The sequence below is a fragment of the Strongylocentrotus purpuratus genome, unplaced genomic scaffold (genome assembly GCF_000002235.5).
Source record: "Strongylocentrotus purpuratus isolate Spur 01 unplaced genomic scaffold, Spur_5.0 spur5_scaffold_18, whole genome shotgun sequence".
In the NCBI taxonomy this organism is placed as follows: Eukaryota; Metazoa; Echinodermata; class Echinoidea; order Camarodonta; family Strongylocentrotidae; genus Strongylocentrotus; species Strongylocentrotus purpuratus.
In genome coordinates, this window is record NW_022145603.1 from 30,284,091 (window position 1) to 30,356,179 (window position 72,089).

The 72,089-nt window shown below is 36.2% G+C and overlaps 2 protein-coding genes and 1 long non-coding RNA gene across 6 annotated transcripts; 1 reads left to right on the forward strand and 2 right to left on the reverse strand.

The window, feature by feature from the left end:
• Window positions 1-16,464: 16,464 nt before the first annotated feature.
• Window positions 16,465-43,821, reverse strand: LOC115925562. 3 transcript variants are annotated; one of them, XR_004064809.1, is made up of 9 exons: window positions 43,543-43,821; window positions 31,345-31,424; window positions 30,160-30,210; window positions 28,915-28,965; window positions 27,699-27,749; window positions 26,452-26,502; window positions 19,771-19,818; window positions 17,589-17,708; window positions 16,465-16,630 (listed from the first exon to the last, which is right to left on the reverse strand). It is a non-coding gene; the product is annotated as an uncharacterized LOC115925562 (long non-coding RNA). The 3 variants fall into 3 exon arrangements; XR_004064808.1 differs by having other exon boundaries at window positions 31,345-31,427; XR_004064807.1 differs by lacking the exon at window positions 43,543-43,821 and having other exon boundaries at window positions 31,345-31,776.
• Window positions 43,822-44,224: 403 nt separating this feature from the next.
• Window positions 44,225-48,654, reverse strand: LOC100889433 (carbohydrate sulfotransferase 1). Of its 2 annotated transcripts, none has more exons than XM_011673952.2 (2): window positions 47,985-48,654; window positions 44,225-47,001 (listed from the first exon to the last, which is right to left on the reverse strand). In XM_011673952.2, the coding sequence occupies exon 2, from the start codon at window positions 46,927-46,929 to the stop codon at window positions 45,631-45,633; it is 1,299 nt and encodes a 432-aa protein (XP_011672254.2). In that variant the 5' UTR covers window positions 46,930-47,001; window positions 47,985-48,654; the 3' UTR covers window positions 44,225-45,630. The 2 variants fall into 2 exon arrangements, with proteins under 2 accessions (XP_011672254.2, XP_003731071.2); XM_003731023.3 differs by having other exon boundaries at window positions 47,981-48,654.
• A 3,698-nt stretch (window positions 48,655-52,352) lies between these two features.
• LOC100889350 (CD82 antigen) lies at window positions 52,353-60,309 on the forward strand. Its single transcript, XM_030988914.1, has 6 exons — window positions 52,353-52,358; window positions 54,615-54,812; window positions 55,404-55,577; window positions 56,367-56,513; window positions 58,421-58,504; window positions 59,662-60,309. The coding sequence occupies exons 1-6, from the start codon at window positions 52,353-52,355 to the stop codon at window positions 59,746-59,748; spliced, it is 696 nt and encodes a 231-aa protein (XP_030844774.1). The 3' UTR covers window positions 59,749-60,309.
• The last annotated feature ends 11,780 nt before the right edge of the window (window positions 60,310-72,089 follow it).

Consider the following 72,089-nt stretch of genomic DNA (forward strand, 5'->3'; position numbering starts at 1 on the left):
CAATGTGCATATCAAAATACAAAAATAAATATGAATTAATTAGTTTCTAGTAAAACGAAATTAAAGATAACGACTAGTTATGGTCATGCGATCGCATTGTGAAAGAAACGTTGTTAAATCGACCAGAAAAGGTTGGTCATCTAGCATATAAGAATTTATGTGTATTGCAAGGTTCTGGAATAATCAAAATGATAAGAAATTTGGCCAAGTCTTGGTAAAGTTACAAACACTATACACAGAAAGATGTAAATGGGACTACACGAACACATGGGGTAAAAATCCTAGCCGGATTTTTACGATGTTACATGACATATTTAGAATATGAAGGCATTTGAAGAGCCATGATTTTCAGAGAACATGACTTTCATATCTGATAGTTCTTCCACACTTGCATAATAAGAATGATAACGATCAAATATTATTTTTCACCTCTTCCCAGAACTCAACCTTCTCTTTAATGAATCTTTACAATGTTAAAAGAAGAAATCGGTATGTATGAGGAGTCGCTAAACTAGTTTCTAGTAAAACGAAATTAATCGACATGCCATAGGATCAAACAATACATCCCGCGAGCATCAGCGTAATGATGGCATTTAGAACGTATGTAAATCTATACGTCTAATATCTCTGCACCATCTAATAAACACGGAGGCCTTGAATTCCAACTTCAGATGAGGCAGACAGATAACGTAGGCGGTTCTCCAATTTACAGTTTAATTCAATTTCGGTCTACTTTAATGCTGACATGTTTATGGGATTGCCTGATTTCAATGTGCCAGATTGATGGAAGGGTGAAGAAAGATGATCATAATTTTATTCGTTTAATAAATTTACTTCATCTCTTCATTTTTGGATGTTAACCTTAAAGGTATCGTTTACCAATGCTAAATCTGAGATGCATGGCTATACGTGTTATCAGTGTCTGCGATATGGTGTAATATTAAAACCCCCCAAAAAATTGCGCTTAAAATGATCATGAAGTACATCAAAAAAGTAAAAATCTTTGAGTGACCTGTTTTACCATTCTCATTTTCCCCAATAGACTGTATAGTGTTGAATTTTGAAATTTAGATTTCCAATCATAAATATCTTGATGATCAGACAGGCGATTGGCTTGTAAACGTCATGGGGTTCCTTTTGTTTCAGAATCTGAGACAAAGATACCCAATTCCTTTAATAAAGTGTTTGTCATTACATTTTTCAACCACTGTTACGAACAGAATATTTTCGGGAAATAGGACGATGTATTCTTAACTAGAATAGCAGAATTATTCACAGTAGTCCTATAACGTATAATATTCAACTAAAGCTTCTTTCTATAACGTATCTATATAATTGATAAATGAGTGGACTATAATTATTGGATTTAGAACTGAATGAGCAGTTTAGAAAATATATTGTTACTTATTGAAAACGAGATGAATTTTATTTGCAATGACCTATTGGTCTAGTAACAAAATCTTTCATCAAAATGGCCGACGAAATTTAAAGGAAAGCATATCTTATTAGGGTGACATGTATAAAACTAGGTATATGCCACGTGACGTTAAAAATGAAGAAAAAACAAACCAACAGGCAATTTTCGTAATGGAATAAAATTAATACACACATATTTGTTAAGTGCCTCGCTAGGAATTATGACATTCACCTGTTACGAATAAATGTATATCAATAGTCAGAATGCGACGTGTTGTTATATAGGTAGGACGTACACGTCATAATGGTTGTCCTACCTATAGCAACATTATTGATGTATGCAATTCGCATTTCTGACTATTAAAGATAAACTCCAGTTCTGGTAAAAAAAAAGAAAATTAATTCTAACAGAATCAAACGAAACTTACACTGAATGCTCAAGATTACAAATAAATGACATGTGCCAAACAATTTTGGAAGAAAATGTATACTGGCTGAGTAATGAGCATAGAAAGACAAGGAAATCAAGGTAGTACCAGCCCTGACACCATGTGTGTTGTCCCATATATAGCTTTCTGTGTACAGTGCTTGTTACTTTACCAAGACTCGGCCAAATTTATTATGATTTTGATGACTCCAGAACCTTGCAGTGCACACCAATACTTACGTGCTACATGATCAACTGTTTCTGATCCATTCCACACCTTTTCTTTCACAATGCAATCGCATTACCAGTACTGACGTTTATCTTTAAAATACAAATATGCATAACAGGTGAAGGAAATTAATTTGGAAAATGGCACTTACCAAAAAGATTTATGCATTAAATTTGATTTTATTACGAAAATGGTCTATTGGTTAGACTTTTTGGTATTTATATTTTGGGTGGGGCGTGTCATGAAACAATGGCATACGTCAGCTAGGCAGGACGATTTAGACATTAATTAGGTACCTCTAGAAGTTTTTTTTTCCTTGCATGGCGTACCCCTTTAAGTTATGCTTCCCGTAATCCATTGGGATTTTGACTGAATGTGTCGTTACTCTGAGCGAGCTAGGGAGGATGATTGCGATGATGATTAGGAGGATGATGAGCCTAGCACTGATTGACATCTTACTAATAAACAAACCAGACGTTCATCATGAGACGTCGAAGCACTCTGTCTTCATTAATCACAGAATGACGCCATTTTATTCGTCATTGTATTCTGCACCGAAAAAAGAAAAGGAAGGTATGCGGTAAAATTGTTGAACCAGTTTGATGGAAATTACATGTATATGTATATGTCAGGCCAAGCTTAGTGATAGCCCAAGTTTTTTTTAACTCTGACTCTCTCTCTCTCTCTCTCTCTCTCACCCCTCTCTCTGTCTCTGTCTCTCTCAACCCTCTCCCTATATCTCTCTCTCTCTCTCTCGCTCTCTCTCTCTCTCTCTCTCTATCTCTCTCCCTCTCTCAATTTCTCTCCCTCTCTCCCTCTCTCCCCTCTCTCTCTCTCTCTTTATCTCTCAACCCTCTCTCTGTCTCTATCTGTCTTTCTCTTATTACCCGAGGTATGTTTGGAGATGATCCCTTACATTGCCTCCAAGTTTAGCATTTTAACCCAGTATATAATAGTGTATCGTCGACTATTTTCTATTTTATTTTCTTCCACCATTTTCTACTTTAATTTTTCCTACTTTTTCTCCCGGTTAGGCAAAATATGTCTGAAGTGATGTTTTCTATTAATAATAAAACAAAAATCAATTATGCTTACTACCTAATATTATAAAGCAAGATAATTTAAAAGCATCTTTACCATGTGAATCAATGAAAGCAATACGAAATTGTAAAACTCCTATACTCTGTATACTATTCTAGGACGCCAGGAATGTTAATAATTGGCTAGTTGGAGGGAACCGGCATGTTGACTCTCCCGAAGCTTCTACCTCCAAATAAGAGAAGATGCTTTTAGAAGAGAGTGTATATCACCCATCCATTGCTTGAAAATACACCTAAAGCATAATGCCCATCTCCGAAACTACCTTTATTGCCTTTCGAACAAAAACCCGAAAGGAATTTTTCTCGGGTGCGAGGATATTTTGTGGCGTGATATTGTAAGGGAAAGGTCAGACTAGCATAACGCCCAAGGGATGGATATTGACACAGCGTGTGAATCTAAAAGTGCAACTGCCCTCTGACCTAAATGATAATGCTTTCGTATGAACACCCTTTTAGATAAGTAATGCTAGGAGTCCACTGGGCCAACGCTAGTTGGTGCCAGTTTGCGCCAATGTAATTTACTGTGGCGCCTAGTGTCGCCAATAAAATGCCTAGTGGCGTGCAGTGGCTCAAACTGCCTCCCAACTGGCTCGTGGTGGCCCGTAACGGCACCAAATTTGAATGTGGCGTCAAGAAAATTTCAAATTGTTTGAAATTTTTGTCGCGCCACTTGCATCGAGCAATCAGCGCCAAGTGTCCGCCAAGTGGCACCAAATGGCGCGAACATATCGCCCTTTGGCGCAAACAATCCGCCTATTGGAATCCACTGGAATGTAATGGCGCGCGCCAAGTTGCGCCAATGAGATTTCGCGCCACATGGCCAAATAGGCAGTGGCCAACTCAGCATCTCTCATCATCTTCTGATGGAGCAGCATCATCACTCCAACATTATCAAAAGCCTCAGACATATCAAAATTGTAAATATTTAATAGAGATGTTGTTCATACAGCAGCCGAGGAGGGTCTGAACCAGGTAGCCGATGGCCGGATTTATATAGTCGGCAAGTAGCGCCAAGCGGCGGCAAGTTCAAACCAATTTGGCGACCTTTGGCACAAACTAATCACCAGGTGGCGCAAAGTAGCCGTCTATTGGCGCGAATGGCGCCAACAGGGTGAATTTTGGAATCAAATGGCCGTGTAATGGCGCGAACTGGCGCAAACTGGCGCAACATTTTGGAGCAAGCCGGGTGGCATTTGGCGCACGCCATAATATATGGCACCCAGTTTATTCCACTTGGCGACACACGCCGAGCGGACATTAATTCAGCGCCACAGGGAGCCACTACGCGCCAATCACATAATCTTTGGCGCGAACTGGCACCAACTGGCGCTGGCCCAGTGGACTCCTAGCATTAGGTACAATATGATACAGAGTAAGGATACATTTATTTAGCTTAAGTACACGGGGAAGATTTCTCAAGTTGAAGCCCTCAATAAGATTCATATTAACATGTCGAAGCAGTATGAAGTTAAAAATATTTTCTTTTTTTGAAAATCTTGTAAATCATTTTTTTCCTCCTACTTTTAGGTAATAGAGAATAATGGAATGATGCTTCTTCTTTCCATTTTCTTCATATACGTCTCGCTCTCTCTCTCTTTCTTCTCTCCCTGTCTCTCTATCTCTGTTTCTCTCCCTGACCCTCCTGGTCTTTCTCTCTTCCTTTCCCTCTCCCTTTATCCTTTTCTAACGGTGTCTTACCCTGTCTTTTCTCTCTCTTTGTTCCTCTTACTCCTTTTGTCTCTCTCATTCTCACGTTCTTACTTTCTCTTTCATTCTTTCTATTCCCTTCCCTCCAAAGTTTTGTTTATATCTCTCTCTCTCTGGTTCTTTTTGTTCCATCATAACTGTTTCTTCCATCATAACTGTTTCTGTCTGTCTCTCTTTCTCTCTCCTTCTTTAAAATTATATCATTTGCCCAAAAGTGCAGCAGCATTGAACGCCTCAACGGGGTGCTTGTTCCAGACAAGAAGCAGAATTTGAAATAGAGAGAGAGAGACAGAGAGAGAGGGAGAGACCATATGACTTGTGTGTGTGTGTATGTGAGAGAGAGAGAGAGAGAGAGTGAGAGAAAGAGTATGATGGATATGATGAGAGGGTCGAATGTTTATGTCAATACATGCTGGAGGATGTCTGAAATGCCAATGCCCTTGTTAGTTATTCTCATGAGAAGATACATTCTAGAAAATATGAAAAATAATGGCCGCTGATAAAGCGCTCATATCAAGCACACAGTGACGCCCATGGCGCTGAAACATGTTTACGCTGGTTAAAGAGAAGGTTCATTGATTTAAAAAACTAACTTTAATGTCATCATTGCAAAGGTAACACTTTGATTGGCCAAGGTTATCAAAAGCCAGTGCTTGGAAATATTCGAAGTAATGATTATTAACAATTACAAAATGCTTAGATACAGCCCCGACATAGCACCTGAAAAGCTCCCCGGTCGCTGCTGAGATATGACGTCACATGTTGAACATGATGTGCACAAGCAGACGATGTCCCATGACATCTCACACAATTTCAGTGCCTGTTTTGTTATCTTTTCTTCAGTTATTTCTCTTACTTCAATACCTTCAGGCAAAATGTTTAATCTATTGCCTCACTCTTAACCCCGTGCATGGTATTATTTTGATGAAAAAATGCAAGGATTTAAAAAAAAAGGAATCCGTCGCTTGTAAACAAAATAAGACGCCATTGTATTTTCAGCTGCATACACCGGGGCAGGTTCGGCGTTTCAAGAGGGAACAATAATGACGTCCAGCTATCATTCCGGAGGTTTTTTAATTTGAAAGTGTGGTTTCTTTGATCGTTCATTAACCCATATCCTGTGTATTTACAAACAAAAGAATTTAGTTATCAGAATGGGGGTCATATCCCTTTTTGAATGGTGTAAAATTCCATCACATTTATATACACTAAACTCATTATGATTTGAGAAATATAAGCATTGCAATTATGTTCATTCTTTATGGGATGTCGTCTGCTTGGGCAGGGTTGGTTCATATTGTGACGGCATGAAAACTTTTTTTTCCCCGGCGAATCTCTCGCATATCCCAGATGCTATGGAGGTTGTTTTATTTGTATTTTTATAAACCACCCGATATGTAGTTGACCTAAAACTTGCATAATAGTCATCTAATAGCTTACCAGTTTCTAGTAATACGCCATTTGCCGTATTTGTGATTTTCTATGAATCCGCACTTTAAAGCCAAGCCACCAAAGTAACGCTAAAGCAAACCAGGTTCCAATTTACACCTAGGTGGAAAGTGACAGGGATACGAACCAAATACCTTGTAATCTGTAGTCCGGTGACACATCCGCAATTAGAGTAAAAGGTGATGTATTTCTTTATTGCATTTTTAAAATGAGTTTGATGTTGCCAGTTTTGTCACAAAGTATCCCTGACTGGCACAAGTCCTAAAGTATATGGTACGCCCGATTAGGTTTAACCGACTGGGGAGGGGGAAACCCCGTCCCTAAAACTATAAATCACTAGTGATCGTCCGTAACTGTATGCAGTCGAGGTAAAATTGATGTTCCGTGCGTGATATGCACACTGCAAATATTTATTACAGTTAAACATGTCTCTTAAAGCCCCACTGTAATACTTGTAGCTACCTGCTCCCTCTATATAGAAACAATGTCTAATCGGTGAACATTGGTCCCCCACGATCCTCTTTTTCTTACCTAATGTCAATTGAGAGCTGAGTTGATAAGATAGCCACCTGGCAGTGACCATGTTGGGTGGTCTAATCCTTCCTCGTAAAACTAGTACAGACGGGCTTTAAGGCCACCCCTGGTTCTACAACAAAAGCTTCTTCCCAGAGGGAGATAGGTGACCTATGCCTTGATGAATTGCTTTAACAGAGATGTGGCCACTAAGACATTTTCCCTGAGAAGAAGGCGAATCACAGAAAATAATCGCTACCGAAAAAATAACAATAACTCAATACATGAATATTTTACTAAATAAATAACATAACAAATAAAAAAATGAATAAATAAATACGTAAATAAATAATTATGAATAAGAATTAAATATTTGAATACAAATTGTATTGCAAATATCATGGTCTCTTTAGGAGTTTAGGGTGTCACGAATTGAATTTATGCCAAAGAGTTATAATGGGTGCCTAGCACGAGCTTCATCTCGTCATTCCATCCCTCGATCCGCCTGTAATTACCAGCTCCACACACTAGTTCTATGTCTTGTTGATTCGTGTACTGACATTCGCGTGTCTGTTGAATCCATGTGTTTCCAGTCGACACACCAGACACGGCGGCCAGTGCTGGTGTCATCTTAAAGGCATCGTTTAACAATGTTAAATCTGAGATGGTAATGGTAATGGTAATGGTTTTATTGAAAATTCATTTGCAGCCAGATGGTTGAATTGCAGAACTTTGTACATTGTAAAAACATAAATATTTATACAGACATAAAACGTATTAAGACATATCACGCAGTGATTGAATTTTCTAAATCAATCAGATCCATGGCACTACGTGTTATCAGTGTCTGTGATATGATGTAATATTGAAGCCCTAACAAAATTGCGCTTCTAAATGATCATGAAGTGCCTCAAAAAGCAAAAATCTTTGAGTGACCGGTGTTGCCATACTCATTTTCCCCAAGAGACTGTATATAAAAACGGTTAGGAAAACGAATTGGCAAATTTCGATTTCCAGTCATAAATATCTTAATAAATAGACAAGCGATCGGCTTATCAAAGTCATGGATTCCTGACTGACCTAAAGGTATTTAATTATGATTGCAGCATGAGCTTAAAGGGATAGTTGAGTTCTGTTGCAGAGGGCGCTACACAATTTGTGTTAGTTTGTGAGATAATGAAAAACTGAGTGTCAAATCTGAAAAAAAAACCATAATATTTAAATGACAAAGATTTGTTTGATCAAAATCGGTTCAGTGACGGCTGACATATAACGATTTCTAATATTTGTGTACCACCCCAAATAGGCCTATTAGATATTTTGAAAAATTTGAAAAGCCGTTGAAAAAACGAAATAACGCCTTTTACGTCGTATTTCAGCCAATACCGATGTTGGCTTTTTTGTTGGCATTTTCTTGATGCTTTTATTACGCACAACCAGCCGGCCCATGTATTGTTGTTTTTAATTAAATAATTAGTTAACGGTCACCATGTTTTTTTTAAAGTGGAGCTGAATTGGTATTCTCGTATTGGCTAAATTTCACACATTTTGGGGTCTAAAATTACCTTCATAGCAATTTAGGTTCTAAAAGAGCATTAGAAATGTCATAGATAAGAATAAGAGCAATAACCATGCACTTTGAAAGGCATTTGCGGTCTGAAAACTGAACTCAACTATCCCTTTAATGATCCAGGATTTTTTTTCTTCAGAATCTTAAACAAGGTAGCCAAGTCACTGTAACGTTAACGTTTTCTGTAAACATTTGATTCTATTTCGCACAGAAAAATAAGGTACGCAAATTCGAACTTCTCCATGTTCAAAAGATCTTTGGGTATGCGGGGCCATTTTAACAAGACAGTGTTAACTTCTAAAATAATGGTCTACACGGTATTTCTTGTTTGCATGGGTTCAAAAAGTGCATCAACGTGAAATAAATTAGCTCCAATTTAATTCTCCTCAGTGCATTCTCCCCATGGATGTGAATATAACCATTCCACTTAGTGATTGTGACGTCACAATACCTGGGGGAATATCTCCCGCGTTATATTTAAGCGATTGGACGCGCTTATCTGGCATCGGTCGGTGAATTGACTATGATAAGCCGATGATAGCTAGATGTTTGTGGCATGTATCCCGCATGACATAAAAGTGCAGCCAACAGGCATACGTAACATCAGCGCCCCCACCCCTTTCCCACGAGAGAAAGAGAGAGAGAGAGAGAGAGGGAGAGAGAGAGAGAGAGAGAAAGAAAGGGGGGGGGGGGGGTCGGTCATGCGTCTTGTGAGTACATGAGGTTTCCCCGCAATGCAAGATCATTGTTGTTGTTTTTTCATTATGTGAAAGTGAATTTATTAACTTTCGTTGAAATGATTAAAGGACTTACCAACTCATCAAGGACAATTTCAATACCTTTAAATTTCAATTTAATTGGCATAATGGCATTGCCTATGGAAATAGTATTATTCTAATGCTCGCTGATTTTTCGAATGTCTTTGCGATCGTGTTGCTTTATTTAAATGCATAACATTTAGTGATTGTGACGTCACAATACCTAGGGGGAATATCTCCTGCGTTATATTTAAGCGATTGGACGCGCTTACTATCTGGCATCGGTCGGTGAATTGACTATTACATTTGAGTTTGCTAATGTTCTCTCAACTCATTTTCTGCTCATAAAGCCCTAAATTACTTTCCATAAAATTGTGAAATTTCACCTTTTTTCTCACTCCCCTGGGAGTCACATGTTTAGGATTAAAAATCGATTAATTTTCGAGTGCTTACCGGTCATAATGGCCCGAATTCACAAAGGAGGTTTGTCGACAAACCGAGGTTTTCGTACGTCATTTGACGCGTTTTACGCGTTTTTTACAAACCTGGTTTGTAAAGAACAAAATGAGGTTTGGCGAACCAAAAGGAGGTTTGAGCTCAAACCTTGCTTTGTGAATTCGGGCCATTATATCTGTGAAGCGCTTAGGCACATCGTTGAATTGGTGTGTTGAGCGCAATATACAAAAAAAAAACCCGGATTATTATTATTATTATTTCTAAAGAGCATTTAATAAAAGAAGTTAATTTTTACTTTATTTCTACTACGTTTTTACTCTCCAGAGGAGTATCGTGAGTGATACATCCATTTTCATTACGTAGTAAACCGATCGTTGTGTTATGTTATGAGATCGAGAGAGAACATTCGCGGAAAGTGGACTATGCATTGCCCAAATCAGCCACGTCACAATTGTTTATTTATTCTATCTCCAACCGGCTTCCACACCTCGCGTTTCCATTCGTGTTGACATTAAACATGAAGATCCGAATGACTGATCATCTTCATGTTACATACATGGCCACTGGCGGTGCTACGGTAGGGGCACGGGAGGGGGAGGGGGGTGGTCTGTGCCTCCCCCTCAGACAAATAGAGACAATATAGAAACGAGAGGATGGAGAGGGAGAAAGACAGAGAGAGAGAGACAGAGAGGGGGATAGACAGAGAAAGAGAGAGGGGAAAAGAGAAAGAAAGAGAGAGAGAGAGAGGGGGTAGGGAGAGCGAGAGAGAGAGAGAGAGAGAGAGAGACAGAGAGGGGGATAGACAGAGAAAGAGAGATAGATATATAATAGAAATAGAAAGAGAGAGAGAGAGAGAGAGAGATGGAGAGAGAGAGAGAGAGAGGGGGGGGGGGAGGAGGGACAATGGAATCGGGGATGACTGCATCCCTCTCGGCTGTTCTATTTAATTTATTTTCCCTTCACTATAATAATTATCCTTGCTTATATAGCGCCTAACACTTACTTTATCAGAAGTCTCTTAGCGCTCTACAGTAATGCAGCATAATTACCCTGGCTGTTACGCGCGCTGCGTTTCAAGGAATAAATTCCTACCAGGTACCCATTTTCTTCACCTGGGTGGAGTGTGGCAAATGCAGATCAATGTCTTGCCAAAGGACATGTAAGACTTCCCCTTGCTTCCAGTACCCCTCAAGAGTTGGAGCAACGTAGTATACGCTATTGTTCACGACCATAGGACAGTGCAACATGCAGTAGCATATCAGTAAATGTGTGTGTGTGTTGATGGGTGGGTAGGTGGGGGGGGGGGGGCAACATGCCAGCGGCCCCCAGAAAAAAATAACTTAATCCTGATAACCTTATTTTTATTTATTTCGTTACATATTGATACGTTATGTATTTATATATGTCTGTTATTTTTTATATTAATGTTGCCTATTTTACAATGTATTATTTGTATGTAATTTATATGTTGCTGTTTTATTTCGAGGAGGGCTTTACGATAAGTCAATTGGTAGAACAGTGGTCTCGTAATCCTGCGAGCCGGGTTCGAAACCAAGGCGCTAATGCCCTTTGGTAAGCCTTAATCGTCATTAGGGAACTTTAGATTTGCACAACGACAATGTGGATTGCTACGATCGACGTCCTTTTAATGCACTGCCTTGAATGGACGTCACACGTATCAGTCCACGCAAATATAAAAGTCCCTATTACCAGGTCTCTCGGGGAGGACCTAAAGCTGTGGGTCCTATGGTTACTTACTAGCAATCATGTATGCTTTCTTAGCAGTCAGGTATTAAAAACAGCCACCACTACACCAGTATACATTTGCAAAAGTCAAGATGTGTCCGCTATTAGCTGTGACTTTTGTTTGTGCCCCCCTCCCTGCGCCAATGAAACCTGGATCCACCACTGTCATTGTGTGCTACATGTATTTCTATCCATGGTGTGTTAAGAGTTAACCCAATGCTTACTGAAACTGGTTGACCCTTACATAAACCCTATGGCAATGAGAAATTCAGTAGTGAACAGGTTAAAGGGATCCGGTAACTTTGTCTTAGACCCTTTAAAAATAATCCTTGATTTAGCTCATGCTGCAATGATAATTATAAACCTTTAGGTCAGTCAGGAACTCCATGACTTTTACAAGTAGATCGCCTGTCTGATTATCAAGATATTAATGATTGGAATTACAAATTCGAACGGTTTTCATAACACTACAGTCTATTGGGGAAAACGATTGTGGTAAAACCGGTCACTCAAAGATTTTTACTTTTTTGAGGCACTTCTTGATCATTTTGAAGCGAGATTTTTTAAGGGCTTCGATATTACACCATATCACAGACACTGGTAACTTGTAGGACCGTGTATCTCAGATTTAACATTGTTAAACGATCCCTTTAAGGGATAGAGGTCATGATAGGCCTTCCTTTGTAACGTGATACAGCGTTTGTAAATGTCATACAGATCATGTCCGAACTGCTTTCAAGGATATACATTAGTAATACCAATGAGACTGACACCGGGCCCATCTTATAAGGTCTTATAAACTTATAGATAGGAGTCATCAAACTTGCGATTGATTAGAGGACGTGCCATTGATTTGGATCTATATAAGCCCCTCTAAAGTGTTGGGAGCCCCAGATTCGCCAAAGATTTCACGGCAAAATTTCACTTAAATTGTATTATAATGTGAAAGAGGATTTGCAAAGATCCCCTCCCCCCGCCAAAAAGGAAAAGAAAATGTTTTCGACGACAAATATTCATAAACGAAAACAAAATTTCGGTGCTCTGTTGAACACGGAAAACCTATTTATTCTTTTATCAATATTCGACTTCAAAACCCTTGCAGAAATGTGTCTTGAATGAAATCCTCTTTCACTTTGTGATACAATTTAAGTGAAATTTTCCAATCAACTTTTTGGGCTCCCAGGCCAACACTTCAGATGGGCTTTAATGAGACAAGGCCCAGACCTACAACAGGTAGACTATATGGTACCCCCTCAATGGCCAAGCTCTGTTAGTTTGGAGTCGGTGTGGAGTCTGTATGGCTTTTTTGCGACTTCGTAATGCAGCAACTGGGTAGCTAATGTAAACCCTCAAGTTTAGTTCGTGAACGGGTCAGTATTCGTTTGTTTGTAGCTTCAGCATGATTTCAAGTGTCTGCCTGACATGACATTTAAAGCGCAAACACAGCAAAAAGTAATGTATACAGACTGGATTCCAAATATTGTAGTTCATTCATTAATAACAGGTTTAATAATGGAATACCTCGTCCCTAGTTCCACATAAAAGAAACATCCATAAAGTTGAACATGTTAATAACAAAACCAGTATATTGCAATCATGTTTTACGTAATCCTTTCATGTTTTATATGGGATATACAATTAGTTCTTGACGATGCCGCTGTGAGTTTCTTCTTCGAAAGTAATTGTGTTCGTATTCCCGATTTATTTTGTTGAGTGAGCACATGTCCCAAATTGGATAAACTTAGGCAATGTTGTTTTGAGTTTACAGCTTCACTCATTTAGTATAGAGTGTTTCTTTCAGTTGCTCACCTGTGCTTTGTTTGTTTCTATACAATATCTCCTTCCCCCAATCCCTCTCCACTCTCTTTTATTTCTTCTGCAAGCACGCCAGCCATCTCCACCTCTTTCTCTTTCTCTCTCTCTCACCTCTTCCCTATCCATCCTCTTTCTCTCACTCTCTCTCTCTCCGTCTCTCATGGTAAAGTTGTTGTCCACTTTTTGCATTTAAAGCCCCTCCCCTTTTTGGTCACTCAATTATGAGACTGTGACATTTTCATGCACTTTGAATAGGAAAATGACAACAACTTTACCCATTACCAGGTTGAAAAAATGGTAAAGTTGTGACACAGGTTTTTTCACCATGATTTGACATTGAAAAGTCAAGAGAATATAATTTTTGCAGAGGGAATAATCCATTCCCTTATCAAAATTACTATGATACAGTAATCCACTTTTATTCCCTCTCCAAATTTGAAAAAGTGTCCTCTTTAACATTATACTAGACAACCCCTAATGTGACCAACATAGTGAAGCAAATGTAAAAAATTGTTTTTCCTTCTACTTGAAAGATCAAACTTTTTTTTCACTTAATCTTATCACACATTGTTCTATTTTGGTATTAGTACTTAGATAATATATTTATGAAAGTAATTTAACAGTTTGTATGTTGATGTAAACAGCGATATTTTTTTAAATAATTTTTTCTCAATGGAATTTATTGGGCATCATAGTCATTTTCTCCAGAAAATGTGACCATAACATGGTAAAGTTGTTTCACAGGAACCAGTCAATTCTACAGTTTTCTTCAATGTCATTGCTCATTTATATAGAAAATATCAATCATAAAGCCTCAACAAAAAAAATTACCCTAAAAAACAACAATTTTGACTCTAAAACTCTAACCCTAATCGTGTTACTTGAAAATTTCGCCTTTGTTTTCTATTGTTTAGTTCACTATTTTGGTAAATGTGTGCCAGATAAAAATGGCAGTAAAATGCAAATAATACAGGGAAATGCCCTATTATCAAGATTTCCTATATTTTGAATATCAACATTTAATGAAAATGATCATCCCATCCTCCTAAAGCTTATAAGTAGTAGAGAAAATATGTTCTCACTTTTTCATTTTTTAAAGTCCCCAAAAAATAATTATAGCGCCCTCTACTGCCACCAAAAGTTTTCTAAAGTAATGCCTTCTACTTTTTGTATTAACTATTCTTTTATTCTTATAATGTGTGTAAATAACACCAGTCAATAATACTACATGCTGCATTTTAGTTACATGTGTATCATTTTCATAGCATTGAATTTTTCATTATTCAAGATTGATAATAATCACATCTACAAACAGTTTTAATCTCTTTTATTTAAAAAAATACATGTAATTTAAACAATTTCTCATACGGTGATAGTTTTCTATCCCTTATTTTTTTTTTTCCTTCAAAGCAAGCATTATGCTTTATAATAACTACTGGACACCCATGGCTTTTAAATACTGTATAGCGGAACTTGAAATTGAGGAATAATGCCTTTTAAAAAAACGGCAGTGAAGCTAGAGGGCAGAGAAGGGAGCCTGTGCCCCCCCCCCTTTCTCGTCCTATGCCACTACAAAAGTACAATTAACATACAGATTCAGTTTGCAACCCAAAATCTGAGTTATTTGTACAGCGCATTTGAACATGTATATGGAAAATACGATATAAATTCAGTATTATTATAATTATTATTATTATTTGAACACTGTTCAGCCACTGATCCACCAAGCCCCAAATAATGTAGGCCCAATGTTCATTTCTGTTAGTAATGTACCAATCAATAATAGTTAATAAAAACATTTCAAAATCTTTATCTGCATAATTACATTATTTCCTCTTTGATGACCACCCCCCCCCCCCCCCACCCCACATATTTCATTATGTATCACACTGTTAATGTTTGATTTTTATGTTCCTGGAAATCATATTAATAATTAAGTAAACTAAATCAATCAATCAATCAATCAATCAAAATCATCATCACCCTCATAATTATCATTATCTATTAGATTATCTGATCAACAGCAAATCTCGACAAAATGAGATATGTCGATTAAGAGATTTGATTTGTATTGTAACTTGAAAAACCATTCTGCTAAATAATAGTACACCATGCAAATGCAATGTTTGGTGAAATTTTCATCTTCAACACACAATCAACATGAGCATCATCTTCACGATCATCAGATTGTCACAATCATTCCCATCACCATAGCCATCTTCACTACCAACACTTATGTCATCATAAACGACATTAGGATATGTAGAACAAAAATATACAAACGATGTTATATTTGTTTTAAACATATTGCATTGTGTAATGTTTTTAATGGTTGAATGACAAACAAAAATATATAACAGGATAAAGCGGTCACAGTCATAACTTTTTAGACAGTTTTCATATTAAGCATAACAAAAACAAGGGTTAACAACTGTAGCCAAAAAACCCACAGAGCTTTACCAAAAATGTTCATTTACATTCACAGTAACGAAAGAAACAGAATCTGTTTTTTGCGGTTATTTGAGATTTAATAGAGGATATTTTCTTGTTACCCTGAATATCAACATCATGACAATAACAACAATTACAACACAAACTTTCCCAACTGAATATAATAATAATATCAAATATTTAGGAGCGCTAAAAACAATAAGTACCATAGCGCTTACAAATACATATATATATGAAAAGAGGACAACAAAATGTTCTCACGTGAAGTAGATCCCATAGATCACTGGGGAAAAGGGTAAGTTTTGAGGGATCTTTTGAAGGTGGCAAGACAGGTAATTTCCCTTATAGAAAGAGGGATGTTGTTCCAAGTCTTTAATGCAGCTACTGCAAAACGTTTTTCAGCTGTTGAGAGTCTAGATTTGGGAATGATAAGTTTACATGCGTCGGCTGCTGAGCAAAGATTCCGAGATGGTGTAATGTGTATATACAAGGATAAACCGTTGTCGTACTTTGACTTTACATGTTACACTGCTACAATCCACCCCTAGGAAGGACCCAGGTATTAATTTTTCGATCCATTTATACAAGTATCTGCATATGCATACATTGGAGCATGGAGATACCATGTCCAACTCTAAGTACTCTCTGCATCGTGGCCACCAACAGACAAGATTTTTGTACACCCCCCCCCCCCCCCCCCCCCCCCGGCCATAAAAAAGGCGACACTACTCTGTGCATTGAACAGGCGAACAGTATTACTTTCTTGCCCGGACCAGGGAATACAGGTTATACATACCCCCCCCCCCCCCCCCCTTTCAAAGAAGGCAAATAGGTCCCTGCATTGAACAGGCGAACAGATGAAAATACAATGCCATTTTATTTTGTTGACAAGCGACAGATTCCTTAGTGTTACATGATTAATTGTTTGTAGAAAGCCTTCGCTGAGCATCCTAGGGGTCCTTTCCTAGACATCGGGTCATACACAGCATTGGTCTATAAGGAATAGAAAATGAATTATATGTTAATTTCAATTTATGCACCATATAAAAAATGTACTTCTATGATTCAATTATATGTATTATTTTTTTCATATAATGGCGAGTTTGACCTCATTCCAAGTAGCAACAGCTAACTATGAAATGGACTTGAAGGGTGTTCTACAAAGAGTTAAGTTTGACTTAAAGTCATACGTAAGGGCCAATTTGCATACGTTATTAAACGCAAAATCTCATATTCTCATTGGTAGATTAGGCAACTAGGACTTTAAGTGCCACTTTAAAGGTAAATGTCCCATTTGCAGGCCAAATAAATGAAAAGATTAAATTCCAATGGCATTTGGAAGATATTACTAATTTATAACTTCTGTCAAAGTAAAGGGCTTTTTGTGGGAAAATAACGACGATTAGTTGTCAAATCGACATTAGAGATTGCAATCACTGAAGTAAATTGTCTGATTTTCAGACCAAGTGGGTTATTGATGTAGACAAATGCTGCATGTTACAGCTCATTTATGTACTTACCAAATGTTATTACCAAAGAAAAAAGAAGTCAGTCAGTCACTCAATGGTGTCCGACAGTGAAGTCTATAAAGTAAACGGGTTTCCTTACATAATTTGAATACTAGGACTTTGCTAACGTTTAAATTTCACATATAGGACATACATGCCATATTCATGATTCCTGCAATGTTCTACATAATTTGATGTTGGTTGCAAAAGGACACAGTATCTTTAAAGTCAAACTTAACTCTTTGGGAAACACACCCCTGATATTGTATAGGAGGCAGTCATAGTAGACCAGTTTAAAAACAGACTGAAAATTCACTTTTACTAAAGTGCATAGGGACTGAAAAGTGATATGAGCTATACAAATACAATTTATTATTATCATTATCTATGCATCTAATACTTCACATAATTTAGCTGTAGTATATGACAATTATTATGCTTACCAATGCTCGAAATGGCCTTTTATTCATCTTGGACGCATTTGAAAGGGCAGCCTGTAAAATGAGCTTGATCATTGTCTGCTCTCCATCTGGTTAGAGGAGTCTACGCTGACACGTTGTGTGCTGAAAGAAATGTGGAAAATATAATTTCTTACTCCTCAAAAAATAGATTTCTGTTTCTTTCCAATACTTAAAGGGATCCGGTAACTTTGTCTCAGATTCTGAAACAAAATCCTGAAATTAGCTCATGCTGCAATGATAATTATAAACCTTTAGGTCAGTAAGGAACCCCCAAGGCTTTTACAAGCCGATCGCTTGTCTGATTATCAAGATGTTTATGATTGGAATTACAAATTTTGACACTACAGTCTATTGGGGAAAACGAGTGATGATTTTGAAGCGTGATTCTTTTAGGGCTTCAATATTACACCATATCACAGACACTGATAACATGTAGGGCCGTGCATCTCAGATTTAACATTGTTAAACGATGCCTTTAAAGTACCTACATACATATGCATGTATCTACTAGCAGTGACATTTGTTTACATGGCAAGTATTTTTTTCTTCTAAGTTTGGCGTAACAGAATTTTTGTTTACATTTTATCCCACAGAGTACCTAACATTTCATTCAAATAAATCTTACACACTGTACAAAAAAAATTCCTCTACAATATTTGTAAGTAGGATGGAAAAGACAGACAATTGCCCATTACAAATGTTTTATAGGAAATGTGTATAACAAAAAGAAAAATTATGCTTACATTTTCTTGGAAAGCAAAATTATTAATCATTTGAATATTGGTTTGGACTATTTATCATCTACAAGAAAGTTACAATCCACATCTCATTTAAACACACTTTATTGTGGATATACAGTGTACTTTATAGAAAACAGCCCTACATGTATTTCAGGTTCCCCCAGTATCTATACTAAGGTGAGTTTTGAGAGCTTTTGTCACATAAGATTAAAGGTAAAGACCAGTAATGGTCATGCGATTGCATTGTGAAAGAAACGTTGTGGAATCGATCAGAAAAGGTTGATCATCTAGCATCTAGCATCTGCAAGGTTCTGGAATCATCAAAATGATAAGAAATTTGGCCCATTCTTCGTAAAGTTACAAGCACTATACACAGAAAGATGTATATGGGACTACCCTATCTCTCTCACCAGACCATGAGAGAAATAAATTTACCAAATATATGAATTAGTAGGCGGTTTCCCGGCAAATTTTTTATCATCATGTATTAGTCAAAACATATTCTTTCACATGATTGGTAATGAGAGCTTCCATTTCATTTTTTGAAATTGGGGCGTTGCCAATACTGGTCTTTACCTTTAAACTTGTTTACAAAATGCTGCCCTAATTTGGCAAAAGGAACAAGTGACAACAGTGACATTTCATGTAAAAGAGTAAAAGAGCAAAATGCATCTGTCATTTACACTGACCCCAATGCAATAGCATGTCTTGCCTAACATATCTCTAAGCAGGACGAGTGTTCATGCATAAAATTTGGCCCGGAAGAAGAGCCCACTAGGTATAATATGTCTTTGCTTCCTTTTGACAAAGCAGGGCAGAATGTTTATTGGACAGTTAAGGATGTACAGTGTTTGGTTTCTACAAGCTGGTCTATAAGTACTGACAAATGTTTACAAGTTTAGGTACATTACTACATTTTAAATCTAAACTTATGATAAATCCATTTTAATCACACTCCCAAGTGTGATTTACTTACATGTGACTTTGTTGTGCTCAATTATATTAAATTGTGACAATTTCATAATTTTCTTGATATCCAAACATCCTGCAAGAAATACATATTCCCCAAAAAGATAAGTTGCAAAAGTCTGCCCAAATAAATATTTCAATACCTTTTCAAGAAATTCCTTAGAAAATATCTATAGCTGATGGTTTCTTCTATTAAGTTAAAAGAAATGAGTTTTCAAGAAATAAATTTCACTAATTTCTCATGCTCAAATAATATAGAAATCAAAAGATAAAAAACTTTTAGGACAGTGGGAAGGGAACTATATTGTCATGGAAACATTTTTTTATTTTTAAAATTAACTGTAGGGTGTCCTGTCATATATTAGCTATAATGACTGCATAAATTTGCATAGGGAACAATAGGGATTTTTTTCTTCTCATTTAATAACGTATCAAGATAATTCTTTCAAGCTTACCACAACTGCTTCCCCAATACTCGGTTGCCAACTTTGTACAACAGTAAGCTGTAAACGAAGAGGGAAAACATGAAATCAGTATAATTGCATTAAATTCATAACATTCTATTTTGTTGCTTCTTATTTGAGTGTGATCAGTTAAGGGTGAGCATTCTGTCTTACAGAGAAGAAAAAAGTTATCATAAGATCAATTCAAAGCCTATCACTACCTTGAAATTCATGAAAGTTGTTATTTCAATAGGTAAAATGCTTTTTTCTTGGGTCAAACTCATTGAATGTTAATGACTGATGATATAAGGTAAATACATACAAACAAATTGGGAACCAGTGCATTGCCTAATAATTTCCATATGTCACACCACTGTTCACATCATAACTTGCCTCAATTGCTTTTGTTAGGAATTATTGACCTAAGTTACATTAATTGCTTGCAGAAAAATACTTCTTTAACATTTATGGAAAAAATAAATTACACATTGTGCAGTTTTAATTAGTTTAGGACATATACTAAGTTTGTCTGTATTGACTACTCAATTATGAAAGGTGTACTGTTCATTGCAAGTACGTGTAGTTAAAAATGCTTATGTGATCTAACAGAGTAAAATATGAAGCTAATAGCAATTGTAGTCATCAAAACTCCTTAGAAAATTCACTTACAAACATAACTCTCTTTTGCATGTTATGAAAGACAGGGTACAATGTATTCTATGGTTTATTTTGGATGTTACACAATGTTAACATTTCAATCAGATCATCAATTTCTACAAACTTTACACTATAGATGTTTAATCAGCTTGCTTTGTTCTTTGCTATAAACTACATGTACAATGTGTCATTCAAGAATATCACTGAAACATACATGTATGAACAAGCAAAACATTAACAATTACAACAACAACAAAATGTAAAAAGTTTCCCGGCCATTTTAAGTTTTAGAAAAAGGGAATCCTAATGCATTGTTCATCCTGAGAATTGGACATTTTACATGTATTTTGTATGTTTCAGGTTTTAATACTAGTTAGTAACAATAACGCTCTTAATCTTAATATGTATTTATCTATTTACTTGATGACCGATGGATGGATGGATGGATTGATTGGTTCGTTGATTGATCTTTACTCTTGCTGTGCCGATATCATAAGTGACAAACAGTTTAGGTTAAACATGTATCTTAGATTGCACATTGCTCCAACATGTATTTGGATACCAAGATATTCAGAGCATAAATCAATCATTCTAGTTATCTGTGAAATGTGAAATATAATACATTATAGATTCATAAAAACATTTGTTTTCTTCTTGATCTTTCAAATTTCTCTGTTTGACAATAAACAATGGTTAAATAAGCAAGAGAAAAGGGACAAGCAGTATTAAAGCCCATTTACATGTATATTTCACACTGCATGTACCTTATAAATGTACAAAATACATTTGAGGAAGATACAATATATATGTTTAGGATCATTGAATAAGGTATTAATGCTGTTTTCTTTTATACATGTACATGTATGTAAATCTTGTTGGAAGGGTCAAGCGTTTGAAAGGTATTTGTCATTAGTACATGTGAGGGTAATGAAATGAAAGGAAAAATTTATGAATAAATTCATTTTGAAGAGGCTTCACCTTATTGCCCCCACAAATTGGTAATCCCTTTTCTTGTAATTTGGAAATTTGGCAGAATTACAGCCACATGAACATGTGTTTTACAAGTTTCTCTAATAGGAAATGGATACTAGAACTGATTATTGTTTTATGAATACATACTGTAAGCCCTTGTGCTAATCAATTGTATTTGTACATGTACATGTATGCAACCAATGAGTGTGTCTTGTAGAGTGCAAGCCTATTTCATAACATTTCTTGATAAATTGTTATCATTTAAGAGAAGGTTCATTGATTTTCAAAACTAACTTTATTGCAAAGCTAGGTGAAACTTTAATTGGACAAGGTTATCAAAATTCAATGCTTGGAAACATTTGAAGTAAGGATTATTATCAATTACAAAGCGCTTAAATACAGCCCCGGCATAGCACCTGAAGAGCTCTCTGAACACTTGAGATGTGTGACGTCACATTTTGAATATGATTTGCTCAAGCAGACGCTGTCCCATGACATCTCAAACATTTTCATTGCCTGTTTTTTCATCTTCTCTTCAGTTATTTCTCTCACTTCACTACCCTCAGGCTAAATGTTTAATCTATTGCCTCACTCTAAACCTCGTGCATGGTATTATTTTGATAAAAAATGCAGCGATTTAAAAATTAAGGAATCCATGTAACAAAAATAAGACGCCATTTTATTTTCAGCTGCATCCACGGTGGTATGTTCGGCATTTCAAGAGGAAATTTTTATAAATCACCCGATATGGAGTTGACCTCAAACTTGTACGATGGCCATCTGTTAGCTTACCAGTTTCTAGTGATACATAATTTGCCATATATATATATATATACGGACTTACAGATATATGTGATTTTCTTTGAACAGGCACTGTGAATGCAAATTTAAGTATTGAATAATGGCAGTAGTAATCCTTTCTACATAGATTAGTTACATGTACTTGGTGCTTTTTTAAAAGATATTGTAATATATTTTTAGATTTTAAGCTGGCTTTCGATTCAATCAACCATGATATTCTTCCTTTCAAAACTTTATTGTTATGGAATTCGTGGAGTTACCCTCAAATTTATTTTGCAGTTATCTAAATGATAGAAAACAATTCACTGTTTTCGATTCTAAAACTTCAAGTTTACAGTCAGTTTCCTGTGGAATTCCGCAGGGGTCAATTATAGGCCCCCTGCTCTTTTAAATTCATTTAAATTATTTACATTCAGTCTCTCCCATTTTGAATTTCATACTGTTCACGGACGATACCAATATATTTTATAAGCATAAAGATGTCGAATGCCTGACCCAAAATCTGAACAATGAACTCCTAAAAGTTAGTGAGTGGATAAGCGCAAATAAACTGCAAATGTTATGTTGTTTTACTTTCCAAAGATGTGTGCTAGTGAAGTAAAAATATATATGAATGGGAATTTGATTAAACTACAAATTTAACAAAGTTCTTAATATTGATAAAGATAAAGTGGAAAGCACACGTCTATGAAGTTCTATGCAAAGTGTCTAGAACAATAGGAACTATGAGTAAACTAAAAGACATCTTGCCAACCAATATTCTTACAATGTTATACAACTCACTAATCTTGCTTTACATATCCTACTGTAACATTATATGGCTTTTTGTAAACAACATTTACTTGATCATATTTTCCTCACTAATCTTGCTTTACATATATCCTACTGTAACATTATATAGGGGTTTTGTAAACAACATTTACTTGATCATAATTTGCTTGATTTTATCACACTTATATATCTGTAGCATATCCATGTCATGTACACTGGGTATTGTTTAAGTGGGTGATTTTGAGCTTTTGGTTATCTACCAAATAGTTTAAATTGACCATCTACATTCTTTGGTTATATGACATCATTTGGAACACCCTCTATGAAAATGAAAACCTGATGATTTGCAAACACACAACAATAAAAATATCAAGAGGAGAGGTTGAAAAATTGAAATCTTACATCTATATTTGCCCCTCATTTAAACTACTGTAGTTAAAGTATGAAAATGTCTGTTAAGTGTTAACAGTCTAATGTAACGTCCGAAACGTGCTAACAGCATACCAGAAAGTGCTGTTAAAATGGCTGAATAATTTTTACGAGTCCCTTTTGTTGAGATTTTTTCAGATAAAGTACAATTATGGATTTACTGTTTAAAGCAGCAAGCAATGCCTTGCATCACAAAGTGTGGCTTCAATATTGTATGTTTTATAAATCAATTTCGCAGAAAGTTGAGATATTTTACAGAAAATTTGATTTACTTTTTTAGCATCATATTTCTTAATATCTTTATATTCAAACCTATATAAAGTTATCAAAATAGTTTCCTTAACAGGAGTGTTCATTGTGAAATCGTAACTTGCAGATATGATCAAAAATGGTGTTAACAATGAAATTGTGTAATGTCCGAAACAGCCTTCTTGTGCTTACACAAAAATGATTGGATAAGAAAGACCTGATTTGTGTTTAGACTTGTGTTAAGACTTATGATAACTCATTTAATAAACATTTATGAACTCCAGATATCCTAAAATATGGATTATCATCATTAAAATGGTATTTCTTGATTTAGACATTAAAAGTAAACTGTTAACAGAAAATTGGTTTTAACTTTAAAATAAATATTGTAATGATGCATTGCAAAATTTCTTTGTTTTGGTGGTTAGCTGCCTTGAGATGTTCAAAAATGTTATGATAGATAGTTCCTGCAGTTCATATCTTCTGCTACCTCTAATGAAAATTGTTTCGGACGTTGAGACAACTTTTTCAATTTTTGACTTTATTTCTAATATGCACTACTATAATTTGATTTCATTTCATTTTCATAGAATCACTTGGAGTAACTAATAAGCTTATTCAAACTATATACAATCTCATTAATTTATTTTTCTAGTGAGTTAATTGGGGATCTACATTGTTTACAGAAAATGTAACATCTGAAGCAACATTTTCAATTGTACTGTTCCATCAAAATACAGGAGATGATTCAGATTACTGTTAACCTTCTTTAAAGTCCCTGTTCAAAGAAAATCACAAATATATGGCAAATAACGCTTCACTAGAAACTGGTAAGCTAACAGATGGCCATCGTACAAGTTTGAGGTCGACTGCATATCGGGTGATTTATAAAAATACATATAAAACCACCTCCATTGCATCTGGGATATACGAGATATTCCCCAGAAAAATAACGATGTTTTAATGATGTCACATTATGAACCATCCCTGCCCAAGCAGACGACATCCCACAAAAAATGAACATAATTGCAATGCTATTATTTCTCAAATTATAATGAGTTTAGTGAATATAAATGTGATGGCATTTGACACCATTCAAAAAGGGGTATGAAACCGATTCTAAATTCTTTTATTTGTAAATACACAGGATAGGGGTTAATGATCAATCAAAGAAACCACACTTTCAAATTGAAAAAAACCCTGAATGATAGCATGGACAGCATATGTTCCCTTTTGAAACGCCGAACTACCACAGTGTATATGCAGCTGAAAATACAATGGCATCTTATTTTGTTTACAAGCAATGGATCACTTTATTTAAGCGTTTTGTAACTGATAATAATCGTTACTTTGAATGTTTCCAAGCTTTGAATTTTGATAACCTTGTCCAATCAAAGTTTCACCTTTGCAATAATGACAATAAAGTTAGTTTTTAAAATCAATGAACCTTCTCTTTAAGATCCAATTATGCTCATTAATCATCAATAGAAAATAATCATATTGTTTGTAGCTACATATTTTTTTCAGCTCCAACCAAAAATGGTATGTCAATTTTGTTACAAAATTCTGTAAACAATTTGCTGTTCAGGGATACCTCATGCACATAAAGCAAAGTTGACAATTTTTCATCAAGCTATGGGAGGTCAATCTAGGTCCATACTACAAGAAAAATTGGCAACTGATTTCTAATACTTTATCTTTGAAAAGTTTCAGGCTCTCGAAGAGCCATTTAGCTATTTGGTTTTTAAGAAAACAGTGAGTGCCTTATAAAATCTAAAGTTTTTTTGGAAATTCTGAATATATCTGATAGGGAAGTCAATTTCCCTGACTAACATTGGCAAGTGATTGTATTAGACAAGTTCATGATGTTCTTATATGAAGAGCAAAAGAGTACTGGGAAGTCAACACAAGATTTCTATCTCCCACTTTGAGAGACTGAGAATATCACTGATTCTTATTTGAATAAGTAATGATGGGAACTTAACTTTATCAATTATCAGTACACCTGCGATACCCTCCACAATATATCCTAAAACAATCCATCATATCTAATTATGTCTTACAGGCCTTCCAACTACAAATAGTTCTTTGACATTAACTAATCACATTGATAAATGTGAAGATAAATTGCAATCACAATTTGTGAAACAAAATCACCATGATAATGTCAAAACTGTGGACAACTAGGTTTATGAAAATTACATAAGTGAGCTTCAAAGCTTTTGAAATAAAAGAGAGAGCATTTTGAGAGTTCACATCAGGCAACCAGAGGCTGCATAACAATGGGCCTGGAAGTAGGTGTGTGGGGGGGGGGGGGGGGGCTCATTTGTACACCAAACAAAAAGGTCCCCCATCCACACTTATATAGTCCGAGCTCGATGCTTGGCTGCACTTGCAACATATTTTAATTTGCAAAAGCAAAAAACAAAAGATTGCCCTTAAAGAATAAATGGCCCTTTTTACATCATTCAAAACAGCTATATTGAGGAGAATGGGACATTATTGGCATTAACTGCCTGAACATCATTAAAAACACAATCCATCTTCAAAAGTAAAGAAGAATTCACTGTTGACAATAACAGTGTTGTATAAAACATTTTGCTTTTGGACATATTTAGGATTGCTGTATATTCCATGAGAAAACATCATTAAAAATAGGCATCATTGCAGGGGGGGGGGGGGGATTCCCTTTGTAAACATACTGTAAGTAAATTAGAGCAGTAAATGAAAATGAGGAATATCGGTGCTCAAACCTGACTTGCAGAACTTTTTATGAGGGGTATTTACATATCAATACACTAGCCAGAAACTTACCACAATCAAATCGCTTCTTGATCCAGAAGGAACATCCTTACATCCAGGCTCCTATTTGTAGGACATAAACAAAAATGACAGGGGCATCGTTCATGGCAGGTAATACAAATGGAAGTAAACATTAGAAAATCATAAGTTTGAAAACAGTTTATAGGTAACGTTGTACAATGTAATTCTTGGTTAAAGAATTTCATTTCATTTCATTGATTGGTTCAACCATTTTTTTAAAAACAAACATTCAAAATTACAAGCTCGAAGGCTTGACTGCACCTGCAACATATTTTAATTTGCAAAAGCAATAACAAAAAGGAGCTGATATGCTTTAAAAGACAAACAAATTCAATTGGAATAAAGTGAAAGGACATGAAGATTTAAGGTACATAAAATGTTTGAAAGAGTTACAAAGACCTACTCTCAGGATTACTATTTTAAGTTTTAAGAGTCACATACAAATAAATGTTCATAAATCAAGTTTGACTGATGATGTTTCTCGTATAACAATATCCTTGAATTTGGTGTGAATTTAAATGGTGTTTTTTCCCCTTCATAATGATGCCCCATTTGTAATGATTATCTGTATGCAATCATGGAATGTGCAACAAACATGAGTCTAAGGCAAAATTAAAAGTGAAATGTTGCAAAATGCATTGTAATTGTCAGGAACGCATTCTACATTTGTTTGAAAGATGTTGAGGCCTTGCAAAGTAATTATATGCAGGACTAAAAGCTGTAAACTGACAGACTTGCAACAAATGTATGATGTACTCAAACACAATGCAACAAATGTATGATACTCAAACACAATGACAATTTCTCAATTAGCTGATTACAAATGCATTTCATCTTTATACAAACAAAGTTTAAAAACAAGATTGCCCTTAAAGAATAAATGGCCATTTTCACATCATTCAAAACAGCTATATTAATGAGAATGGGACATTATTGGCATTAACTACCTGAACATCATTAAAAACACAATCCATCTACAAAAGTAAAGAAGAATTCCCTGTTGACAATAACAGTGTTGTATAAAACAATTTGCTTTTGGACATATTTAGGATTGCTGTATATTCCATGAGAAAACATCATTAAAAATAGGCATCATTGCAGGGGGGGGGGGGTTCCCTTCGTAAACATAAGTAAATTAGAGCAGTAAATGAAAATGAGGAATATCAGTGCTCAAACCCGACTTGCATAACTTTTTTATGAGGGGTATTTACATATCAATACACTAGCCAGAAACTTACCACAATCAAATCGCTTCTTGATCCAGAAGGAACATCCTTACATCCAGGCTCCTATTTGTAGGACATAAACAAAAATGACAGGGGCATCGTTCATGGCAGGTAATACAAATGGAAGTAAACATTAGAAAATCATAAGTTTGAAAACAGTTTATAGGTAACGTTGTACAATGTAATTCTTGGTTAAAGAATTTCATTTCATTTCATTGATTGGTTCAACCATTTTTTTAAAAACAAACATTCAAAATTACAAGCTCGAAGGCTTGACTGCACCTGCAACATATTTTAATTTGCAAAAGCAATAACAAAAAGAAGCTGATATGCTTTAAAAGACAAACAAATTCAATTGGAATAAAGTGAAAGGACATGAAGATTTAAGGTACATAAAATGTTTGAAAGAGTTACAAAGACCTACTCTCAGGATTACTATTTTAAGTTTTAAGAGTCACATACAAATAAATGTTCATAAATCAAGTTTGACTGATGATGTCTCTCGTATAACAATATCCTTGAATTTGGTGTGAATTTAAATGGTGTTTATTCCCCTTCATAATGATGCCCCATTTGTAATGATTATCTGTATGCAATCATGGAATGTGCAACAAACATGAGTCTAAGGCAAAATTAAAAGTGAAATGTTGCAAAATGCATTGTAATTGTCAGGAACGCATTCTACATTTGTTTGAAAGATGTTGAGGCCTTGCAAAGTAATTATATGCAGGACTAAAAGCTGTAAACTGACAGACTTGCAACAAATGTATGATGTACTCAAACACAATGACAATTTCTCAATCAGCTGATTACAAATGCATTTCATCTTACAAACAAAGTTTAAAAACAAGATTGCCCTTAAAGAATAAATGGCCATTTTCACATCATTTAAAACAGCTTTATTAATGAGAATGGGACATTATTGGCATTAACTACCTGAACATCATTAAAAACACAATCCATCTTCAAAAGTAAAGAAGAATTCACTGTTGACAATAACAGTGTTGTATAAAGCATTTTGCTTTTGGATATATTTAGGATTGCTGTTTATTCCATGAGAAAACATCATTAAAAATAGGCATCATTGCAGGGGGGGGGGGGGGTTCCCTTCGTAAACATAAGTAAATTAGAGCAGTAAATGAAAATGAGGAATATCAGTGCTCAAACCCGACTTGCATAACTTTTTATGAGGGGTATTTACATATCAATACACTAGCCAGAAACTTACCACAATCAAATCGCTTCTTGATCCAGAAGGAACATCCTTACATCCAGGCTCCTATTTGTAGGACATAAACAAAAATGACAGGGGCATCGTTCATGGCAGGTAATACAAATGGAAGTAAACATTAGAAAATCATAAGTTTGAAAACAGTTTATAGGTAACGTTGTACAATGTAATTCTTGGTTAAAGAATTTCATTTCATTTCATTGATTGGTTCAACCATTTTTTTAAAAACAAACATTCAAAATTACAAGCTCGAAGGCTTGACTGCACCTGCAACATATTTTAATTTGCAAAAGCAATAACAAAAAGAAGCTGATATGCTTTAAAAGACAAACAAATTCAATTGGAATAAAGTGAAAGGACATGAAGATTTAAGGTACATAAAATGTTTGAAAGAGTTACAAAGACCTACTCTCAGGATTACTATTTTAAGTTTTAAGAGTCACATACAAATAAATGTTCATAAATCAAGTTTGACTGATGATGTCTCTCGTATAACAATATCCTTGAATTTGGTGTGAATTTAAATGGTGTTTATTCCCCTTCATAATGATGCCCCATTTGTAATGATTATCTGTATGCAATCATGGAATGTGCAACAAACATGAGTCTAAGGCAAAATTAAAAGTGAAATGTTGCAAAATGCATTGTAATTGTCAGGAACGCATTCTACATTTGTTTGAAAGATGTTGAGGCCTTGCAAAGTAATTATATGCAGGACTAAAAGCTGTAAACTGACAGACTTGCAACAAATGTATGATGTACTCAAACACAATGCAACAAATGTATGATACTCAAACACAATGACAATTTCTCAATCAGCTGATTACAAATGCATTTCATCTTACAAACAAAGTTTAAAAACAAGATTGCCCTTAAAGAATAAATGGCCATTTTCACATCATTTAAAACAGCTTTATTAATGAGAATGGGACATTATTGGCATTAACTACCTGAACATCATTAAAAACACAATCCATCTTCAAAAGTAAAGAAGAATTCACTGTTGACAATAACAGTGTTGTATAAAGCATTTTGCTTTTGGATATATTTAGGATTGCTGTTTATTCCATGAGAAAACATCATTAAAAATAGGCATCATTGCAGGGGGGGGGGGGGGGATTCCCTTCGTAAACATAAGTAAATTAGAGCAGTAAATGAAAATGAGGAATATCAGTGCTCAAACCTGACTTGCAGAACTTTATGAGGGGTATTTACATATCAATACACTAGCCAGAAACTTACCACAATCAAATCGCTTCTTGATCCAGAAGGAACATCCTTACATCCAGGCTCCTATTTGTAGGACATAAACAAAAATGACAGGGGCATCGTTCATGGCAGGTAATACAAATGGAAGTAAACATTAGAAAATCATAAGTTTGAAAACAATTTATAGGTCATGTTGTACAATGTAATTATTGTTACAAGAATATCATTTCATTTCATTGATTGGTTCGACCATTTTTTTAAAACAAACATTTAAAATCACAAACGATGTTCGAAAGATATATTCAAAACATATTTGACATACAAAGTAAAAATGGTAGAATCATTGACATATAGTAAAGACGTGCTTAAGGATATGTCAGGAGGAATAGGGTTCCAAATAACAGAAAAATTGTTTCTTACAGATTTAAAAAATATAGTTGTTTCCTGGCCAAAATTTAAATGAGTCTCGCCCACGAGTATTATAATAATGAACATCATTAAAACACCAGAAAGCAATCAGTGAAAACTGAAGAAAAAGGGAAGTGTAAAATACAAGCAGTTATGAAATTTGAAAGTATGCTCAATTAATCAGAAGTTGGATATCTGCAAAATATTTTAAAGTCTACAATTTTTTGGGTAGAGAAATAGTCATCAATTTCTACTTGTTTTCCAAAAAATCATTTTCTAGCACCTGTGTCCTATTGAACCAGGGAGTGCCTACTAACTCTTGATTATGTTGATCTTTCTTTAAAATAGATCTATTCCTTTGATCAATTAAGGATGGTTGTGTTGTGATAATTAATGGGAAGGCTTCTCACAAGAGAAAACATATAATTACAAAGTATTGTGTTTAACTCATCAACTTGAAAACTTTAACATGTCTTAAATGTCTTAGCTTTTATATAGAGTTCCCTTTAGATTTCACTATTTTGTTTCTTGCTTTTTTTTAAACCAACATAATAACAAGATGGACATCCACTTTCATGACTGGTGTTACATACAGGTACTTCCCTATTTTAAAAATCATTATCCTTATTGACAGAACTGTAAGCGATGTCAGAAAAACAAAACTTGTTCAACCTGAACAACAAGGAAGTCTACAGCTTTTTCAGGCTGGGGCAAAGACAGATACAAACAAAAAGCCAGATTCCTAACTTACAATACAAATTAAAAATAGAAAAGGACTTTCATTTGTGTAAAAAAAATTGGCAAACTTACAGTGCTAGTTGACACTCTCTTGGAAGAACAGCTCTGGAATCACTGGGAGCACCTCCATTCGTAATTCTCATCTCATTCATCTGCTAAGAGACAATGACCAAAACTTGTACATTCAAGAGATGCCTTAAATTTACATTACCTTAGTTTTAGCATAAACATCAAATTTTTCTTTTAAAATTGAAACCAATTATGTCATGTAGTGATTATTGAGCATTACTGGTATGACTCCAAACTTTAATAGCGCTCAGCAAGTTCAGCAAGCTCAGCAAAATAAAGTTGGAACTAAAGTTGATTAAAAATGGTAGTTTTAATTATTAAAATAGAAAACCAACATACTATTAAAAATACAAATTAGATAAATTGGAATGGTTTCTGTGACTAAATAATTCTGAAATTCATAAGATACATCTAAATTAGACTCTAGACCCAACTCCACTTCTCAACTAAATCTACAAACACCCAGTATGGGCACATCCTAGGTATTTACATGTATTCAGTATGTTGAGGTTTTATCAAGCTGATGGCCATGCCCTTACTCGCACTAATGTAGCCAGGGGACAGGGCGACACATGCCTCCTTAATAATGCTTTTGGATAAAACTTATTTGTTGTTGTTGGTTTTTATGGCGTTTTCCATAGTCATTGGTAACATTGGTAAACCAAACTGACGTTATTGGTACAACAAACTGACAGAATGCAACACACATACCAACAAAAGGTATAATTTACAAACAAAAATGGTAGAAGAAATACCATTTTCCAGTTGTGAATGTGTGAAAATTATCACAACTCTCTTGATTCACTCACACAGAATTGTTATCTTTAGTCAGTTGTAAAATGTGTCTGCCAATTTTATTTTGATTATATTTGGTTATATTTACATTTAGGTCCAAAGGATGAACAGGACAACATGATATGAGCTTAAAACTTAAGCATCATGCTCTGTTATTACATGTAGCTTTGGAAAAATTGTCAGAAAATTGATTATGATGTACCCACATCATGTGTGATTTACCAACAACAACAGTTAAAGAATACATTTTCAAACGGTAAAGTGTAAAATTGTCTCAACCTGCTTCCTTTGCTCACTTAAACAAAATGTACTTCCTGTCCTCCATCTGAATGAAATTTCTTTCAAGTTTGATGGAGTTCCAAAGGACCAACAGAAACAGAGTTTACTAATGTATACCTAGCTTGATAATGAGCATAATTAATACAAGACCTGTTTGACAGTAATTAATTAAACCTGCAGTAAAGATGTGAAACAGGCAGGAAATCAGAGGACAATGATATTCTGGAATTAGATGACTTCCCTAAGCTGGGGGATGCAAAACCTCCCACTCCCTTCCCTTCCCCCAATTCAGGGCAACCAGCTCATATTAAGGCAGCAATTACTTGCCTTTAGCCACTTTTATTGGGTTTTCATAATTTGTTGATAAGATATCAAACATAAATCAAGTCAATCAAACAAAAAACAAACAAAATGCAGCAATACAACAGCATACAACGAAAACAGTGCTTCGTAACTATCTACATGTAATAAAAGCAGTCACTTTGTCTCTTCCACATATCTATCCTCTGTAATTAGAAAAAAAACAAGTGTCTAATTTAGTAGAGGGATAAACATTTTTGCATTTAAGTATCAAGTATGTAGAATTTGAAAGATTAAAAAAGCAATCATCATAATAATTTTGCTTTCGTAGATATACAGACAGGATTACAGATCATAACAGTTAAATTTCCTTTTCTTCCAGAGAGGGAGAAAAAGAAAGTAGTTTTAAAAAAAAGGTAGTTTCAGAAATTAATATACTGTACTCATAACTTAAATCTCCATTTCCGAAAATGAATTGGAAGTTTGTCATTTTTCTTAGCAATACGATATTCAATATCTTTGTTAACGGCAATACATGTACATGCTTTATAACCGTAAAAGGTTGGTGGTTTATTTTTGAATTTGCAAACATACATGTAAGTATAATATTTAGGTAAAAGAAACAAATATATTAGGAATTTATCGACATTATAACTAAACATCTTTTCAAATGTTGAAACATTTTGTACATCAGGCTTTTTGGTTTCCTGAAAAATAACTTTCATATTTTCATCCCAAATGTGTTTTACAATAGGAAATTCAATAAAAACATGTACCGGTATATAGGTTTCAGGGGCATTAATTGTTACAAAGGGAACAGTTGGGGGAGTCCTTTCTTTTGATTTTATACAAAAAATCATTCACACCTAGTGCTTTAAGAAATAAATTTAAATAGAAAGAGTGCATACATGTACTTATGGTGGATTTAAAATTATTTACATGATTTTTTTCACATTTGACCTCATCAGAGTTGTGAAAATCATTCCTAAATATCATTTGTTTGTATGGAACACCTGGTTTTAACATGACACTGTATGCATATTTTGGAATTTTCTGAGTTTTCAAAAGTGTGGACTGTGGTTCTAATTTCTTCAATAATTTCATGTGGGGTTAAGTGAGACTAACCACTCATTTTGTTTATTTTTCACATTCAAAAGTTGCATTTCCTCCTGTCCTGTGCACTAATATCATAATCAAGAAAAGGCTCCTCAAATAGTTTATTACCAGGGTGAGGAGGGTTGAGTAAATCACTAATAAACAGTTACCTCTGTCTAACCTAGCTATCCTGATATATGAAATGTTGCTTTCATTTTGAGCAAACGTTTCTATTCAACCAAATAAACTGACAAGAACCAATTGGGAAAAGGGTGAATCAAATTCAGCTTCCAAATTTTTTCCCCTAAATATATAACATGTTCGGAGAGACTTGGCCAATTGACTTGAGATTAATCTGTTAAGAACATATTCAGATGCATGTGTGTTCCATAGAATATCCTTACTATCACTAAAATTGTTACAAACAGAAATTTAATAGACTTCCACCAACTGTCATAATTATCATGAAGGAGCATTTTAACCCATGACATTTTTTGTGAAACAGACGAAAGTAGGGGTCAATCATTCGTAAACCACCCAAAGAAAATTCATTACACATGTATTGTCTTTTGGCCCTACCATTTCCACCACTCTATATACATCTAAACAACAAAGTATTTAATCGTTTGAAAAAACTCTGTGGTATTTTAACACATAAGACAGAAGGAAGAAAAAAAGGAGTAGTGGCAACAATAGGGTCTTTACAACACAGAACTTCCCAACGAGGGATAAGATTCTACCAGCCAGCACTTTAAAGTCTTTTTAATGGATTTGAGTTTGGTCCTATGATTAAGTTCATATAGTTGATTTAAATTCAAAGAAAAATGGACACCTAAAGTTTTTAAAGTAGAGTTATTCCACTTTTAACAGTTAACAGAAAAGGAAATGCATAAGAGCCTTTCTTAGAACCAATCCATATTGCTTCTGAATTAGATATATTGAGCTTACAACCAGAGCTATCAGAAAAATTACCAATAGTGTCAAACAATCATCTAAAGGAGGTAACTGAGCCATTAATAAAAGATGTGGAATCATCTGCTAACAAAGATATTGTTATGTATTGCTAGAGGCATGAGCGTCCCTGGACGGTGTGTGGGCTCTATAAGTTTACACTATTATTACATTATTATTATATTTTCAATTGTTTAAACAAATTGTTGGCTTACACCCAGTAGATGCAGGTTCAAATCCCACTAGTTCCAAGATTTTTTCTGACTTGTTTTTTAATTACAGATCAATCAACCAATCTTTATTTACTGGGTGTTAGCCAGCAATTTGTTTAAACAATTTAAATTTCTCCCAGGAAGCATTACATTTATAAAGATATATATTATTTTCAACTGGTACTCCTTCGCTTTGAAAGTTTTGTCTAATAGTAAGAGCCATAGTTTCAATAACTAATAAAAACAAGTATGGAGATATGGGACTTCCTTGAAAAATATCATTTTCTCATGTTAATAGAATTTATCAAATTTCCATAATTACATACATAACTTTTTTGACCAGAATAAAACATTTATATCCAGTTAATGAATTTATTACTGAAATTAAATGCTGTAATACACCAAGAAGGAACTGATGAGAAACACTGTCAAAAGCTGTCTGAATGTCAAGCAGAACAATTGCACCTGGAATTTTCTTTGAGTCTGTATAAGATTCAATTTAAATCTGTTATCAACCAGAAATTGTTTCCAATATTCCTACCCTTTAAAAAAAAAGATTGGTCAGGGTGAATCAAGTATGACAGACATTTTTTCAAACGGTTTGCTAAAGTTTTGGCTAAAATCTTGTAGTCTACTGTTAATAAGGAAATAGGTCTAAATTTGGGTAGATAGGAAGTATCTCTATCTTTTTCAGGAATCAAAGTAATAACTCCATTCTTTTGAGAGGTAGACATTAGTCCATCCTGCAGAGAAGAAAATTTACACAAGTTTAAAAGCATATCAGAAAGGTCTTTCCAAAAAACTATATAAAACTCCACAGGTAAACTGTCCAGTGATGGTGATTTGTTATGACTCATTGAATTAAGTGTCTCCAACAATTTTTGCTTAGTAATGTGTTTTTCAAGAAAGTCTTTATGAACTTCATTTAATTGAGGAAGTTCAATGGAATCTAAGAAATTAACCATTATACCATCCAAATTATTATCATTGCATCTTCTCTTATACAGGGCTTGATAAAATGAATGAATTTCTCCCAAAATCGTTTGTTGATTTACAATAATGTCATTACTATCATTCTCTAATCTAAATATACTCTTCTTTTCTACAACTCTGTTTTATAAATTACAAAAATATCTGGAACTCTTCTTCAGTCCATTGGATTAGAGAACGAACAATAAAACCTTGGGTTTCATCATTTTTTTTCATTATTTTTTGTCAAGAAGCTCAGTATTATCTATATCTGCACCTAATTTGATATCTAAATTCTCAATATCTTTCAATTTTTTTTAAATATTGATAATTCTCGGTTTCGTTTTTTCTGGGACGCAATGTATATATAAAAGAGGTTTTGAACTGTGACATTCAGTAATTTTGTTTCACCTTCTTTGAAGCTTGGATTAAAAAGAGGGATGTTTTCACCAAACTGATCTGATAGTAATGAAATAAATTGATAACCAACAAAACTATTGTATATGGTATACACTAAAAACATAAATCCATTAACAGTCCCTCTGCTATGAAAAACCAGTTCAAATATTCATCATTAGTTGCCATATTTGTGAGAACAATAAACTTCAGAGCTACAGTGTTATTTTGGGCAACTGAAAAGTCATGCATAAAGTAATAACAGTAGACTTGTATTATACAACATAACAAATCCTGGTTATTACTGCAAGTTTTACAGGTTACATGATACTGTATTTTTTATGCCTCCGTTACGAAGTAGCCGGAGGCATTATGTTTTCGGGTTGTCCGTCCGTCCGTCCGTACGTCCGTACGTCCGTACGTCCGTACGTCCGTACGTCCGTCCGTCCGTACGTCCCGTTCTCGTGATCGCGTTATCTGAAGAACCGATTGATGGATTCCTGCCAAACTTTGGTCATGTATGTATCTTGCAGAGCCGATGAACTGATTAGATTTGGGGTCACGAGGTCAAAGGTCAAAGGTCACAGGGCTCATTATGTATGCAAAAACAGCTCGTGATCGCGTTATCTGAAGAACCGATTGATGGATTCCTGCCAAACTTTGGTCATGTATGTATCTTGCAGAGCCGATGAACTGATTAGATTTTGGGGTCACGAGGTCAAAGGTCAAAGGTCACAGGGCTCATTATGTATGCAAAAACAGCTTGTGATCGCGTTATCTCAAGAACCGATTGATGGATTCCTGCCAAACTTAGGTCATGTATGTTACTTGCAGAGCCGATGAACTGATTAGATTTTGGGGTCATGAGGTCAAGGTCAAAGGTCATGCGGCTCATTATGTATGCAAAAATAGCTTGTGATCGCATTATCATTAGAACAGATTGATGGATTCCTGCCAAACTTAGATCATGTATGTATCTTGCAGAGCCAATGAACTGAGTAGATTCTTGGGTCATGAGGTCAAAGGTCAAAGGTCATGGGCTCATTATGTATGCAAAAATAGCTTGTGAACGCATTCTCATTAGAACTGACAGATGGATTACTATTTAACTCGGGACATCTTGCGGAGCCAATGAACTGAGTAGATGTTAGGGTCATGAGGTCAAAGATCAAAGGGTCATATATGTATATGAGAAATTGCTTGTAATCACGATATTCTGAGAACCTGTTAATGGATTACAATTGAACTTGAATTTGAAAAATTTCTTCTGTTTTGGTTTGTAAATTGCTCTATGACGGAGGCATCATTTCGACTGCGCGCAGTCGAAGTTCCATCTAGTCATCTCAAATGTTGATCACTATCTTTTAGAGTACCGGTAAGTTTTCTGGTAGTTTCATTTAGAGTAAGTTTTCTTATACATATATCTTTTAGAGCAAGTTTTCTTGAAGTTTCTTTTCTTTCTTCTAAATTTTTCACTGCTTTGCCTTTAATTATTTATAATCCTTTCCTTTTGTCATTGCTCTATAGAGTAGTGTCTTTATCATTTCTTCTTATTTCATTAGCTAAAACAAAACAAAAATAGTATATCACTTTCTTTAGAAGTTCTCTATTTTCTATGTTCTCTATAGCATCTTCAACTTGTTTTCTCCTGACTTGAAATAGAGTTCTTGTATCCATAATTAACATTATCTAAGAATAGGGTCGCATTTCATAATACAAAATTTTTGTCGTTATTCCTAAGGGTCCCTATTCATAATACAAGAAAAGAGTCACTATTCATAATGCGGGAAGACAGTCGCTATTCATAATGTGGAATGAGGGTCACTATTCATAATACGAGAAGAGAGTCATTATTCGTAAGGACCACTATTCATAATCGAAGAAGGGAGTCGCTATTCATAATACGAGAAGAGGGTCGCTGGTCATAATATGAGAAGAGGGTGGCTATTCATAATATGGAAAGAGGGTCGCTATTCATAAAAATTAAATAAGCAGACAGAATGATAATAAGAAAGGGAAATATTGGATGGGGGACACCCCCACGGCTATGGTAAAGCTATGGGGGGAGGGGGCGGCTCATGGCCCTGAATATTTGTTGAAAACTTATATTGAAAACATACATTTCTGAACAATTAAAGAAAAAAGGCATGCCCCAGTAATCTAAACAACCCATCATCCCGGGCCCCCAATCATCAATCAGCCCCCCGGAAATAAATATAAATGTCTGACATCTGAATGTCCGAGTTGTCATCATTGGCATAAAGGGCAGGGGGCTGGGGATATTTCATATGTAATGATGTGTTTGTTCTGCAATTATCTATCTTGTTTCATGACAATTTATGTCGACCTCGTTTGGTTTGTTCACTTTATTGTAATTTTATATTTTGGTTTGGCTGTTTAAAGTTATTGATTCTTTATATATCGTGTGTGAACCAGAATGCATGCAGAAATGGATTTGATTAATTATTGCGTGTATTTTCCGTGTTTGCTTTGAATTTATCATGTCTCAAATTGATTAATGTTAAACTTTTTCTGAACCTGCACGCATATTTGTATTTACATTCCATATTTTTCCTGTTTTTGTTCTGTATTTATCATTATATCCTGCCCCCTTGTTGCTACAAGGGCTAGATATCCCACCCCCAAAATAATAACATAACCAAATTTCTCACATATTTTTGTTGTTGTTGTTGTTGAACTAGACCTTATATCAGACCTCCTTACCCATCATCATCACCACCCCCCCCAACAAAAAAAGACAGTAAATGTTTGGTTTATATTCAGATTGCATTACTGTGAAAAACCTCAAAGGTCCAAAAGTGTTCAAGCCCCCTTTTCCCCAAACAAAACACAATATCAAAGTGCCCCCCCCCCCCTCCCCGCCTCTCTACAGGGAATTACTTAGCTTCTGGTCCAGTCCAACTCCTAATGTTTTTGGTGTTAGGAAAGTTTCAGGAAATCAAGATTGTGGATGAATAGAGTTAGGTTAATTAGTATGATTACCGGTACTAGTATCCTGAGGTACAGGTGTATGTATTGAAAATCTTGAAACTCTACATTGGCGAAAATTGAAAAGCTTCTGGGTGCCTGTCCTTGACTTTTGGCACTGGATATGACATATGGCTAAGGCTATATAATTTGTACGTCCATAGGTCCTATTAAAAACCATTTCCTACTAAAACATTGCTGTATAAACAATTACTAGTTTCTAAAATAGCATGGGCCTGCTTGTTCTACTTAATGTCTCAGTGTCGTAGCCAGGATAAGATCAGTAAGGGGCAGAGTGGTGGGGCAAGATTTCTCACAATGGGGACAAATTATGATAGGATAAGTTGTTATGCTTTACTTTATTTTTGTCATCACAGAAGTGGGGCAAATATATTAGCTAGGTTATGAGGATGTCTCTATATAATTATCAAAGATAAAAGGTAATATATACTTTTAAAGGTAAAGACCAGTATTGGAAACGCCCCAATTTCAAAAAATGAAATGGAAGCTCTCATTACCAATCATGTGAAAGAATATGTTTTGACTAATACATGATGATAAAAAATTGCCGGAAACCGCCTACTAATTCATATATTTGGTAAATTTGTTTCTCTCATGGTCTGGTGAGAGATAAAGGGTAGTCCCATATACATCTTTCTGTGTATAGTGCTTGTAACTTTACGACGAATGGGCCAAATTTCCTATCATTTTGATGATTCCAGAACCTTGCAGATGCTAGATGCTAGATGATCAACCTTTTCTGATCGATTCCACAACGTTTCTTTCACTTTCACAATGCAATCGCATGACCATTACTGGTCTTTACCTTTAAAGAAAGACATAATACAGGGGACGCCAGCACTGATTGCATATGGCATGACGGTCACAAAATCATATCTTATTTGGCTAAAAATCTTGATAATCTCGTATTATAAATCGCCACCCTCTTCTCGTATTATGAATAGTGACCCTCAATACAAATTATGAATAGCGCCCCTTCCTCATGTTTATAAATAGCAACCCTCTTCTCATAGAATTGAATAGCGACCCTCTTTTTGTATTATGAATAGCAACCCTATTCTCTGTCCTTATGGGTAGCGACCCTCTTCTCCTATTATGAGTAGCGACCCTCTTCTTGTTTTATGAATAGCCACCCTCTTCTTGTTTTATGAATAGCCACCCTCTTCTTGTTTTATGAATAGCGACCCTCTTCTCGGTCCTTATGGGTACGGACCCTCAATACAAATAAATAGCGCCCCTTCCTCATGTTTATGAATAGCAACCCTCTTCTCATAGAATTGAATATCGACCCTCTTCTTGGTCCTTATGGGTAGTTACCCTCTTCTCGTATTATGAATAGCCACCCTCTTCTTGTATTATGAGTAGCGACCCTCTTCTCATATTATGAATAGTTACCCTCTTCTCGTATTATGAATAGCCACCCTCTTCTTGTATTATGAATAGCGACCCTCTTCTCATATTATGAATAGTTACCCTCTTCTCGTATTATGAATAGCCACCCTCTTCTTGTATTATGAATAGCCACCCTCTTCTCATATTATGAATAGCGACCCTCTTCTCATATTATGAATAGCGACCCTCTTCTCATATTATGAATAGCGACCCTCTCCTCGTATTATAAATAGCGCACCTTCCTCATGTTTATGAATACATGTAGCAACCCTCTTCTCATATAATTGAATAGCGACCCTCTTCTCGTATTATGAATAGCAACCCTCTTCTCATACATGTAGAATTGAATAGCGACCCTCTTCTCGTATTATGAATAGCAACCCCTTCTCATAGAATTGAATAGCGACCTCTTCTCGTATTATGAATAGCAACCCTCTTCTCATAGAATTGAATAGCGACCCTCTTCTAGTATTATGAATAGCAACCCTCTTCTCATAGAATTGAATAGCGACCCTCTTCTAGTATTATGAATAGCAACCCCTTCTCATAGAATTGAATAGCGACCTCTTCTCGTATTATGAATAGCAACCCTCTTCTCATAGAATTGAATAGCGACCCTCTTCTCGTATTATGGATAGCAACCCTCTTCTCATAGAATTGAATAGCGACCCTCTTCTAGTATTATGAATAGCAACCCTGTTCCCGTGTTATGAATAGTGTGCGTATCCCTGCGTGTATCTGACGCGAAGGCAATCTGCATGTAATCGAAAAGGCTTGACTCGAACTTTAATTTATCTTTATAAGGAGTAAAGCATAATTTGTTGATTAACGTTCTATTAGGTCTTCTTCGATGTTGTATAAAACAAATAATGAATGTTTTTCATTCGTTTAATAGTGCAAATATTTTCATTCGTTGAAAGATTAACGTTAATTCTATTCAACTCGGCTGACGCCTCGTTGAATAGAATGTTAATCTTTCAACTCATGAACATATTCGCACTATTGAACTCATAACCATTCATTATTTGTATACTATGTAATGACCCTTAATGTGAATTATGAATAGCTGCCCTATCTCACATTATGAATAGCAGTCCTTATAAATAATCATGCCTTTATGAATAGTGACCCCTTTTCCGTTTTATGAATAGCGAGGTTACCCCTGTAGATCACCCCTGCAAAACAAGGGGTACGTAAAAGGGCTGCTATATTAACCAGCAGAGCCAATTGGCCCTCTGCCCCCTCCCCCACAATTAGTTTTGGGAAGTTTTTTGGGGGGTTGATTTGAAATTTCATTCTTAGAAGCGACTAACAAATAGTGGAAAAATACAGTTTTTAAAATGTAAAAATGTAAAGTCTTTTCAAAACGTACTTGCTCTGCTTACCCAAGCAAAGACTAATTTGATTCTGATTCAATATTTACAGAATAACTTATGAAACACATATGACACAAAATTACCAAATACCTTGGACTTGCCCATACACGAGCATCAAAACAATATGGACTTGAAAATTTGAATTGTTGATATTTATCGTTCTAAATTTCACAACTATCCACATCAGGATGTATAACAAACCAAAGTACCAGTACTGTGAAAGAAATTAGCTGAAAACACAAGATTGGTTGGCTTTTTACAAATTAGTTTTTAACCTTATAAACTGCCATGGACCCCCCCCCCCCCCCCCCCCCCCCCCACTCGACCAAAGCTTCAGTCTTGTAGTTGTATGATGGGGAGCCCTTTGTCTGTGCATCTATTATTAGAATACATACATGTAGGCGATTGAGGCCCTCCCCCCCCCCCCCCCCCCCCCCCCCCCCCCCCCCCCTCCGATCGAATAATGAAAAAAAGGGAAAGAAAAAAGAAAAAGAGAGAAAAAAAGAAGGGGAAAGGAAAAGGAAGATAAAAGAAGACGATTAGACCCCTTCCCCCCTGATCGTAAATTTGCATTCAATTTTCTGACTAGACCTGTGCCCCCGTATGATGCCAGCTAGTCCCCCCTCAACTTCTGACTCTAGCTACGCCAGTGCATATGTTCGGGATTTATGACATGATGGAAACATTTTCAAGGGTTGTAGTATGTGAATATAATTACTGAAATAAGACTAAATCAGTACTAATGTTATGTAGATCTAGCCTATAGTAATCCCAGACAACTCGCCCTAAAGACAGCTCGCCCTTGGAAAACTCGACACAATACCCTGGACATCTCGCCACAATACCCTGGACAACTCGACCATGGCGAGTTGTCCAGAGTATTGTGGCGAGATGTCCAGGGTATTGTGTCGAGTTGTCCAGGGTTGAGATGTCTTTGTGGCGAGTTGTCTGGACCCCGTCTAATGATGTAGCTGCTAGCTGTTCGTTCCCCCAGTGATTTCTTCTTAATAACATTCTATAAATTAGGTACCTGTCCTTGTCTAGACCCTCTACAGATACTACAGTATACACAAACCTAACATTACACTAGTCCAAATCAAACAACACAGTAACACTAAACAACAGTTATAGTACTAGTATTTATAGTATATTAGTACCTGCATGATCTGACATGTACATCATGTACATGATGTAGGCCTAGGGCTAATTTATTGAAGATACATACAATAATGTATGTAGGCGGCTAGGCCTACCCTGATTTAATTAACATTGACTTGTACTTGTAGTTGTACACATTACTTGATCTTACTGTTACTAGTGTTATAACTAACCGTTCTACGACAGCACAGTCACAGTCACAGTGGCAATCAATTAGTCAAGATAATCAATACAACAAAGATGATAAGGCAACAAGTATAATTACTCACCCATAACACCATCATTCTGTCAAACTGTACATACATGTATATATGTAGGACTTCATGCATGCAGCATGCGCATCCATCAAGCGCCTTGGTAGTCTCTTTTAAAGTCTATGCGATAATACACGCAGGAGCAGGCTCGTGTGTATTGTCAATGGTGATGACAACACATTTACCAATTTTCATATGGAAAGTTGTTGCTTTGGGCAACAACTTTACCAAATCGGTAAAAAAAGCAACACATTTACCATTTTTGCAACAACTTTACCATTCACAGGCAACAACTTTACCAAAAATTGGCAACAAGTTTACATGGGAAAACCCTCTCTCTCTCTCTCCCTCTCTCTCAACCCATCTCTCTCTCGCTCACACTCAGACACACACGCACATGCTAACACTCATGCAATATCTCTCTCACTTCTCCCTCAACCCTCTCCCTCTCACTTCGCCCACCCCTGATCTCTCTCTCTCTATTATCTCTCTCTCTCCCTCTCTCTCTCTCTCTCTCTCTCTATTTCTCCCTCTCTCTATTTGTCTCTCTGTCTCTCTCTCTCTCTGTCTCTCTCTGAATTAGCCAACCCCCGTCTAAAACGTTGTTGATGTACAACTGTATACTCCATCAATGTGTACTCCGCTCAGCGTTCGAATGACTACAGATGAATACAAATTGAATCATAAACTTCGTGTCTTTCTAGTTCATAAATATTTCTTTCTTTTCTATGCATCACGTAGAATCATAAATAAAACAAATTTATTATTCATCTTGACAATATTAGACAACAAAATACCTATCTGATAAGGGTTATTACTTTACACAAGGCTACATTAAACATACAAGGTGCAATCTCGCCTTTTCCTTTTTTACTCACGTCGCGTTTTTAAACACGGTGTCAAAGAATTTACACATAACAATTGGGCAAACAGATAAGTCCTCCATAGAATGAAAGTGGACAAATGGTTGAAAAAATACCATACAAACGTTACCTTTCATGATTACGTAATGCTGAACTAAAAAGAGTTCGATGTCAAACAACAATATAATATCACATGCACTCTAAATGTCTTTTATGATTACGTAATGCTGAGCAAAAATGAGTTCGATGTCAACAACAACAATATAATATCACATGCACTCTAAAGGTCTTTTATGATTACGTAATGCTGAACTAAAAAGAGTTCGATGTCGAACAACAACAATACAATATCACGTACACTCTAAAGTTTATTCAAACTTATTCATAGTGGGGCAAAAGAGGAACATGCCCATTTATTGGGTAAGTTTACCCAATAATTGGTAAATTTGTACCTAACTTGGGGGTCTTTGATACCCAATATTGCGTAAAATTTTAGCCCAACTATTTTTGGAGTGTAATTGCACGTTAACTGGGTGAGATTTGCGATTGCCGGATTTGCTTTCTAATGCAATATATTACCATTGGAGTCAGAATAGAACGTACCTACACTCCTCTGTTTGTCTTCGTTGAATAAAAAGTCATTAGGCAGCACTAGCGTTTTCCAAGACAACCTTCCCATTTTCACGGGCTATTTTTCTTTGTAACCTTCGAACGAAATGGAATCATTTTTTAATTCCAGGCTAGTCCCCCTTTGGTACAATTCGTCCAATCCTAAACTAGTGTTTCCTCTACTACTACTGATTAAAATATCTTATTTCATCACAAGCATGAACTGTTTCGGTCTGCAATTTCAAATTGAAAACAAATAAAATCATGTGAAGTATTGTTTAAAGGCATCGTCTAACAATGTTAAATCTGAGATGCACGGCCCTATGTGTTATCAGTGTCTGTGATATTGTGTAATATTGAAGCCCTAAAAAATGGCGCTTCAAAGTGATCAAGAAGTGCCTTATTGGTACTCGTTTTCTTAAATAGACTGTAAAGTTATGCAAACCGTTAGGCAAACGAAAAATTCGGTTTCGATTTCCAATCATAAATATCTTGATAATCAGACAGACGATCGGCCTGTAAAAGTCATGGGGTTCCTGACTGATCTAAAGGTTTAAAATTATCATTGCAGCATGAGCTAAATCCAGGATTTTGTTTCAGAATATGAGACAAAGTTACTGGATCCCTTTAATTAGTACTTTGTTTTGGATGATTTTAGAGTAGCGTATCTCTCGTATCCTAGGTCATCCATGACATCTAGGCATATATTTTCAACCTGTTCAATCTCAAGCTCGCTCAGATCAGACAACCATTTCTGGGCAGTCACCCGAGAGTTCTTACGCACCGCAAAGGTGCCCGATGCGCTATGCTTTGCCTCTGTATTCTCCCGAACCCACTCCCTGATTCCCTGGGGGAGGGGTAACCCAACAAACTGGTAGAGGTCCTCGGTGGTGTTGAGGGGAGCTGCTGCGAAGTCTTCGTACCTCAGGAGATGATACCTTCCTTTCAACCAGTCCGGCATTGCGGCGGCATCTCTGAGAGTCTCTCGCATCCATTTGCACATGGTGGGGATACAGTCTTTTAGGCGTTTAGTGGCGTTAGTCAACCCAAGCGGGGCCAGACGGCCGTGCTTCGGGAACTCCGTTTCATGCGCTTCCACTAGCTCCCTCCAGCCATCGAAGTAGTAGTGGATACGTGATGCCGCCGAGCCCCTAGGGTCCCGAACCAGGTGAATAACCTTGACATTGACCTTGCCATCTATTACCAAGGGTTTTATATTGTCAAGGTCAGCCCGGATGATCTTAGTAGCTTTTAGCCCATTAAACTTAGAACACAGGTTATTAATCATATCGGCATTTTGAAATCTACAGCCATTTTGTGAGCTTGTGGCTTCACATACAGCGCGATTGTTGATCAGCCCGCCCCATAGATTGCTGAGGCGGACGTATTCCTCTGTCATATTACAAGCCGCAATATCCCGGATGACCCTCGACGAGTATTCATGGACTTCGGATGAAAAGGGTGAAGAAGGAAGCCTCTTCAGCCTCCTCATCTGGTCCACTAACCAGAGTGGCTCGAAGAGGTAAAAGACATCATGGTTTTGGTTGAAGAGTTCTCCTATGACGGACGAACCGAATCGCCATTGTGCAAGGATGACAATGAATGGTGGTGAGGAGGTTGATGGTGATTTAGAATTGAACACTATCTGATCTTCGACGCCTTCTTCAATTAACCCCATGTTCGGGACTTCTTCAAGCGTGGCTCTTTGGCGGGTTGGCGTCACGACCGCCGTAGATCTGTTGGGAAAATATCGGGATTCTTCCTCGTATTCGTGTGACGCCGTCCCCTTGTCGTGTCTACCGGGTTTCCTGGAAACCAAGTCGACATAGTTCATGGTCATCACGAAGAGGGTGAGGAGAGCGATTGCTAAGGCAAGTCGGGTGCTCCATCTCGAAAGGAGAAGATTCTTGCACTGGATTAGAGCTCTCATTTTGTATCACTTTCCACCCCACATTTCTATTCCAATAATGAAGCACTGAGGGCTCCTGGCGATGGATTCAACCTGCACATGTAAAATAGAGACGAAGATAATATCAGTAAAAACAAAAACAGTGATACAAAGATCGTTGTCATGATAAAAATGATAATGACCGTAATACTAAAACTGATTATGAACAGTAGTCTTTTCTTGCAGAAGATGATTCAAATCCACACTAACCTCGTATAAATGAATAAAATATATAATAAAGAATAGTATTCTAATTGCACAAACTCAAGATACAGAGCATCTACAAATAAGCTAAAAGCAAGAGCACATTTTGTTGTTGTTGTTGTTTTATTGTGTGGGGGGGGGGGGGGGGGGGTCCAGGATTTGATGAAAGATTTCGCAACGACTCAGTCAGCCGCTGAATAAGCGGGATGGAGGGGGGGGGGAACCGATATTTCGTAAAATATGAATTTTTAGTTTTTTTCCCCCTCCAAAACACACACATAAAATAGATTGAGGGGGATTCGACCCCAACCCCCCCCCCCTCCTGCGTACGCACCTGACCTCCATTATTGAGAGGTCATGCATGAATGCTTATGGTGTATTTTCATATTCTTGGAGAATGGAACATGTTTTGAGTGATTTCGAGTTGGTCGTTTGTGAATTGAAATATATTGTTTTCACCTTTAAATTCGTTTGGAAGATAAAAAGTGTTTTAATCGCCTGATTGTGAGATAATCATCGTGTTTAAAACAATCCATCCTCCCGTCAAATGAAGAATTCACTGTTAACAATACAATGCATTTTGCAACATTTCGCTTTTGACGTGGCTCCATACAGGTCTACTGCAGAATCAATGATTACCTAATCATGACTAATGAGCGTCATTGTATTAACAGGGAAATAAGCAGGTTTTTTAATGATTCTAAATTCTAGTATGATAATAATTATAGTAAAAATAGAGAGATATCAACCCTCAATCGTGCGCTTCATATTAAACTCTTTTGTAAATCGAAATAATTCAAATTGTCAAAAAAAAACTTTCTAAACTTACTTACTGCATTCAATATTCCAAGTAAACGCATCAGCAGCGGTTGAGAATTCGTGCCAAAACATTAAGTTCAAAGAGGTCCTTCACAAAAATGACTGTCTCTTCAACGTCCCTGTACACGGAAAGATATTCTCCACTGATTTGTGTAGTATTTCTCTAGAAGACTGAATCTCCATTCCCCTTTACGTGTAACATATAATTACGTGGCTCCGGTGACAATTACAAGCACTGAAGCACATCATCCTCTCAAAGCTCCAAAAGAACTGTCCTAAAAGGACATCAAACATCTTTTAGAGAGCTTTACATGCATTTTACGTTGATGTATTTCATCTGAACTAGTCGTATTAAGAATGCACTCTTCTTGTTCTTCGTTGTGGTATATTTCCTTGGACGTTGAAGTTTGTTACGAAGCTTTGAGATGCTGTGAGTGAGTTGTAAGAATGGAATCTAGCTATAGTTGCTGTCACCGTTCATGCTTGAATGGTTGAGAGAGCTATGAAAGGGTGTGCCCACCCCTTGTGCATGGGGATGCAATGAAGAGAACATCAAATATCAACCCATTGTGACGTCACACATGTCTACTGCGTTCACAAACAATGCTAACAGCTAGTCTGCATGCACAGACTCTAATAGGACACTTTACCACAATTCATATAGCCTTGACCAAAGCCTAGCTCTGTCAGTATCTGAGCCTATGCCGTAGCCGTATGCCGTCAGTTTAGTCTCAAAGTACACACAGTTTTACGCAAAACGAAGGATGAGGTTTTGTGTCTGTGCACTGTCACACTTACAGAGGCGTGGATAATTACATCCATCAATAGTAAAATGGAGTCTTGTTTGTGCGGTATGCTCAGACACCAGTTAATCAATAAAGTTCGAGATTTGAATAGGTCTCTGTCTACAACTAGACCTGTCGAATGCAAACTTATTTTTTACAACTAAGCAATAGGGCCTATTCGATTTATCATTATATACAAGCAATACAATCAGGGGTGTCGATTTGTATCCGTGGGGGGGGGGGGGGGGGGGGATGAAAGGGGCCAAAATATTTTCGGCAATGGATCAAAGCAACCAAGAGGTAGAAGCGTGTGGCAGGTTGCACCCCTCCCTTCCAAGTTATTAACTTTTTCAAGTCACCCTCAATAAAGATAACATTTCAGAGAATATGGGACCAATGTGGGGCCCACATGAGCTTGCTACTTGGGTTATTATCCTCTCAAGCGCGTAACCAGGATTTTGTTTTAGGGGGTGGTAGTGAGCTCTGATGTTTCATTAGATGATTAAAGAAAGAAAACGATTCGTTGTACCATTCTCGACTCTTAATCCTTGTCTGAATTCAGTTTCCCCCCCCCCCCCCCGCGCGAAGCGCGGAAGCTCTGACGTTTCATTAAATTATGAGAGAAAGAAGACGATTCGTTGTACCGTTCTCGACTATTAATCCTTGTTTGAATCAAGTTCCCCTTCCTCCGCGCGAAGCGCGGAAGCTTTGATGTTTCATTGAATTATTAGAGAAAGAAGACAAAAGACGAGTATAATAACTATTACATGTACTCTCATCGGGCTCTCATCATTTTTTTTTTTTTTTTTGTGATGGTGAATTATTGGGGGGATGATTGTACAGGCCATCCCCCCACCTGAAATATTGGGGGGGGGGGGATATATCCCCCCATCCCCCCCCCCCCCCTGGATCGACACCCATGAATACAATTCAATACAGGGTAGTCCCTGAGAATGCTATAATATTGTGCAATCTGTCCCAGGAGTTACGTTGAATTTAAAGGCATCGTGTAACAATGTTGAGATGCATGGCCCTACGTGTTACCAGTGTGTGTGATATGATGGAATATTAAAGCCCTAAACAAAATTGCGCTTCAAAATGATCATGAAGTGCCTCAAAAAATGTAAAAATGTTTGAATGAACGGATTTACCATACTCATTTCCCCAATAGACCGTAAGGAAAAAAATTAATCAAATTTCGATTTCCAATCATAAATATCTCGATAGTCAGACAGTTGATCGGCTTGTAAAAGCCAGTGGATTCCTGACTGACCTAAAGGTTTATAATTATGATTGCAGCATGAGCTAAATCTAGGATTTTGTTTCATAATCTGAGGCAATGTTACCGAGTCACTCCACGCGTTTCTATAGATTGATGGCGAACTTGTATAATGGTGATAAGGAGGGGGGGGGGGGGTGTATGACCGCTTAACAAACAAAAAGCAATCACTTTCGCCATTGAATTTAACGAAATGTATTCATCAACTATCACTGACTGTTATAAATATGTATCCTTTTTGATATTATCTAACACAAATCTTCCATGTAAAGTTCTTCAAATTGCCCTTTTAAATCAACTGTCCGGATACAAAGCCATTCAGAACAGACAAGGTCTGAGAACAAGGGATTGGGTATTTAAAGTTCGTCTCAGATTCTAAACAAACTCCTGGATTTAGTTCACGCTTCAATGCTAATTATAAACCTTTAGGTCAGCCAGGAACCCCATGACTTTTACAAGCCGATCGCCTGTCTGATTATCAAGATATTTGTGATTGGAAATCGAAATCAAATTTAACCGTTTTCCTAACAGAATCAAAATGCAAGATAGTGACATTTAAATGATTTCTATTTAACAAAAATGAAATGGGGAGAGAAGCTGAGACAAACGAGAAAAAGATATATATTTTATACACGTGCCAATGTCTATCGGCTAGAGTCCTGTAAATCTGCTTCCATTCCTGCAATTCTTGATTTGGTCACAATGTATTCATCGATCCCAATTTTGCAGTGGCGTAATTGTGTTTGTTTATTCTTAGGTCATCCATATTGAGGGTATCAGATGAAATTTGTTTAACTTTGCTGTTCAGACTTGCACAACAAAGGAGAAGATACAAAAGCCCAGGACAATTCTATTTTACTGGAAAATGCAGGGCATTAAAAGTACATACAGTGTATAATGTTATATAACATCGACAAAACAAAAGTTAACTAATTTCAAAAGGAAGATATATTTACAAATACTCAATATTATTGTAACCAAGTGAATTATATAGTTTGTATATCATTTGTGAATATTTACAAAAACAAAAAGGAATACAAAGCAAACAAACAAATGGGCAGACAGTAAATAATCAAATGATTAGGTAATTGAAAAACAAAAGAAGGTTGGAATGAATGTTTTGATAAAGAATTCACAGTGAATATACACTAAATAAATAAATAGAAATTGAATAAGTTTATAAATGAATGAATAAATAATCAAATGAATACAAATTATAAATATTATTACAAGACATTAATAAAACAACTTATTCTGCAACATTAAAAACACGTGAATAATGGCAGCATGATGTTAAGTTGCAAAGAAACTACATAATTGGTTCAAATAAAGTGCTCCGAATGCGTAAACAAGTTTTAAAACGAAGCATAGTTTTGTAAAAAAAATTACAAGGGATTTTCTGTTTTTTTTTACAAATAAAGAGTCGTTCATTTTAAGGGGAGTTGATCGACAAGTGTAATACTTTTGAAGATGAAGACTTCTTTCTTTAGCAAAGAAGGGGCAGATAAAACAAAATAATGAAATTCATCACCAATTGATTGCATGTTACGTAGTGAACAAAGCCTTATGGTTCTTTCTCGTTAATTGTTTCATACCTACCCGAGACTACTATTTGTAGATTATTGTAACAACATTTACAAAAAGCAATTCGATATTTTCTTTATTCAAATTGGTAAGGTACCCATTTTTGATTTGTTTTGATAAATATGTTATACTCTGTACAGTGATTGAGGAATGAGTATGGTGCGCGCACGTGTGTCATTACTAAATTTAAAATAGTGCGTGTGTGTGTGTGTGCGTGTGTGTTGTGTTGTTTTGGGTAGTATTCGTACATACTAAATCTCCGTCATAATTGAGGGAATGGAATATGCCCCTTCTTTGTGGGTCGTAATCCTGAGCTCCTGTCCCAATTGGAATACAATATTTCTTTCTACCCTGCAGTCCTCAGACCACGTCAGTCGCAGGTAGCTCATGACAGAAAATATCATCACTCAGATCAAGATCCCCAAGCCAGGATTCATCCTAGCAAAGCTTGAGCGGGAGTCTTAAAGATGAAGTTGAGTTTTGGTCATGCGATCGCATAGTGAAAGAAAGTACGTGGAAGCAATTGGAAAATGTTGATTACGTAATAATAATAATAATATTTAGCTTTTATATAGCGCTTAATACAGATATCTCTAAGCGCTTTACAAATATACTATTACCCGGTCATTGGATTTCAGTGCTTGCCCGCACACACTGTTTGCACAATCTTCACTCCTTGGGGAGCATTCCAGCCAGGCGTTAATACTTGACGCTCAAAAACTGTTTGACCAACAATGACGGTATGCAGTGAGGTTTCGGAATCATTTAAATGATAAGAAATTGGTCCAATCTTGCCAAAACTTACTTGACTTTGTGCTGTACACAGCAAATACTACAAAAACACGTGACATGAAAGCGTGCATGCCCACAACCTTAAGCTATTATTTGTCATTATGTCGAAAATGAGGGCATTTGACGAGCGATCCTTTTCGGTTGACACTTTTCTAAATGATACTCGTCCCTACTAAAATAATATCAATGGAAAATGATTACACAATATGTTGCACCTTCTCCTAGAATTCAACTTTCTCTTTAAGCTACGGCCAAATCTTCCGCTCACTTCCAATTACGTAGCAACGGATAACGCGTATGAACAGCGGCTGAAGTCAGCTTGGTGTCATTATGTCGTCATGTATGGTATCTTTTAATGCCAAACGGCAAGGGAGGGATGATATTTTGCCTGGTATTTAATTTAATTGTGCTAATGGGGAAGCATTGATCCATGCTATGTCAAATGAGAAAGGGATTGATCCGCAAATGTAGTCTGACGTTCAGACGTTCAGAGGGTATTCTTACAGATGTTTCAGTCGTGGTTTGTATGTTGCCCACAATGCCAATTAACGGTTATTAACTCAATGAATGGGAGAAAAACGTTTATTTTGAAACTACGAGATTAGCCTTTGCATGTGATGACATACTCTTCAAATCAACACGCCCTTCAAAAAGTACATTACCCTCAAAATGGGAAGAGGTAAATACACGCACACGTTACATTATATATTTTACAGAAGGGAAAGGGTTTGATGTAAGTTTACATTGTGAATCTAAAGAAAATTCCGTCATTTTGCTCCACTGTTAAAACAGAGTGAATGCGTTGTTAAGACTCCGAAATATAATGTTCACTCAAAATAATATAGAGAAATTTCGATGCCGCCATACTTGCAACAACGAAATGAGAGCAAACCTACATACATCGTATGCGATTAATCCATCAGTAAAGCGAATGTATTGACTACAGTAACTCGTGGGCGCCATGTATCAGCATTGTTATCATTGATATTTAACGTTACACTTCTAATATCGTACCGAAAAATTGGATTTTAAAAGCGGTCGATATTCAGCAGACGACCATCATCGTGTATCGTCCTTGCTTGTGTTATCGGTATTTAGAAGCTCACGCTCTTCGTCTTCATGAAATGACACAAACATGTTGGAGATTACATCACTCAGAAATGAGCGACATTGATGTTGCAGTTACCGATCGCAGGCTCTTTGATGAATATTCTTGAAGCTTCAGAAGTGCTGAAATTACGTTCAGTTACTTAAAAAATCTCTGCCTCTTTCCTTATATGCACTAATATTTATGGTGATACAGTGTAATAAAATTCTTATGAATACCTTAATATTGATACATAGTAGTGACACTTAATCACCTACATTGAGCATGAGAAATATAATGTGTTCATCATCATCTTCTTCTTCTTCTTCTTCTTCTCCTTCTCCTTCTTCCTTTCCTTCTTCTTTTTCTTCAAATTCTTCTTCTTCATTCTCATCTTCTTCTTCTTCATCCTCTTCTTCTTCTTCTTCTTCATCCTCATCTTTTTTCTTTTTCTTCTTCTTCTTCTTTTTCTTCTTCTTCTTCTTCTTCTTCTTCTTCTTCTTCTTCTTCTCTTTCTTCTTTGTCTTCTCTGTCTTCTTCTTCTTCTTCTTCTTCTTCTATATTTTATTTTCATCATCATCTTCTTTTGTATCTTCTCCTTATCATTCTTCCTCTCCTCTTCCTTTCTTCTTCCTCCTCCCCGTTTCTTTTCTTCCTCCTCTTTCTCCTCTTCTTCCTCCTCCTCCGTGTTCTTCATTGCATTCTTCTTCCCTTCCTCCTTCTCCTTCATCTTCTCCTTCTCTGTCTACTTCTCCATCTCCGTCTTCTTCTTCTTCTTCTCCTTCTCCGTCTTATTCTCCTTCTCCGTCTTCTTCTCCTTTTTCGACATCTTCTTCTTAATCCTCGCGTTTAGAGATAAATAATCCTTTCGTGCCTCTTAATAATAAAAGTACATTCATTGGCAGATGTGACATGATTCCTTGTTAGATTCATGTCCATCCCATAACCCCCCCCCTCCCCCCCTCCCCCTCCCCCCCCCCCCCCCCCCCCCCCCCCCCCCCCCCCCCCCCCCCCCCCCCATCAGATTTGGTTTGGACAGGGTTGCGCCGCTGAAGCCTCAAAACCCCTACCCATTATATAACTTGTCTATTTCTCCTGATTCTATCTCATATTTTAGTGTGCTGGAGGAACCATTCTAGGCTTTGCAATCTGGATTCGTTTCAATGAAGATTTCTTCAAGCAAATTCCGGAGGATGCCGGTATAGGCGTCTACGATGGGACCTATATATTCATGGCCGCTGGAGGCGCTATAATGATCGTGGGATTTTTCGGTTGCTGTGGCGCCATCAGAGAAAGTGTGTGTCAGTTATCTATGGTAAGCCGTTGCGGTTTAAATCATTTCTTGTGAATTGATTGGAATAAAACATGCAATGTGGAAGTCCTATTAATTATGGGTGTAATGTAAGCGATATCAAATGGAAGCTTATAAGAGAAACATTTGTACAAACGTTTTTATATAGGTACATAATGTCCAAATATTATGGTTAATACTCAGAATGATTTCCCTCGTTTGAGAATGAAAATGAATACAAATCTGTTTTCTTCATATCAACTTACTCATTTAAAAGGAATATTTCGTAAACAATACAACTATTTCTATTATCATCATCGTTATCATTATTATTTTTTACTATTGTAATTATTATTTTTACCACTGCTACTATTATGCAGTATTCTGTCATAGTTCTCATCATATTCTGTGTTAGTAATATTTTAGAAACAATAAAACAATTTCTATTATCATCATTGTTACGATTTTTATTATTACTATTAGTATTATTATTGTTACCACTGCTATTATTACTACTATTAGTATTACTATTATCATCATTACAATTGCTATTGTTATTACTATTAGTATTACTATCATTATTATTACCACTGCTATTACTATTACTCTGTGCAGTATTTCGTCATAGTTTTCATCATATTCTGCGCTGAGATAGCTGCCGGTGTATGGATGTACATTGAGAAAGATAAGATAGGAGAGTCAGCTGGGGATTATTTCGACAAACTGGTCCAAGAGAAATATAGCGGAGATGTTTCCATTCAGCTACTGGTAGACTACACACAAAAGAGGGTAAGTGGTGACTTCTTTTTGGGGTATACCCTGGGCGTTATTTCAGAAAAGGCAAGTTGGCTCAGTCGGCAAAGCGTCTGCCTGTCGTACTAAAGATCGTGGCCCGAATTCACAAAATAGGTTCGTCGACAAACCTAGGTTTATGTGCATCATAATTATGACGCGTTTTGATGCGTTTCAGACCAAGGTTTAGACAAAGCCCTGACCATTAGTATAAAAACAGGGGGATTCCCAATGTAGCAGTGAAGTAGATGTTAATAGGGATAATTGAAATAATGGTGCATTTTTTGAAAATTTGTCTTGCGGCCGTTCAAGCTTTGTTAATTTATGACGTGGAAAACTTTTTGTCCTTCTCTTTTAAGTGTAACACGCATCACATTTCTCTACCCAAAAACGCAGAATAAGTGAAGATTCATAATACCTTTGTTCGGTGCAGTTGCCATAATGCTGCGCTTTCCTTTTTTTGTGTGCGGTGGTTAATAATTGTGTCTATTCTGAAGGAGCCTTAACAATTGGAGGGGTCAGTGACACAAAGACGTAACTCTATTTTGGCTATTTTGAGAAAAAGTGGGCTATGTGTCACTGAGCACTTGAGCCTTGAGGAGTTACGTCTATATGTTCACTAGCCATTGACTTCAATGGGGTATTGGGTGGAGTTAAGTCTTTGTGGTTCCTGAAAAGCCCACATATTTCTGAACATTTGATAGCAAATACTCATTTTGGCAAAATATGGAGTTACGTCTTTGTGTCACTGAACCCTCGAATTTATTGTCTTCCCGAATATTACAGTTTGGTTGCTGTGGAGCCAGTGGACCTGACGATTGGGCGTTATCGAATCAACCCATTCCAGAGTCATGTGGTCGTAACTGTACAGAGGGTTGCTTTGAGTCAGTTGATAGTGAATCAGTTGATAATGACACGTATACACATGATGAGGTAAGATATTGATGAGGTGTACCATAAATCTACTACATGACAGCAGTATAAGGACCATGGACTGGAATAATATTTATACAACGAAACATTTGTCATAGGTTATGATATAGTATCTCTGCCTGATCTCATACACGGGTAAACTATCTAGTTATTTATATTTTTTTATCTCTAGTTATAAATTTCCTCCATGTATACTATACTTCAATTATTTCTTATCAAAATATTATCATATCAATTCGAATGTCAACAATATCGTTGGTGTACCGTGTACAAATGAGTTACACATCCGAATGTCACTCGAGGAAACCGAATGCACTGACCCAAATTATCTCTTTCATTGACTGTATACCAACTCTAGATTGTTATTAATCTTCGCGGACTGGGGTTAAAAGACTTTGATATGGCACTTTAAATATATATTTTACACACTACAACCCATTACCTGAAATTATGGACTCGTGATTAGTGAATTACGTGGTGCCCTTGTTTGAAACTTGCTTGTAATCGGTTTCGCCATTTCTATGTAAAGCATTCGTCACTATGAAATTGTGATTGGTGAAAGATGTAAACTCGAGTAATCAAATAATGTCCCTCTTCCTATTTCGCTTTTCTTCAACATATGCTGATTTCTTTCCAATTACGCTGGCTCCTATATCAGGAAACACCATTCGCCATCTCATATTTCGTTTATTCCCGTATAGCCAAAGTTCATGCACTTACTTTCTGTATTTAAGACGATTTATATTTATATATTATAGCTTTGCTCCGAAAGGGGAAACTAATGTATATGTTAACCTCCAGTAAAGAAGAATATCAAATTCCTTTAAATTTCACTTGTTTCCTTTTCATCTTCATCTATGTACTTGATTAGCAATTCATCCATCCCTCTATCTGAAAATATATCAATCCATCTATTTATATGAATTATCAAGTGTTATCGTTGTTATCTTTTCAATATCAAATTATCAATGGTATCAATTAATACCTAATAATTAAAACAGAGAATCGTGTTGAAAAGAGCCATAAGCTTTTCGTCCGGCGCTCATCAGAGGAAAAGGCAAGAATGAAACAGAAAGCCGAAATCAAACAATAAAACGGAAACCTACAGGAACAAGGCGCGAATATAACGAGCTCTGATAGGCTATTTAAAGGGATAGTTGAGTTCTGTTTTCAGACCGCAAATGCCTTCAAAGTGCATGGTTATTCCTCTTATTCTTATCTATGACATTTCTAGTGCCCTTTTAGAACCTAAAATTGCTATGAAGGTAATTTTAGACCCCAAAATGTGTGAAATCTAGCTAATACGATCATACCAATTCAGCTCCATTTCAACAAAAAACACGGTGACTGTTAATTAATTATTTAATTAAAAATAACAATACATGAGCCGGCTAATTGTGGTAATATAAGCAACACGAAAATGCCAACAAAAAGCCAACATTGGCTGAAATACGACGTAAAAAGCGTTTTTCTTTTTTTTTTAAACGGTTTTTTCAAATTTTTCAAAATATCTGATATTTGTGGTGGTACACAAGTATTAGAAATCGTTATATTTCAGCCGTCTCTGAACCGATTTTGATCAAACAAAGATGATTTTGTCATTTAAATATTATGTTCTTTTAAATGTGATACTCAGTTTTTCATTATCTCACAAAAAAACTATTTTGTGTAGCGCCCTCAGCAACAGAATTCAACTATCCCTTTAAGGTAATTATTATGTTTTACTCTGATGAGTGCAATACAAAGCTTATGGCTCTTTTCAATGCGAGTCTCTGCTTTAATTATCAAGTATTAATTGATACCATTAATATTGAAAAGATTACAACGATAATCCGATCTTGTAGTACCAATCGTTTTTTCAATAATTAAAATACTGCAATGTATTCAATCGTTCTTTCTCTTGACAGGGTTGTAAAGGCAAGATAATCGCCATACTTCAACAAAACCTGTACATAGTTGGGGTTACCTGTGCAACCGTCGCCATCGTAGAAGTAAGCTGTTTTCTAAATATCTAAATGAATCGTCAAAACGGCAACAAGTATTTGTATTTTCCACTCTTTTAGTTAAAAAAATGAATGGACATTAGACAAGTAAATGAACAAGAAATTGGCTATTTGTGTTGTAGATTTTAGGATTTTAAAATTGCCAAAAAAGAGAGACAAAATAGTTTAGGTATATTAGGGAGACAAACCCGTTTTGTATAATTGATGTTTTATATTAACGCTTGCGGGCGACTTTAAGATCGTATACTTGCGTTGTAACACGCTGTTTAATAAAAGCACATTTCTCTCTGACATTTTTAAAATAAATAAAAGCAGTGAAATAAAGATAAATGGTTTCGTAAAAGTTTCAGGAAAATTTGATAATGAATACGGAATCAGTTATGGTACAATTGTCCTTCAGATAGGTGTAGGAAAGGTAGTTGTCCATCGTTAGGTGTCAGGAAATTAATTGTCCTCGGTATTGGTTATCTGGGGAAGGATTTCCCAGAGGTATTCATCCTGATTGCATAATGTAATATACCATTTCCAGAATGTATTGAATTTTTGTTTATGCACGGTTACCTGGTGATAAGCATACATTTACGAGTTTAATAGTAAGAAAGCAAATTGCATACAATAGTTGATGCCAGCTAGTCAAATTAATATTGCGGCTCGTCCTACTTTATGAGCACGTGATGTATGAAATTCCCATTCTGACTATATATTGAAAGACATTTTCTTTGTCACAGTTGAATGATGTTACTAGTATAAAACTGGTAATTAACAAATAAGCCATTGTGTACATCCAATTTGATCACTAATTAGAAGATGGGAAAAACCCTATAACATGACAGTCAAACTTTTTTCTTTGTCACAGTTGAATGATGTTACTAGTATAAAACTGGTAATTAACAAATAAGCCATTGAGCCACCGAGGAGAAATTCAAAAATAGGATCCTCTGTAGACAGCTGGTATTTCTAGACAAATTCTTCAACAGACATTTCCTTCTATATAGAGGGGGGGGGGGGGCAGTATGGATGATCACTATAGACAGGTGGCCTTTATAGAGAGGTGGTCTCTAAAGACAGATTTGATTCTATCATAAAAGCAACCATTGTCCAAAGAAATTAATTAATTTTCTGTTATATTTTTATTTTCTCCGCAGGTACTAGCGATGATCCTCACAGTGTTCCTATGCAAGAGAATAAGACGAGAGATAGATGAAGAAGACGAGAAACCTTATAATGCTTAGGATTGAATGAATAATAAGGAACGTACATTCGATGCGGCCGGCCAAATCTGGGGCCGTTTCACGAAACTTCTTTAAGTACAAGTTTGCCGACATCTCATTGCAATTCGTGTAGACTCAATACACGCGTTTCAATAGGACGTCGGCGAACTTGTTCTCCTGGGAGGTGTTTCACACAACTTGTCATCAGTGACAAATGACAGTTTTTGTTATAAGCTACTGAAATCCTTGATTCTGATTGGTTATCAACAGATTTGTCACTGATATTTGTCATTTGTCATTGAAAAAAGGATTTGTGAAACGGGTCCCAGAAGGTTTCATGAAACGCTGCCATAGTTTATGCTTCTACGATGTATGATGGGCCAAATGTCAATCTCTCTCATTAATATAAATTCTGTAACAAAGTAGGATGGTCTAGGAGACCAATATTTCATGAGACCAATAGGTTTGTTTCATGATCCCGTTTAACTCTTATCATGCCACAGGACTAATCCCCATTGTGCCAAGCCCCGAATCCCCCTGTACCAGGTTGTTTTGGAGATAATCTGATTAATGCGATGGTTCTATGAATATAGCGAGTGCAAACTACACAGCACAGTCCAATGAGCATGAACAATAACTGCTATTACTAGTGCTGCATTGCACGCACATGGCACTCAAGCGATGACTCTCTCGCATGCACAAAGCATTATAACGATAGCGTGCATGCAACCTTATGGCAGGCTATGAGTAAATAGAAATAATGTGAAGAGGCCTGTGAAACCGACAGGAGAGCGTCATGAGTGACCGGTCTCGTGGGCTGAGGTTTCGTGAGGTGCAGTAGTTTACGAATAGATTGAAATTGATGAATTCTTGAAATGAAATTCTTTATTGCATTCCGTGCGACATGATATTTAGTTTATTCACTTAGGGTGGTATTCTCTAAGCGGACTAACTTTAGTCCATGGTTTAATCCTCCGACTAGGTATGGAATGCCAAGTGTCCATATGAATATGTTTTTGAATAAGTTAATATGTCACTAAATTAAAATAAGATGTAATAACATAATTAATAAACAACAATATAACTATGTTATATTTATGTTATCATTGTAATTTAGGGACATATCAAATTATTCAAAAATATATTTCATCTGGACACTTGGCATTCCATACTTAGTCGTTGGATTAAACCATGGACTAAAGTTAGTCCGCTTTCGAGAATACCACCCATAGTTGCAAGAATATGGTCATGGGATAAGAGGTTGACATTTAGCACTCCATACATTAGTGGGGATTTTTGACCCATGTAGTCAAGAAAAGTTTAGAAACTTCAGGAATAATGCAATGAAAACGCTAACGAGGCTTTCCTCGTTCCATCGGGTCTTCGTGTCGGTTCGGGTTGTTGGTTGATACACACACGTTTATGAAAACACGCCCCCTATTGCTATTCTATGACGTGAATATATCCGATGGCACGAAGAAAGCTCACTAACAACGATTGTTTGCACACGTTGGAGTAATAATATCTATAGTAGAATCATGATTTATTTGTATTGTGTGATTTTAAAAATGAGGTAACGACGTTTGTATTTTTGGAAATCTCCAAGATGTATGCAAAAAGTTATGGGTTGACGCCTCTCAACAAATTTCATATCGTCATGTTTCATATACATGATATATAATGATGCATATTGTGTCAGCCTTTGGTTGGTCAAAAAATTAAAAAAAAATACAACAATATTAGTACTTCCTTCATACCAATGACACCGACCCCAGACCAACAAAAGACCGAGTACAAAAATTAGATTATTTGGAGAGGATGATGGATCTGTTTAGCGGTGTGAGTGAAGCATCATCTCATTCAAACTATGGTCAAAAAGTCGCGATTTTTCTATTGACGTGATGTTATTTTGGGGAGCGACTTGTGTATGTTTATTTCCCAAGGTAACCTCCTACCCTATTAATAAGCCCTTATGTCTGGGCTGCGGTGTAAATATGCATATGGTTTATATGTTGATGTGCATTTTCTATGCATCCGAAGTTTCCTATTAAACTCGGATTTCGTGTTGATGAATAAATTGACTGTTTCCAAAGAAATGCCACAGAGATCTTCAAATCTCATTGAACGTTAAAAGGCTAAACTGGCAAGCGGTCTGGGAGGGGGAGGGGGGGGGGGATAAGAATGATACTAGTTGTAAGCAAGAAACATGGTTGATGTATCATCTTCCTTCGTTTTCTTTATTACAAAAATATTTGTAACAAACTTTGTTTGTTTCTTGCTTGAATTGAATGAATTCGCTTCTTTTTTAATTACCTCAGAGGTTCTATGATTGTACAATCCATTTTCATTTATCAAAATGATGATAAGATGAGAGATTATGCCCCTCCCCCGATCTTTTTCGACGTGTTACTATTATCACGACTTAACTACATAGTTGAGTCAAAGGGCTTTGGGATACATTCCCCCTTTCAATATTATTATGATCAAATTGTAAATGATATGATAATACAGGTTAAATCAATGGAGAATTCACTATGTGTAAAGCATTTTGTAGAGAAAAAAAAACTTCAAATTTTCATTACTTACACAGATACTTGCCATAAAACAGCAAATCAGGAATTTTAACTTTCTTGCAACAGAATAAAAATTAAGATTTGCATATCTGGGCTCCGTTTTATAAAGAGTTGCAATTGATCCGAATCAATCGTAAGTCCTCTTATCAATCTCAAGTTTGCAGTCTCCTATCTCTTATGTACATAGTTGCGATTGATATCAATCGCAAATTAGTTGCGATTAATACCAACTATTAATGAGACAAGGCCCGGGAGTAACAAAATGGTGTTTCCTTGGTTTTGCCTCCTTTCATAATTATACATTCAAATCTCAAAAAATTAAGTGTCTAAACAGACTTTTCCCTTATTACGATAAGCTTAGATGGTAACAGTTTAGGTCGATTCTGATGGATGTTTTAGTAACTGACTTTGAGGTGGAGAGCAATAATAACCAATAAAAGAAACACGCGTTTGACTACATTGCCTAATTCATGAAGATTTCTTATTGCTGTTTCCTATTGTACTTTTGTTACTGCTTAATTATTCTCTTGTGTGTACCGTTGGTTACTTGATCATGTATATATGTTAATAAATAGTCTTTCAAAAAACATTCTGTCATGAAATGTCTTTTGTGATTCTAAAGTTGTTTGATTACGCATTCAACGTTTGATATACCCTTCCTTTATTAAGTTGTTAGTAGTAGTAGTAAAATGATTTAGTAAAACAAATGGTAGCCCGAGGGCTAAATTGCATTGCAAGTCTCACAAGCTCAGATTAAGAAAAACCTTCCAACAAAGCTTAGACAAATAACACACATTAAAATAAATTACAACTTTTTACATATTACATATTTGCAGATACAAATTGTATAAATTCGTCACTATCATTTTTGATTATTATTAAGTAAGGAATATACATATTTCAAATATATGTTGAGGTTGATTAATTGAGTTTATGACAAACAAATACTTAAGATGTATTTGATGGAGACCTTTTACACCTTTGAGAAGAGTAATTCGTCTTATTACAATACTAATACTTGGGAAATAACATTAAGCATGCATGTTTGACATCGAACCATGATATACTGCAAATTATATGACTTTTCACAATGCTACTCAATACAGAAAGAGAAAGTGTGTGTGTGTGTGTGTGTGCGTGTGTGGGGTGTGTGTGTGTGTGTGTGTGTGTAATTGGGATTTTAACAGACGTGTATCAATGAGATACGATTATTTCCGTCTGGGGACCGACCTTTAACGTCACCATCCGAAAGACGTGACTCAGTTTCGAACCTGCGTCCTCGGCTGAATCAGTTTATAACTTCCACTGTTAGCTGTTAGCAGGCGCACGCCACAACGCTTAGTTAAAATGTCAGGGAGAGAACAATTTAAAGAGAGAGAGAGAGAGTATAATGGAGATACAGATTTATTGAGAGGGAGAGAGTGAAATTAGAAGAGAGAGAGAGAGAGAGAGAGAGGGGGTGGCATGAGAAGAGTGGAACAGATCAAAATGGAAGACATTGAGAAGAAGATTGATGATTGAAAGAAAACGACAAAGGAATAGTTATTGGATATAGTAACAAAGAAAGTTATTTATACACAAGACATTTCAGAGTAAAGTTTAAAATAAAAGGTATGCTTTATGAACGCTAAGGCCCGAATTCACAAAGGAGGTTTGTCGACAAACCTTGGTTTTCGTGCGTCATAAACTATGACGCGTTTCGACGCGTTTTTACAAACCAGGTTTGTAAAAAAACGTGTCAAAACGCGTCATATGACGTACATAAACCTCGGTTTGTCGAAAAACTTCCTTTGTGAATTCGGGCCATAGGGTTCATTCAAATCAATGGTTCGGAAGTTGTTTGGTGAACAGCGCCATCTTCTGCAGCCACTTCTTCCATCGCATCTAAATCTCAATGACCTCTTTATCATTCTCTCTGTCTGTCTGCATGTCTGTCTCTCGTCTCCCTGTTCTCTCTCTCTCTCTCTCTCTCTCTTCTCTTTCTCCTCTCCCCTCTCTCTGTCTCTCTCTCTCCATTCTTTCTCCATCAATCGTTTCCTACCTTGAACCCGTCCTTTTCAATAACCTCCTTTCATTTACCCCCTTCTCTTACCCTTTTTTCTATCACTCCCTCCCTCCCTCCCTTCCTTCCTCCCTCTCCATCCCTCCTCCTCCCTTCCCCTCCATTTCACTTTTTCCCCTTCTCAGTCAGATATCTGTCTGCGTTTTTTTCACTTGGACTGACCAATAATGTTACTTTACTATCAATGCCCATTTATTATGTAAACATCAGCTTGATTTTCTTCATTTGATTAAAATTCTCATTTTGCTATGCAAAGCATGTTGCCTATTATTGTACAAAGATATCGCTGACAAATTGTGTTTTTATGTATATAGTGTATGTTATGTAATTGTATGTCGTCTTTTAATTATCTTTTTGTAAACGTTTCGGAATCGGAACATGTTACCGTTATTATCGTTATTATTATCATTATTAGTGTTATTATCGTTATTATTATCATTATTAGTGTTATTATCGTTATTATTATTATCATTATTAGCGTTATTATCGTTATTATTATTATTGTTATAACTATAATCATTATTATTGTTTTTTCTTTAACAGATGAAGGAGTTTCCGCCACAGTAAGCTTTGATATGACATTCGAAACACAGGACAATGAACTATTAGTGTTCACAGATGACCTCAATGACCCAACTTCCGCTCGCTTCATTGAGCTGCAGACCTTCTTCTGTAGAGCGGTAAGTGTTCTCGAGAATTCCGCACCATTCATTTATTTATCTATTTATTTATTTTGTTTTATTTCGACAGGGTAGCCCCATCAGTAGTTAAAATACTGTTTGTTGATGATATATATGTTCAATTGCAAGCTTTGTGTGGGGAGGTGTCATGGTAAAGAGGTTCTTTCACATGACTCTTTATCCAAGCGAGGGTTCGAATTCAAGCCGGGCACTAGTAATAATAATATAATAATAACAATAATAACAATAATAATAGCTGAATTTATATTGCATCTGAAAGAATGCTCGATAGGTCTACATAGTACGGTTATTGCCCTGGATTTAGTCCGGATGAAATCATTCAAGAAATAAATTCCTACAAGGTACTATAATTGCAGAAATGCGGGAAGTTCGTTTTATAACAGACAGGTTTAAAGAGAAGGTTGAGTTCTGGGAAGAGGTAAAAAATAATTTGTGAGCGTTATCATTCTTATTATGCAAGTGTGAAAGAACATCAGACAAGACACGTTCCCTGAAAAGCATGGCTCTTCAAATGCCTTCATATTCTCAATATGTCAATAACATCGTAAAAATCCGGGGTAGAACTTTTACGCCACGTGTTCGTGTAGTCCATATACATCTTTCTGTGTACAGTGTTTGTAACTTTACCAAGACTCACCCAAATTTCTTATCCCTTTGATGATTCCAGAACCTTGCAATACACACAAATTCTTATATGCTAGAGGATCAACCTTTTTTCGTCGATTCCACACCGTTTCTTTCACAATGCAATCGCATGACCAGAACTCAACTTCATCTTTAATCTTACTCGGTCTTACTCCTCTCCCCCCCCCCCCCCCCCCAAACGCAGATGATAGCAATAATCCGTACGCGATTGCCCTCCGAGGTAGGTGATTCCTTCGCCTTCGTTTGCGTGGTGAATCGGTTCCGGTCGGGAAGTGTGATTGCAAAGGGCGATGTTGAGATGGAAGCTCCAGCCGGAGCCATCACCCCGGACCAGGTTGAGGACGTGACGTCACTAGATAACATCACCGCTCCAGAGGAAATCTTAGTAGACGGTGTCCTGTTTGGAATAGTCTCCCTGAACTGTAAGTATACCCTGGGGGCTTTTCACAAAACTTGTCATCAGTAACAAATGACAGTTTTTGTTATAAGCTACTGAATTCCTTGCTTCTGATTGGTTATCAGCAGATTTGTTGCTGATTTTTGTCACTTGTCATTGAAAAAAGGCCTTGTGAAACCGGCCCCATACCAACAAAGCCATGATAGTGAAGGTGAGGTGTTATATGGGTTCATTTCGAATCCCAACCTGGTACTAACTGCTTTTAGCAAGAAGTGATTCCACATTGGCCGTTATCCACTCAGGTGTCAGTGTGTACTTGGTTATTCACGGGGTGATACAAAGTGCAGGACGGGTCTGCATGAAGAGCAGTATGAAGAAGAGTAATAGTACTAATGTGGCTACCATGATTTCGCAACCGTACCACGAGCTGATATTATTTGACGATATTAAGCCCTCGAAGTAGATTATGTTGCATTATGTAGTGTACAAATGAATGATTACATAACTCTCATGAGCACATATTTTTTTATCCAGTATTCGTTTCCATGGTCTCAATGCGATATACAATGTTGGTACAAATGACCTGTATCTGCCCATGTATCGCTATCTACAAACTGGCTTGTTGTAACAATTTCATTTATTTTGTATTGTTAACTTTTAACAATTTTGTTTTTCATTACAGCAAACGTCAGTATGCCGACTGCAACGGCAGCTCCAACAGCAGTGGCAACAGCGCCCTCTGCCCATGATTCGTCTATATCAACAGGAGCGATTGTGGGTATTGTTCTTGGAAGCCTGGCTTTCATTATGATCGTTCTCATCGTCTTCTGTTTCTGCTTCATTGCGAACATAAGACATCATCAAAAGAATAAGATGCTTATTGCGTAAGTATTCAATTATTTTGATAAGATATATATTTCGAAATCACTTTGAAAATTCTCGTTGTGGGTTGGAAATTCGTTCGTTCTTTTGGTTGCTAACTACTCTAAAGATCAGTCAGGAGGAGAAGGTTGGTTGATAGCTATCCCACTACGTCTAGGATTTTGGAAAAATAAAATTAAATCAGGAATACTTTAGACATTTTACACATGACAAAAGTTGATAGCTAGCGTCGCCAGGGATATTACATATTACAAAATTAAGTTTCCACTCATACTTCATACATTTTTTAAAACATAGTGTGTAATATTTCTCTCTCTCTCTCTCTCTCTTTCTCTCCCTCCCCGTACTCTCACTTTCTCTTTCCCTCCCCCGCCCTCTCGCATCCTCTCTCTTTCTCTTCCCCCCCCCCCCCACCCTCGCACCCTCTCTCTTTTTCTGATATTCACCTACCAGTGGTCCCCATCATCCCGACCTTAACTACCACGATTCGAGCTTGAATTTCCTGGACGATGACGATCTCCATCCTGATGACCTGTCCAGTGGCTCCTCCTTAGAAGAGAGAAGATTCGTCGTCGGCCAGGCCTTGAGAAACATGGGACAGCCTAGATACCCGATGTCAGAGTATTCTACCAACACTAGAGGCCCCGTTTCACCAAACTGCCACACGTAAAAGTCCGCCGACATTCCATGCATAGACATGCGTGTGAATATTAATACGCGCTCTTCAATTTGGGATGTCGTTGACCTTGTACTTATGGCCGTTTCGTGAAACGAAGCCCTTAGGCCCGACAACTGACCGGGTAAACATTCTAGTGGATACGTCACAGGATTGTTGATCATATGGTTCAAAGTTCAGCCGAGTCTTTCGCGGCACTAACGTCCTTTGGCTAGACAGTAATCTATATTTGCCACTATCCACCCAGGTGATATAATTGGGTCACCCGGTATGAATAATATTAATAATAATATTCCGTTTTTATATTGCGCTCAATACATCGATCCAACGATGTGCCTAAGCGCTTTACAGATATATTATTACCCCGGTCATCGGATTCAGGCTTACCCGCACACAAAGTATGCACATTTTCCATTTCCTTTGGGAGCATTCCAGTCAGTCGCCCTTTTACAAGCGCATACTTGCTCGTCCAACCATATGAAGACCATATGACGACAGTTTTCGGATGCCAGAACGCCTCGTTAGGGTAGCTCGGCTAAATGAAACCTCATGCCGGGATAATGATATTACAGTGATTAGAAAGTATCCAGAGCTGTATACAACATATTAATATTAATTATTTCAGAGGATATTCTGCTCCACTTCTTACCATATTTGTTTTTATTATTATTTTTGCTTTTTAACAGGAGGGGTCGCAAAACTTCGGCGCAGAGAATTACATGACACCGTATGTAGTGGATGGCATGGATGGGGTGAGTTATGATGTCTGAGTTAACCCATAACCACCTGAAACCATAACAGTAAACATGTATTGAGAAGTGAATAGGTTAAAGGTAATACAAAGTTTTGGTATGGGGTCATGAATTTGGTTCAAATGAACATATTGGAAGCATATGCGATCCTACAATATCCAGTGATCGTTGTCCCGGTTGAAATCGAGTCTAAAGTTATGTTATGTTAAGTTATGAAATTATAAATAATAAACTCTTTATGTTGTATAGCTCCCTCTCGAGGTCAATATATCAATTAAGCTATAAAACAATGTTTCTTGACTAAAATCGACCGATTGGCTTTTCCCATTTGTAAATTATATATCACAACTGCATATTCTGAAATTTTCATGGTCGCAACTACCATAATACGGCCGTAGGCGATATTTGAAATGTATCAACATTTACCGGGAGCAATTTTCTCAAAAGCGGAAGTGTTTTAGGGGCTAAATTTTCTAGTGCTTATAATACATCCACAGGGGCATTCAAATATTTCAAAATTGTAAAGAATCACTATTCACCCAATTTTCAAAATTTTCCAAAATTTTGTATTACCTTTAATATAGTGCTCTGTGTATTAAAGTGTATAGTCAACTGCTTTGAGCGTTTGACTGGAAATGCATAGGTCGTGGGTTCGATCCCCGACGTAGCACTAAATATGTCCTTTTGACAATGCATTGTTCTACATGAGCCACTCGACTCAAAAGAGAAATAGGAACCTGGCAGGATGACGGAAGCGTTTGTGATAATAATTGGAATAACACCCTGGCGTGTTTATTTATTGATGAATTTATTTGTTTAAAGATATTTATACTGGATGACAATATCAACCGAAGCTGATTTTTTACATTGGTCCTGTATATACATGGTATTAACCTTCAAAATAATAATTAAATAAGCAAAACATCAAATATATTGCAGGGATTTTAAATAATATGACATATGAAATAACCATGGACTTGAGATATGAATGTAAATTTATAGATTTACCCAGAATCACTAAATGAGATTATCCAACGATTTGTCCAACTGCTCAAATTTTTTTTTACAAAACACACAACTTTTAATATCGATATTGCGATTTAACAAGGTCTTGGCAATTAATACACCATTTGACCTTTCTACATGAACTAGTTGGAGAGGTCATATCAGCCTCGGTTTTTTTTTAATAATACACCAGTTTACAGTTGTGTGCGCCATTTTAAACAAAGCCAATGACCTAGAGGTCATGTATTTATGCGTAAATTAAGATTGCGTCCATGCAAATTATGATGATATCACTGCCTACGCGCTGCGTTGTGCGCGCAAATCATCATTTGCATGGGCGCAATCTTAATTTACGCATCAATACCACTGGTCAAAGGTCATTGACCCTGAATTCAGGGCCAATGACCCGACGTCAACTGTCTGCGCATGCGCACTGATACAACTGTAAACTGGTGTATTAAGCCTATTATTTGCCAAAAGTGAAATCTTGAAATTGTATTTAGGAAAAATGTTGTATTCTTTACAGTGGTAGGTAACGATTAAAAAAAATTGAAGATACCATTTCAGGTTCATAGATCTATTTACCCTGAGAGTGAATTTCAAATAATATTTAAAAAAACATGCCGTAATCGTGTTACTCTCATTTTTTTTTTCTTCATCATCTTTAATTCATATTTGTTGTGTTTATTTTCATGATTATTTTTACAGGAAATCGTCGAAAGGAACCCACTTCATGTGTCCCACATGTAACCTTTGACTTTTTATCTATACCGGAGGGTCACGACGCGATTCCGAAATCTACCATACATCGAGGAAAAAGAGTGTTTATTTTTGTATTTGTATGTATATGAAAAGCAATGCCAGCTATGTTCATTTGCACGTATATATATTAATTCGCTGCACTACTTAATGCGAATGAGAACAAGAGATATCTCAAAATGTATAAAGTAGAAATTAAGTTTTTTATTTATCTACATATAGAGAAGAAATGAGAATATTTTTTTTTTACATAAAACAGTACTAGTATTTTGTATTTATTAGTAAAACTTCATCCATATGGTACATGAATATTATTGTTGTACAAAACATAAGCATAATGATAACGATGAAAAGAAAACGTGTGAATAAGGCATGGAAATAATGTGATTAATTAAAGAAGTATACATGTAAACTTTAAAAAGACGGCTAATTGTAATTCATAATAATTCATTTATGTTAACCTTTTACTTACTTTAGTTCTACACAGCTCGTGGCAAATCATACATGGGTCAATCTGGACCCCGCTTTATAAAGAGTAGATATTCAATCGCAACTATGTACATATGCTATAGCCGACTGCAAACTTGTGATTTATTAGAGGACTTTAATACGTCTGATTTGGATCAATCGCAACTCTTTAAAAGACAGGGTCCTGAGAGTAAATATTTGTATTTTATACATATTTTTTGCAAATAATTAAGGTATGACAATGATTAAGAATCATATTTTTGTATCAATGACAACTCATAAAAATGTGACATATTACATTTTATATTTAAAAGTATTCAACGAAGGTCGCAATTCAATTAGTGCTCCTTTCGTTCTTCAGTTACAAAATAAAAACAAACATCAAATTTCCAACATATGCCTAATTTAGTTGTCAACTATATTAAAGGGATCCGGTAACTTTGTCTCAGATTCTGAAACAAAATTCTGGATTTAGCTCATGATGCAATGATAATTATAAACCTTTAGGTCAGTCAGGAACCCCATGAATTTTACAAGCCGATCGCCTGTCTGATTATCAAGATATTTATGATTGGAATTACAAATTTTGAAAACCGTTCGCCTGACGGTTTTCATAACACTATAGTCTATTGGGGAAAACGAGTATGGTAAAACCGGTCACTCCGGCAAAGATTTTTTTTACTTTTTTGAGGCACTTCTTGATCATTTTGAAGCGCAATTTGTTTAGGGCTTCAATATTACACCACATCACAGACACTGATAACATGTAGGGCCGTGTATCTCAGATTTAACATTGTTAAACGATCCCTTTAACTAAATTAGCAACTAAGTTAATCACATCCCTTGTAAATTTGAAATCGTTTGTGTTTTTCGTAAATCAAGAACAAAAGGAGCAAAATTGAATTGCGTCCTTTGTTGAAAAATTTTAGACTGTTGTGTGTACGAACACTGTTCCCCTGTAGAGATTCGTATTCATGTATTTTTGGCATTATGCCATTAAGAAACTGAAATAAATCAAAGCCGTACCTATAATGATAATTTATTTTTCCAGTATTTTTGGAGAACTTTAAAAGCAATATGTAATAGTAATAGTATTTGATAACTCTATTTCATGAATCGTAAACAAAAAATTGTCAGATACAAACTGTTACAAATTAAAAGCGTGAAAATAGATGCAAAAGAGGACCTCTTTGCACATCATTGAATGCTTACATAATGGGGAAGAGAAAATATAAACAAAACAAAAGAGATAGAGTTTTGTTCTATCTAACGTATCAAATTTGCAAAGCAATAACTGAGATGCGTCTTCAAATAACGCAAGGTCGGAGTATGTATGTTATCACACTGCTGCGTGTGTTAAATTATAATAATAATTATATTGTACAAATACTTAATGTTGAGAATAATCAAGATGGGAATAATGTGAGAAATACTTTATCAAT

What these genes read in the sequence shown, in the direction of transcription:
- LOC100889433 (XM_011673952.2), bottom strand. Translation starts at nt 46,929, where the DNA reads ATGAGAGCTCTAATCCAGTGCAAGAATCTTCTCCTTTCGAGATGGAGC.
- LOC100889350 (XM_030988914.1), top strand. An exon ending in TAGACTACACACAAAAGAGG is followed by an intron (nt 55,578 to 56,366) that starts GTAAGTGGTGAC and finishes CGAATATTACAG; the next exon opens with TTTGGTTGCTGTGGAGCCAG. An exon ending in CAACCGTCGCCATCGTAGAA is followed by an intron (nt 58,505 to 59,661) that starts GTAAGCTGTTTT and finishes TTTTCTCCGCAG; the next exon opens with GTACTAGCGATGATCCTCAC.